Genomic DNA, 72,089 nt, shown 5'->3' with positions numbered 1-72,089 from the left:
TGAATGTTGTTTGGGAAAAGAGGCATTGCAGACGCCTAGAGTAGTTTAGAGTACCCAATTCATTTTTTCCGATTAAGGGGCAATTTAGTGTGGCCAATCCACCTACTCTGCACATCTTTGGATTGTGGGAGCGAAACCCACACAGACACGGGGAGAATGTGCAAACTCCACACGGACAGTGACCCATAGCCGGGATAGAACTTGGGACCTCGGCGCTGTGAGGCAGCAATGCTAACCACTGCGCCACCGTGCTGCCCTTCATCAGTGTACTTAAGTGTCATAGTGCATTATAGTCCTTCTTGTCTTGTATGTTTTTGTCTTTCTTTTAAGTTTAGAAATAATCTTTATTAATTGTTCACACAATGACTGTTCCTCACTGGGTTATACATCGTTCCTCACATAATACCAAAATAAACACATAAACCACCATGAACTGATGTTCCAAATTACCCAAATGGGTTCTGGGATAACCTCACATTTAATATACGTGTGGTTCGTAACACTGGGGAGAAAACTCCTTTGCTTGCCTTGTCAGGATCTACCATAATTTCCTTGAAAATTCAAAAGGATTTCAGAGGTCCTAAAAAAACTTCACATCATAAAAAGTAAGTCAAAAGCACCTCAGATGGATTTTGGGGGTGGGGGGGGGGGGGGGGGCAGAGCACTGTGCCGAGTCGATACACTGTTTCCTTTTCCCTTGAGTATGTGTAATGACACCTTGTTCAAATGGCATGCTCTCCTCTTCGTTGATGTGTGTCGGGTGGTTGCTCGAGAAGTTGAGGGTCTGAGTTGGATGCCAATTTTCTCTTATCCGATCCTCCCTCCCAGGTACACCACTCGGGGGTGTCTTGATGGCTCCATTCCCCCTGGGGTGAGGCTCCCGCTTCGGATGAGACCAGAGGATATCCTTAATCGAAGTGCGGGCCTCTTGGTTATCCTGTCAATCCCCTTCAGAGTGTGTAATATGCTTGGTAGTCGGGTGGCCTGTTCCCTTCTGGTTGTTGGAAATTTCACATGTGTTGTGATGAATCTGGACCTGGGATCCGGTGGGTTGGTTTCTGGTAGCTCTGGTCTTTCCTTTGTTTACATTTTTCCATGAGAGACTCTGAGTTTACAAATAACTTAGACTTGTCGTCGTCGGTTCTCACTTTATAACTTTGTAGTCATATGATTGACATTAGTTCTGTCCTGGGCCTGGATGGGGGTTGGGTTTTGTTGTGGGGTCTAAATGTAATTCCCCCTTAGTACTGGGTTCTCGTGGATTTTATTTTTTGTAGTGCTGAGTATGATGTACTTCTATGTTGTTGACTCTATGCTGCATTGGTACAGATAGTTCTTTTATCCATGCAAAAAACACTTGGGGATACTGTTCTACTGTCTTGTCTTGTTTGCAATAATTCTTGTTCTGTACTGTACTGGTTTTGCACTGATAGCTATTTTCAGTTTTGTTTTATAGTGTTATCTGTTAAAACTTTCTAAATCCCCCAAAAAACTTAAAATAAAATATAAAGGGGAACAGGCAGGCACTTCTGCGACTGCAAAAGAGACTCCAGGATGGTCTGTTACCGTCCTGGTGCCAGAAGCAAGGGTGTCTCGGAGCAGCTGCAGGGCATTCTGAAAGGGGACGGTGAACAGCCAGTGGTCGTGGCAGATATCCGTACCAATGACAAAGGTGAAAAAAAGAGGTGAGGTCCCGCGACCAGACTATAGGGAATTAGGATGTAAATTAAAAAGCAGGACCTCAAAGATAGTAATCTCAGGATTATTACCAGTGCCACATGCTAGCGACAGTAAAAATAACAGGATATATCAGACAAATTCATGACTTGGGAAATGGTTCCGGAAGGAGGGTTCAGATTCCTGTGACATTGGGACCAGTTCTGGGGAAGGTGGGGCTGGTTCAAGCATTCTGGGCAGGACCCGGGACAATTTCCTGGCGGGTGATGGGGGGGAGGGGGGGGGGGGGAGTCGCTGGGCAAGGGCTGTTTGCTAGTGCTATCAGGAAGGGTTTAAACTAAAATAGCAGGGGAATGGGAACCCAAGCAGGGAGACAGAAGAGGGGGAGCAAGGGTAGGAACAAAAGACAAAAATATAAGAAAAAAAGTGGAAGGCAGAAAAACACCAGGACGAGAACCAAATGGGGCTAAAAGGCAAAGTAAAGCTAAGATGACTAACAAGGTTAAAAAGTCAAGTCTAAATCTTTGTGTCTTAATGCACGGAACATTGGCAATAAGGTAGATGAGTTGACTGCACAAATAAATGTAAACGGTTATGATAGATTGCAATTACAGAGACATGGCTGCAGGGTTATAAAGACTAGGAACTGAACAACCAGGGGTATTCATTATTTAGAAAGGACAGACCAAAAGGAAAAGGAGGTGGGGTAGCATTATTTTTAAACGACAAAATCAATGCTACAGTGAGGAAAGATATTGGCTCGGAAAACCATGATGTGGAAGTGATATGGAGAGAAAAAAGGCCAAGAGGCAGAAAACATTATTGGGGGTTGTCTATAGCACCAAAGAGTAGTGGAGAAGGAAGGGAAGACATTAAATAAGAAATCAGAGATGCATGCAATATGGGTATGACTGGAATCATGGGTGACGTGATTTTACACATAGATTGGACAAACCAAAGTAGCAATGTACAATGGAGGAAGAGTCCTGGAGTGTGAATCTTTTAGATCAATACGTCGAGGAACGAAGCAGAAAACAGGCTATTCTAGACTGGGTATTCCTGCTCCTGGTTTCTGTGTTTATATTACCATTATCAGGTTGGCAGACTGTGACTGGTGGGGTACCATAAGGATCAGTGCTTGCCCCCCAGCTATTCCCAATCTATATCAATGATTTGGATGTGGGTACCATATGCAAGATTTCCAAGTCCTCTGATGACACAAAACTAGGTGGGAATGGAAGTTGTGAGGAGGATGGAAAGAAGCTTCAAGGGATTTGGACATGCTCAGTGAATGGGCAAGAGCATGGCAGATGGAATATAATGTGGAATTGCACTTCTCCAGGCAGGCAACCATTGACCTCTGCAGACTTCTCTAATAGGATTTACTGTTTATTGGGCCAGGTGGCATTCGATAAACATGGACTTGATTTTTCCTGTACCTGAAGTTTTCATTCTGCTACAGAGGATATCAGCTACAACTGCCAGGCTGCAGGTGACTAGCACCACCTTTTCCAGGCCTGGTTAGACCTTACCGAGTGAACTCAGCAGTCAGCAGGAGAGAAATTGTAGCTTTGCAGCGTTGGTTGGTTTCCCTCATGTTGCAGGGTTTGAATGAATGTACGGCTGAGGTCGTTAGGGGACCAGAACATGAACCAGTAACATTTATCAACAGAAGATGATATCCCCTTCAATGTTCATCTGCTGGCTGATCACAGGGAAAACATCACACAGGTCTGTGCTATCTACCCAGAGAGCTACCACAATGCTTCAAGTACTCCATAATCTTGGGGGTTTAGCTCAGTTGGTTGGACAGGTGGTTAATGATGCAGAGTGAGGCCAACAGCATGGGTTCAATTCCCAAACCACCTGAGGTTACCCTGAAGGCCATGCATTTTCAAGCTTGCCCCTCGTCTGAGGTGTGGTGATCCTCAGGTTAAATAACCACCAGTCAGCTCTCCCCCTCAAAGGTGAAAGCAGCCTATGGTCTTCTGGGACTGTGGTGACTTTACTTGTTTTGCACAGATATGGATTTGAAAGAAGGTATTAAAGAAGGAGAGAAAGGTGATGACGCAGAGGCATTTTAGAAAAATATTTTCTGCATGATTCTTGAGTACGGCTGAAATCACAGAAAAAATATTTTTTTTCGAAACTATCAAGGCCATCGGTTTCCTCTCGAGGTTACTAATACTCATATAAATATCCTTCCATCCCAAAACATCACAACTGCCTGCATAACTCTGATATATCTGATAGAAAATAAAGTGTCCCCCGATAGGATATGACTTGTTAGATCTTTAAAAATAGCTCTTTCATTCTGTGGTTTCAGGCGTACACATCAATTATGCTTTCAACACCTGCTATTAAAATGCAAAAACATACAGTGGGATCCAGAAAAAGGAAGTATCATGGGAAAATGTATTCACCTGAAATCAGCGTGAGGAAAAATTTAGCATTTGTAAATTCAAATATGCCAAGTCTGAATTACTTTTAGAAAACGACAAGCTGTGCTGAGATATGATTCCACAGGAATTAACTTCCGTCCAATATCTCAACCAAGTTGAGGGATTTTGTACGTCGGCCACAGTGAGTACTATTTAACTGTGGTGTGCATCGCAGGTTGAGCCTAATCCTGAACTGAATAATATCAACTGATGCAGTTTTCAACAGAACAAGAGTAGCAATGTGAAAACAAAAATAATGTTGCCTGCACCCTTACCCAGGCACATTGTAACAGCCCGAACCTCCCTGGTTTAGATCAATCAGCGCAGTCTTCTCTGGTCAATATGGTCATGCTATTAAGGAAGCTCTTTACTGTTTTGACATTGCCTTGGTTTTTGGAGCTTATCCAACTAATATGTGACTTCAACTTAAATAACATGGGCAGAAATATATTGAGGATAAATTAAGTGGGAATTGAATGCCACTATTAACCATAGATGTGACTCTGGTACATGATAATCTACAAATTACATTCTAATCCAATGCAAGGTGACAATTTCCCTCTGACACTGACATGACTGAGTCACGCTACAGGGTCACAAACTATGATTACCCACCAGTCTTTTCGGTATTGGAACCATGTGACCAATGGAAGAATGAGGTGGAGCTGTGGACTTGGGTCACTTCCCTAACTAAGAGGAAGCAAGGTACAGCTTTGGCCTTGTCATTACCAGGAAGAAGTGAGATTGGATTTCTGGGAGGAAACCGGAGCACCCGGAGAAAACTCATGCAGACATGGGGAGAACATACAATCTCCACACAAACAGTGACCCAAGGCTGGTCTTGAGCCCAGGTCCCTTGCGCTGAGAGGCAGCAGTGCTAACCACTGTGCCTCCATGCCACCCAGGTTGCGCACAAATCTCACACATGGATAGACGTTTGGCTTTGACAAATGTTTTATTTCATGGTGAGGACTCTAAATAGCAGCTGTTCGAAATAAATATTTTGGAAAACAATAGTTTCAAATTCCTTTCCGCGACACGTTGGAAATTCTGCAGTGGTTTACAGAATGGGGCCTCCATGATTACTGATTCTCAATGCCTGGTCACAGACATTATACAAAGAAGGAATTGCTGGAAGATGTTCTGACGTGGGTTGTACGTTTAGTAAAGGCAATGGAGTCAGTTGGCTAAAAATAAAGTACTGGTTTATTCACAACAGAAATGTATATTTACACACGCCCTGTGTGTAAATATACATTTCTGTTGTGAATAAACCAGTACTTTATTTTGAAGCCGGGTAGGCTTCACTGGTCCTTTCACTCTGAAGGCCTGTTTTAGTCAGGCCGACCTTATACGACAGTCACCGACCCATTGTTAACAGGGGAGTGCAAACTCCTTGAGCCACATGGAGACTATCATCAAATCTGTCCTCGTGTACTTCATGCAGGATATTACACCTCCCCTCCCCCCCCCCCCCCCCCCCCCCCCCCCACACCCAAACCCAAACATCCCCTCAGGAAAAATGAGCACGACAAAGACGACGAGAAGCTGAAGACGTAAGGTAGACTGGTGATGATGGAGGAAAAGAAGAATCCGCTCGGGACCCACTGGCTGCGGGTGGCGCAGGGGCTTCAGCTAAGCACTCTGCTCCCCTGTGACAGAACTGGAGTAGTTGGAGTATAACAAGCTAGGGAATGACGCTTTCGCCTGGAATGCCGGTGCGGAAAACCTGCAGATGCTGGCTGGGTAACGAAATCCAGGTTGGAGACCTCAGAGGTCTGTGTATCCATATCGGAATCCGAGGACCACATATCTAGCATTGCGGTATCCTGGGGAGAAGAAGACAATCGTAGCAGAGCAGGCAGCGGAGGCGATGCAGTTGACAATAGCGGGGTGGATCGTTTAAGAAGAAGTGTACCGGTGGCCAGTCAGAGGAGGAGCAAATGAATGGGCACAAATGTGACCAAGGTACCACTTCATTGGCTGTGCCACGGACCTGATATGAGACGGGACTGTGGTAGTCACCACTGTTGTATTGTATTGTATATATGGGTATTACGGTAAGGCCCCTGTACTACAGGTACGGGGGTAGATCCCTGTCTGCTGGCTCCAGTAGTCGGAGTATAAATGTGTGTGCTCTCCGAACTGCAGCCATTTCGCCAGCTGCTGTAGGAGGCCACACATCTCTGTGTAATAAAGCCTCGATTACATCCTACTCTTGTCTCATCGTGATTGATGGTGCATCAATTTATTACATAGAGATTTTTCAGAGATGGAACTCAGCATCAAGCCGGATCGCCTGCAACTGCATCCTCCAGCAGACAACGCCAATAAGGACTTCGCACATTGACTAGCTTGCTTTGAAGCATACATCAGGTCTGCGCCAGACCCAATCTCAGAAGCACAGAAACTCCGGATTCTGTACACGCGGCTGAGCTCCAACATCTTCCCCCTTGTCCAGGACGCGCCGACCTACGCAGAGGCCATGGCGCTACTGAAGGAGAATTACGCTCAGCAGACCAACAAGATCTACACCAGGCACATCCTGTCCACGCGGCACCAACTTCCCGGTGAGTCTGTCGAAGATTTCTGGTGTGCCCTGCTCGCCCTGGTGATAGACTGTGATTGCCAGGCCGTTTTGGGCACTGAACATTCGAACCTGCTAATGAGAGACGCGTTTGTTACGGGCATAGGGTCTGACTACATCCGCCAGCGCCTCTGAGAAGGGGCCACGCTTGACCTCACGGCAACCAAGAAACTAGCGCTCTCGCTCACGGTCGCCTCACGCAACGTACCCCCCCCCCCCATGCATCGTGGACCCCGCCAGCGGCCACCCCATTGTGGACCCCATCAGCGACCACCCCCAAACAAACCCCACGCTTGTGCCGTGCGGCAGCCAACCAACCCCTGAGGACCCAAGTGCTACTTCTTCGGACACCCCCGGCAGCGCTGCCCGGTGCGGAGTGAGCTCTGCAAGGCCTGTGGCAAGAAGGGATATTTTGCTGCAATGCGCCAGGCCCGCTCAATTACCGCTATTGTCCCTGCACCCCCCCCCCCACGTGTGGCCCATGGACGCCATCATCTTGCTCCACTCACAACACGTGCGGCCCATGGGCAGCGACATCTTGCTTGCCTCAGAACCAATGGGCGCCGCCATCGTGCCTGTCCCAGGACACGTGCGGCCCGTGGCGCCGCCATCGTACTCGCCTCAGGACCCCTGCCCATCGGGCACCTCATCTGGCTGCTCATTGCCTGCAACTGCCGACGGTAAGCCGCGTCTTGCCTCGGTCACGATCGACCAGTCTCAACCGTACAACCTCGCGACCGCTTCGACAAAAGTGAAGGTCAACGGGCACGAGATATCCTGCCTTCTGGACTCCGGGAGCACTGAGAGCTACATCCACCCCGATACGGTAAGACGCTGCTCCCTCGCGGTACACCCCGCTAACCAAAGAATCTCCCTGGCCTCCGGATCCCACTCCGTGGCGATCCGTGGGTACTGCATCGCCACCCTAACTGTCCAAACTGTATGTATATAGTTTTCCACCACCCCCACTGGACTCATTTTTAACAGGGAGTGAATGTGGTAATCACCACTGTTGTATTATGTTGTATATATGGGTATTACGGTAAGGCCCCTATACTACAGGTACGGAGGTAGATCCCTGACTGCTGGCTCTGTCCTGTAGGCGGAGTATAAATGTGTGTGCTCTCAGAACTGCAGCCATTTCATCAGCTGCTGTCGGAGGCCTCACATCTCTGTGTAATAAAGCCTTGATTACATTCTACTCTCATCTCGTCGTAATTGATAGTGCATCAGGGACCGAACACTGACCCCTGGAAGCCAGAGAAGACCCTTACCAGAGTTCTGAACTGATATCTGTTGGTGAAACGGCACAGCAGGGGATGCGCAATGTGACAATCTCCTTGCATTTCATGTGAGCAATACACCTTCGCACCGATGTTGGGGAGCAATAACCCCAAACAAGTGCGAAGACGATGAACCATCAAAAACTCGTCCGGGGCCACTCCCGTGACTGTATGTGGAGTGGTGCGGTATGAAAAAAGTAATTGAGCCAGCTTGGTGTCCATCGATTCTGCAGACTGTTTCATTTAGACTCCGTTTGACGTCTGGCCAGCACATTCTGCCAATCAATTCGATGCAGACTGATCGGGTACCATGCAGACATGCCGGATGCCAGTTGACTTCATGAAGGTGGCAAACTCCTCGCTCATGAACGAGACCCTGTTATCCGTAACTTGGACCTCTGACAAACTGTGTGGAAAAAGAGGCATTTACCCGATTGACGGTGATGTGGGAAGTGATGGACGATATTCGATTTCCCTCCAACTATTTCAAATACGCATCCATTATCATCAGGAACATGGAGCCCATAAACAGCCCGGTGAAATCTGTGTGAACCTGGACCCAGGAATTCCCAGGCCATTCCTATGGTTGTAGCAGCATTGCCGCTGGAAGCATTTGATGGGCCTGGCAGATGGCACAATGGTGAGCGACAACTCCATGTCCAAGTCTATGCCAGTCCACCAAACATAGCTCTGGGCCAAAATTTTCATTTTGGTCACTCCGGGATGGCATGGCATTAAGATACGTCCTCCATGGTCAACTCTGCCATCTTCATTGAAAAAGCCTTCAGTTCCACTGGGAGTTGTTGACGTGGGCCACTGGTCAGAACCAAATGTCGGTCTTTGGATAGAATGGGATCATATGGCTTTCAGTCGCAAATGCATGTAGCCGTCACTGGCATGGAGTCCATGAAATTAAGGACCGACATGACTTCATCCGCCTGGAGTGTCCATGGCCAGTGAAGGCACAGCTGGTGCAGCCAGTCACAACTGAGCTGACAGGGACTGCTGCTCTGCGCCACAAGGAGGGGGACGTAAAGAGAATGATGTGCGTAGGTCACCTGGGTGAGAGTGGAGTCTTCAATAGGCAGTTTCACCCCAATACAGATGGCCAGGCAGGCAGTCAAAGTGGAAAAACCCAATTCACTCATCCCGAGGCGGATTTGGTTGAAAACCTTGCACAGGACAACCGATACAGCAGCACTTCTGTCCAATTCCATTTGGAGGCGGTGATTATTGACAATCAGTGAAACACGAATAGGAACCACTCGGGCTTGGCCAAGTAGTTCAGCTACAATTCGGAGCCTGCGCCAGCCTCGTCAGGGTCATCAACTTGGTGGGCTCGAGCACAGGGTCAGTGAGTGGCACGGCTCATGTGGACAGGACGTCTATCATCTATCACTGGGGCTCTGCAGTGGATGGTTGCAGTGGCCACACATGGCATTGGGCACTATCAGCTGTCAGATCTGGAGAGGGTGTGCAATGGTGCTTCTGATCACAAGGTCTCCGTCCTGCAGTCCCGCGATGACCTACCCGTGGAGGCATAGGGCAGTGCGGAGGGTGCATTTGAGGGCATTTACTTCCATTCCCTCCAGTTCTTGTATACCCTGAGCTGTGCTTTCCTGTGAGAGTAATTTGTAATGCCTGTTGGAAAGTCAGGGAAACTTCACCAAGCAGACGTTTCTGAATATCAGGGTAATTAATTCCGCAGACTAAACGGTCCCTCAGCATATCCACTAACACCGCACCATAATCACATAACTCAGCAATTTTACATAGCTGGGAGATAAACTCAACAACTGACTTTCCATCTGCATGCACCACCGTATGAAATCTGTAGCTCTGTATGATGATAGTGGGTGTCGGATTGAAGTGGTTCTCCACCGGGGCTTATTTTTATTTTATTTTCCCAATTATGGGGCAAGTTTAGCATGGCCAATCCACCTACCCTGAACAGAGACATAGTGAGCGAGCAAGGCATACCTCAATCCCAAGAGAGCGAAAGCAGCAACAGACAGCAGAAGCGACAGAGGTACACATCAACAGCTTCCTGTTGATCTGTGTCTCCAGTTTCGTAAAGGAAGCAAAGTCAGTTGAGTAAAAATAAAGTACTGGTTTATTCACAACAGAAAGGTATAGATACACACACAGGACCCAGTTAGGCTTTACTGGTCCTTTCACTGTGGAGGCCTGTTCTAGTCAGGCCAACCTTAATAACAACAATCCCCGCCCCATAGTTAATGGGGGAGTGCATACTTCTCTAGCCAAACGGGGGCTATCAGCAAACCTGTCGTGTGCTTCGTGCGGGATATTATAATAGATTTATCCCAGAAATACATGGGGAATAACTCATACATGTTTCTGGTGTGATTCAAAATATCCCTATTTGAGGAAATGTCCAAAGGTCAGCAAGTAGCCAGTATCTTGGCTGCTGATTCATTCAATACTGCTGTGCTAGATAGTGGCTGTGCCTCAGGGGTGTGTGGGTCGATGGCTAAGTTGTTACTTGTAAACTCTGGGCAAAGCAGATAAAAATAAGAGTCAAAGAATGTGAAAGCACTACCTGCCTTTGATCAGGGTCGATAATCAATTAATGCCTTTAAAGAGAGTGTTCTCGCATGTGGAATATGTCATTTTATGGCAGTGATGTGGTTCAAATTGACACACCGTGGGCTGGATTCTCTGGTCAGCGAAGCCGAAATCGCGTTCGGCGATCGGCCGGAGTATTACAGTTCCCAACCAAATCGGGGGTGGCGCCGCTTTCGCGGTGCTCTGGCCCCTCCAAAGCAGTGTCCGCACTATATATCGATGGCTTCAGGACATTGCCTAAGGCCCACCCCCCAATGCTCCGCCCTATGTTATTCTCTAAGTCTGAATAAAGATTGTAGACTTCCAGTTAACACAAATACTTTATTCAGTCTGTTTGTTCTGTTTCCAGAGCTTAACTAGATATAATACAGTCAAGAGGTATGGCCGGTGAAGCTAAGGTAAACTGCCTATGCTGAGCTGTCTCTGTCTGCTGCTGCTCACTAGCCTTGTGCTCCTGAAAGAGGCGGATCCTCCCTTGGGCTGGTCCCTTTATACCCGACTCCGATGCTGCCCTCCAGTGATGCTGTGGCTGTTACATCTGTCTGTGGTCCCGGGTGTATGTGCAGATGTATGAAGAGATGTACAGATCACTACATTCCCCCCCCCCCTTTTATTTGACATGTTTTCTAGACGGGCCTTAAGAAAACTGTACATAACAAGTGGTGAGAATATGCAAATCTACACACTGTGAAAATGATAAAAGTAATACAGAAATAATTAACAGTGTCATGAGTCCATCGTGAGAAATGTCCATATTCGTCTTGTGATTGTGTTGAAGTGTCATTATAAATCTAGCTGGTCGGGTGCCTTATGGCTTCTGCTGGAGCATCTTAATGGTGATAGTAGGGATGATGGTTTGATGTCATCAAGAGGTACTGTCTGGCGTTGTGTGGCTAGGAACGTCCTGTGGACAAATGGACTCGGTAAAGTCCAGTGTGGGAAATACTGGCATTGTAGGTCAAATCTCTAATAGATCCCGGCGGTTACGGTGAAAAAGTACTCCCGCAGACGATTTCACAATGTAGGACCACGGTGCCTCCTGCCTGATCACCATGGCTGACTCAGACCATCCGCCTTCTGGTCCCTGATTCTGATGGTGTCACCTATTGTCAGTGGCTTGAGTGGGATTGCATGTTGATCGTAGTATAGTTTGTGTTTGGAGCATAGTGCCCGCATGTCATTGAGAACCGGTGCATTGCCGGGGTCTCAGAATTGCTTTGCCGGTAGGGTTGTCCGGATGTCTCTGTTGAAGAGCATTTGTGCTGGCGACAGTCCTGAGCTCAATGGGGTTGCTCGGTATGATAACAGAGCTAGGTTGATGTTGGAACGTGACTCGGCTACCTTGCTGATGAGTCGTTTAATGATGTGGACACCTTTTCCCCCTGTTCCATTTGATTGCGGGTAGTGATTCTGTGTTGCACTGTTGTCTGATCTTGACTTTTTTCTGTGTTTGTGGAATTGATTCTGTATGTCATCGATCGTGAAAGCTGTTTTGCTTGTTTGTTCTGGAGCAGATGTGAATTCGTGAGTTTCTTTATCATGCCATGGCATGTTTGTAGTCTTGTCATTGTTTCGCAGTGTACTGTGGCATTGTCCTTCATGTACAGAGTTGTACCATGTTGCACAGGTCATTGTTTCATTGTTGATGTTTCTGTCATTTCTGTCTTTGTTGATTTTGTTGTCGTTCTTGTTGTTTTTGTCATTTCTGTCTTGGTTGTTTTCGTTGCCGCTCTTGTTGTTGTCGTTCTTGTTGTTCTTTTTGTCGCTCTTGTTAATTCTGTTTTCGTTGTTTTTGCTTTTATTCTTGTTCTTTTTCTTGTCGTGCTTGTTGATTCCGGGTTGCTTCTTGTTGTTTTTGTCATTCTTGTTGCGCTGCATTTGTTTTTGTTGTTGCTATTGTTGTTCTTGTTTCTGCTGAGCTTCTTGCAGTTTTTGGTGTTCTTGTTGCACTCAATGAGTGTGCTATGTGGATGATTTGAGTCAAAAAAAGAGAATCAAAGAATCCAATCAAAGAATTTTTAAAAAATCAAAGATATGTTTGGACATGTCGAACTGCTTGGGAAAACAATGGACTGAATAGTTCATTGAATCTGGACATTATTAAGATGTCCAGGATACTAGAAGTTTCCCATCAAGAAGTACAAGAGGTATTATTAACCACTGGAGATAAGAGTGTGGCAAATGAGAAGATAATTCTCTGGGCAGGAGGGGAGGGCCATGCATTGGCAGCAGAGAGTACAAGAGTGGAGAGCAAACGAACATAGCAGGGGCTAGTGGGCTAGACAGCTGACTTGTAATGCAGAACAAAGCCAGCAGCACGGGTTCAATTCCCATACCGGTCTCCCTGAACATGCGGTGACTAGGGGCTTTTCATAGTAACTTTAATGGAGCCTACTTGTGACAATAAGCTATTATTATTATTATAGCTGAGATTTGCGTATTAATTCAGGAGATACGTTTAGGACATGCTTGTCCAACCTTTTATCTTGGGGTTCCACATTTGCATATTTTGCTCACTCAAGGGGCCAGGGAACAAATTTCAAAAAGATAATTTTGGCATACAATAAACCTAATTTCAAAACAAAAATTGATATTTCAAGGTAAGAAACACTTGTTGAACAAATGTAAAGCAATGTCATGGCAATACATTGTTGAGTTTAAAAAGTGTAAGCAATAAAAATTAGCAGAATGTTGGAAGATCAGTGCATGTGGGTTGGAGCATTTGGGTGCAGGTATATGTTGGTGTGCAGCAGTGCAAATGAGTGAGAAAATTGAAACTGGGCATAAAGCAGACTCACACTCACCCCACTCACTCACACCACACCCACTCAGTCACTAACCCCTGTGCACTTAGTCACTCCCACACCTGCACATTCAGTCACTCCCACACACACAGACACACTTCGTCACTCACTGTCACTGACACACATTCAGTCAATCAGTCACTCCCAAACACCCACCCAGTCGCTCACTCCCCCATGGTCACCGTTTCCTCCCGCCAACGTGATAAAGCTTCAACCACCCTAGGACCGGTGCAATGATGACTAAATTACACGAGCAACATAAGATTGCCTTCAATTGTTTGAAGTATTGATTAATTGTTGGCAGGCAGGCATGCTTCTGACTCCTCCATGTGCCCACCAACCATAATTGCGATGATGTTGAGATTTTAAGCACTTTCAGATCAGGCACACGCCTGTTATTACTGCATAAAATTCTGCCCATGGTGTAGAAGGGAATTTTGAGTGTGTCTTAAACTTTTATCATCTTTTTTATTGCTCATACACTGCTGGAGGTTCGAACAGGACTTTTTAAACATTTTGGTAGACTTTCTGGAAAGTTTTCAACATTTATTCTAGAACTTCTCTGAAGACTTCATCTGGCAAACGGAAGTGCTGTGCTACTCCATCTTATTAGACACCTTAAAGGAGAAGGAGAGTGCAAAATGATGGGAATCCTGCTAACGATCCCCCATTTGTCTACAGGAAGACCGTGAGAAGGAAATGAAGCCAGGCAAAACAGCACAAGCTGATACAGAAGAGGGGAACAAGAAGGCAAATGGGCAAATATGCATTAAAGTGATAGAGCAGCATGCCTTCACAAAAAGAGAGGTATTTAATCCAGTCTCAGTTCCATTTTGGACCGTGAGCAGAAAACAACAGACACAGCTCAGCTTTCTATCGATATACATAGGTTCTGATATGCCTAGTGTTGATAAATGTACCCACAATATGTTATCCAATCCCTTGCGAGCAATTGCTGCCTTTATGTCATCATAAAAGCACAACATGGTGTTCAGCGATGGTCAAACAGCGTGGCAGCAAGAGACAGATAGTAAGAGTTTCTATGGATACTTAAATAAGAAAAGAGTTAACAAAATGAGTGTTGGTCTTGTAGACAATTAGTCTAGGAATTAATAATGGTGGATAAGGATATGGAAGATAAATTGAACAGGTATTTTGCATTTGATGGCAGGATTCTTATATGAAGAGAGGGTGGGTTGACAGGACCTTACAGTGTTTACTGGAATTTAAAACAAATGTGGGGGATCAAATTGAAACATATAAAGTTCTGGCAGGGCTGGACAAATGGGATGCAGCGATGATGTTCCCTTGGGCTAGAGAGCTGAGAATAAGTGGGGTAGACCATTTAGGTCTTCACTCAGAGGGTGGTGATCCTGTGGAATTCTGTATCAAAGAAGGCTGTGGTGGCCAAGTCACTGAATATATTTAAGAAGGATATAGATTTCTAGACTCTAAAGGTGTCAAGGCGTTTGAGGAGCGTGCAGGAGTATGATGTTGAGATAGAGGAGCAGTCACAATCATAATTTTCTTTTTATAAATTTGGAGTCCTCAGCGCTGTGCGATGTGCTGCCCCAGTCACAATCATATTGAATGGCGGAGCAGGCTCAACCTACTCCTGTTCCTAATTTCTATGTTTCTAAATACAGGTACGACATGGTCAACAGTTTTAGATTGTGTTACATGGGCATGAGATGGCCTTCGATATTTTGGTCAGATGGCAACAAGTTAGCAGTGTTGGACAGTGTTAAAATCACAGCAAGGTGACTGCACAGAAAATATTTGAAGAGCCTGGTCAGGATAATGCTCAAGTAATGGGCTGGTAAGCAGACAGATCCCTCCTAGTGAGATGGGATACACAGCCTGTCAGTTCCGTGAGTGGGAGGAAACAATGAGAGGCCCAAACACTGTGTTGTAGAAAGGTGAGGGGCCAGTGTGAGAACCAGATTGATAATGAGCAAAGGAAACTCTCGCAAAAACAAACATCATAAATATCGGGGCAGAGAAGGTTGCAATTATAATGTGCAGCTTCGAGAGTTGCTGAACAATACATTGAATAAAACAACAAGGAAAGTCAAAGGTGTATTGCCAAATGTCCACAAAATACCCCAGTTTGAATTAGGATGCAGGCCGACTGCTCTCCAACTTCAAAATATTCAAACAGCGTAAATAGTGATGGACAGATCTTTAAAATAACAGAGATGGAGGAGGGCTCAGGTAATGTGAAATTTAGAAATCCAAAGATAAAAATTGAGGTATCAGAACAGTTCAACAATGTGGGTAAAGACAAGCAGAGTGGGTCAGGAAGGGGCAAAGAGTGCAACAGAATTTGTACATTGGCAAACAAGGGCTGGGATTCTCCCCTACCGGGCAGGGCGAGGGGTCCCGGCGTGTTGGAGTGGCGTGAACCACTCCGGTGTCGGGCCGCCCCAAAGGTGCGGAGAGGGGCCAAGCCCTCACATTGAGGGGCCGAAAGGACTTCGCCGGCCGGGGTAGGTCCGTGCATGCGCCAGAGCATCAGCGGTTGCTGACGTCATACTGGAGCATGCGCAGGCGAGGGGGTTTCTTCCGCCTCCACCATGGTGAAGACTATGGCGAAGGCGGAAGAAAAGGAGCCCCCATGGCACAGGCTCGCCCGCCGATCGGTGGTCCCCGATCGTGGGACAGGCCACCATGGGGGTACGCCCCGGGGTCAGATCGCCCCGTGCTCCCCTCCCCCCCCAGGACCCCAGCACCGCCCGCGCCACCAATCCCGCCGGTCAGGTAGGTGGTTTAATCCATGCTGGCGGGAGAGGCCTGTCAGCGGCGGGACATCTGCCCATCGCAGGCCAGAGAATCGCCGCGGGGGGCCCGCCGACCAGCGCGGAGGGCCAACCGACCGCCGCGGCATGACTCCCGCCCCCGCCAAATCTTGGAGGGCGGAGAATTCGGGACACGGCAGGGGCGGGATTGACGCCGGCCCCTGGCGATTCTCCGACCCGGTGGGGGAGGGGGGGGGGGGGGGGGGGGGGGGGGTTGGAGAATCCCGCCCCAGGACACTGCAGGGAATGGAAGTAACATAAAGAAATTCAAGCTTTCTTATTTAAATGTGTGAAGCATCCACAATGGGATAGACGACCCAATAGCCCCAAAACAGATAAATGATTCAGACTTAATCAACATTACAGAGAAAAGCATATCCTGAGCCTGCCCACCGGCGGAATATTATTGCAATCCCACCGGTCAATAGAATTTTGACTGGCTCGCTGCATCCGCTGCAGTGGAACCTGCTGTATCAGGGCCAAAAAAATCCCAGTCATGGTTTATAAGGTGAACAAGGGCAGGAAATAATGGCAAAAGAGGAAGGGTAGCCCTGATAGTAAAGGTTGACATAAAGGCGTTAATGAGAAAGGATCTGTCTTCAGAATATCATGAAGTACAATCAATATGAGTGGAAATTTGGAATAGGTGAATTATAAAAGTGCAAGTAGTTTCAATGTTCGCTAACGTTAGTTCAACAGTTGAATAGAGCACTAAATGAGAAATTATTGAAGTATGTGTGGTGATATGCATCACTGTTGATACACAAGGGGTTAATGTAAGTACACGTAGGCTAGCTAGACACTAGAGGGAGCACCAGAGACATGACACACAGACACTCAACCAATAGGTCAGTAAGATAGGACACGACCAATGGGCATTCACGGTGCACGCAAAGGTGACACTACCACAGAGGGGCATTACACCAACCTATATATAAAGGACACAGCACACATGATCTTCCAGTGGAGACACTCAGTGAGTACAGACACAGGATTGATTGAACATCACACCAACACATGGATTGTAGCAGCTTGGTTCATCAATCTGAGTAGCTACAGAAGGAGTAACAGTAGAGGCGAATCCGAGTCGGAAAATTGTTAATAGTTTAGTAAACGTGTTGAAGTTATCTCCATGTCTGAACCTTCCTTTGTCAGAGTGCACATCAAGGAAGCAGCTTATGCTATGCCAAGAGCATAACAAGACAGTTTGTAACAAAGGCAATGTTACAATCGCTGGGGGACTTAAATCTTCTTATAGACTGGAGACAATCAAATTGCCCAGTGGGGTCTCGAAGGTGAATTTGTAGAATATTTTGTTATACATTGTGGAACTGACTAGATATAAAACTATTTTCAATCTTGTATTTTGTTAATTAGTAATATTGTGCAAAAAGACCTCTGGGAAATAGTGATCATAATACCATTGAACTCCATATTAAGATTGATAGTGACATTTACAAATCGCAAAGAAAAATCTTAAGCTTAAACAAAGCCACTTGAATAGGTATGAGGGGAGAACTGGATAATATTAATTGGGTAAATAAACTAAAAAGCATGGAGGTAAATGAACAGTGGGAAACATTTAAAGATATGATTCAAAATCCTCAACAAGAGTACATTCTGTTGATAGATAAAAGCTGAATGAGAAAGATCCATCTGTGGAAACCAACCAAAAATAGTTTCATGGTCATCATTAGGCTTTTTAATTCCAGATATTTTATTCAGTTTAAACTCCAACGACTGCTATGGTAGGATTTGAACCTGGGTCACACATCATTACCTTGGGTCAAGTAACAATACTATTGCTCCACTGACTCTCCTTAGAGGCTAAGTAAATTGGGTTATATTCACTTCAGTTTAGAAGAATGAGAGGCAATCTCCTTGAAACCTGCAAAATTCTGAGGGGATTTCAAAGGGTAGATGCTGAGAGATTGTTTTTGCTAGCTGGGAAATCTAAAATAATGGACACAGGGTTCAGGATAATGAAACAATCATTTTGGACTGGGCTGGGGAGAAATATAGGGGCTGGTTTAGCACAGTGGGCTAAACCACTGACTTGTAATGCAGAACAATGCCAGCAGCGCGGGTTCAATTACCGTACCAGCTGAGAATTCTGAATTATCCCTCTGTGTACCCGAACCGGCGCCGGAATGTGACAATAAGCGGTTATTATTATTAGTTCACTCAAAGGGTTGTGAATCTTTGGAATTCTCTACTCTAGAGGGTTGTATATTCTCCACCTTTGAGTAAATTTAAGTCTAGGATTGAGAGACGTTTGTCATTGCAGGGAATGAAGAGATAAGGGGAGATGGCAAGAAAATGTTGTTGAAGCCCAAGATTAGAATATTAAATGGTTCAGTACGCTCAATGGACATATGGGGCGAAATTCTCCGACCCACCGCAGGGTCGGAGAATCGCCCGGGACCGGCGTAAAACCCGCTTCCGCCATGGCTGGAATTCTCCGCCAGCCGGGAATTGGCGGGGGCGGGAATCACGCCCTATCGATTCCGCACCTTTGGGGGCTCCAACGCCGGAGTGGTTGGCGCCATTCCGCTACGCCGGGGCCCCCCGCCCCACCGGGTAGGGGAGAATCCCGGCCATGGTCTCCTCCTGCTCCTATATCTTGTCTTCTTCTGTTTCTTGATTTCGGTGTGTCTGAACCAGACAAGCAAGCCATAAAAATGTGCCTAGCAATTAGGAATGAAGGTCCACAGGTGAAGATGTCAGTTTTAATGGAAGAAGAGCTAAAAGAACCCTAAGAGATATGAAGTAGATTGGAAAAGCAGTTCAGTATCAGGTTAAACTTCTCAACTTGCAATCATGCCATTTTGGCAACAGCCTTCAGAATCCACTGACCACTTCATCAGCAGATACAGGGACAAGGGAAAGCATTGTGATTTTTCAAATATAGAGCTAGCAGACATAATTGTTCATTATATCCATTCGCTAGAAGGCACTCCAGAAGGATCTACTAGACAAGCCCAAAATGCAGAGCATTGAAGAACTATTCAAGATGGACGCGAGTACAAAGTGATCCTCACAGGTCGATGAAGATTTCAAATCCTCAGTACAACCCCAAATGTTGATGCACTCACTAGAGCACCTAAACCTAGCAGGGCATTGTCATGATATACATCCAGGTATATGATGGTGCACAGACAGGCAGTGATTGACACACAGGACGACCAGTGAACACAAAGAACACAGCAGCCAATCACCAGACAGGACATGACCACTATAAAACTATAAAACACGGCCCCAGGCTGGCATTGGGCAGTACTCCTCCAGCGGGACAACTCCTGCTCCTGGGCCCCAGTCGCATATGCCTCCAGAGTCATGACGCCCACTGAGCAACGATACGCTCAGATTGAAAAAGAATGCCTGGGCCTCCTCACCAGGATTGACGAATTCCATGATTATGTGTATGGCCTCCCCAAATTCACGGTCGAGACGGACCACAGGCCATTTGTTCACATCATACACAAAGACCTCGATGAGATGACGCCACGGCTGCAACGTATCCTTCTCAAACTCCGCCGCTATGATTTCGACCTGGTCTACACCCCGGGCAAAGAGCTTATTGTGGCCGATGCACTCATAAAGAACATAAGAACATAAGGGCCTCACGGTAGCATGGTGGTTAGCATCAATGCTTCACAGCTCCAGGGTCCCAGGTTCGATTCCCGGCTGGGTCACTGTCTGTGTGGAGTCTGCACGTCCTCCCCGTGTGTGCGTGGGTTTCCTCCGGGTGCTCCGGTTTCCTCCCACAGTCCAAAGATGTGCGGGTTAGGTGGATTGGCCATGCTAAATTGCCCGTAGTGTAAGGTTAATGGGGAGATTGTTGGGTTACGGGTATACGGGTTACGTGGGTTTAAGTAGGGTGATCATTGCTTGGCACAACATCGAGGGCTGAAGGGCCTGTTCTGTGCTGTACTGTTCTATATAGAACTAGGAGCAGGAGTAGGCCATCTGGCCCCTCGAGCCTGCTCCGCCATTCAATGAGATCATGGCTGATCTTTTGTGGACTCAGCTCCACTTTCCGGCCCGAACACCATAACCCTTAATCCCTTTATTCTTCAAAAAACTATCTATCTTTACCTTAAAAACATGTAATGAAGGAGCCTCAACTGCTTCACTGGGCAAGGAATTCCATAGATTCACAACCCTTTGGGTGAAGAAGTTCCTCATAAACTCAGTCCTAAATCTACTTCCCCTTATTTTGAGGCTATGTCCCCTAGTTCTGCTTTCAGCCGCCAGTGGAAACAACCTGCCCGCATCTATCCTAACTATTCCCTTCATAATTTTAAATGTTTCTATAAGATCCCCCCTCATCCTTCTAAATTCCAACGAGTACAGTCCCAGTCTACTCAACCTCTCCTCATAATCCAACCCCTTCAGCTCTGGGATTAACCTAGTGAATCTCCTCTGCACACCCTCCAGTGCCAGTACGTCCTTTCTCAAGTAAGGAGACCAAAACAGAACACAATACTCCAGGTGTGGCCTCACTAACACCTTATACAATTGCAACATAACCTCCCTAGTCTTAAACTCCATCCCTCTAGCAATGAAGGACAAAATTCCATTTGCCTTCTTAATCACCTGTTGCACCTGTAAACCAACCTTCTGTGACTCATGCACTAGCACACCCAAGTCTCTCTGCACAGCGGCATGCTTTAATATTTTATCGTTTAAATTATAATCCCGTTTGCTGTTATTCCTACCAAAATGGATAACCTCACATTTGTCAACATTGTATTCCATCTGCCAGACCCAAGCCCATTCACTTAACCTATCCAAATCCCTCTGCAGACTTCCAGTATCCTCTGCACTTTTCACTTTACCACTCATCTTAGTGTCATCTGCAAACTTGGACACATTGCCCTTGGTCCCCAACTCCAAATCATCTATGTAAATTGTGAACAATTGTGGGCCCAACACGGATCCCTGAGGGACACCACTAGCTACTGATTGCCAACCAGAGAAACACCCATTAATCCCCACTCTTTGCTTTCTATTAATTAACCAATCCTCTATCCATGCTTCTACTTTACCCTTAATGCCATGCATCTTTATCTTATGCTGCAACCTTTTGTGTGGCACCTTGTCAAAGGCTTTCTGGAAATCCAGATATACCACATCCATCGGCTCCCCGTTATCTACTGCACTGGTAATGTCCTCAAAAATTTCCACTAAATTAGTTAGGCACGACCTGCCCTTTATGAACCCATGCTGCGTCTGCCCAATGGGACAATTTCTATCCAGATGCCTCGCTATTTCTTCCTTGATGATAGATTCCAGCATCTTCCCTACTACCGAAGTTAAGCTCACTGGCCTATAATTTCCTGCTTTCTGCCTACCTCCTTTTTTAAACAGTGGTGTCACGTTTGCTAATTTCCAATCCACCGGGACCACCCCAGAGTCTAGTGAATTTCGGTAAATTATCACTAGTGCATCTGCAATTTCCCTAGCCGTCTCTTTTAGCACTCTGAGATGCATTCCATCAGGGCCAGGAGACTTGTCTACCTTTAGCCCCATTAGCTTGCCCATCACTACCTCCTTAGTGATAACAATCCTCTCAAGGTCCTCACCTGCCATAGCCTCATTTCTATCAGTCGCTGGCATGTTATTTGTGTCTTCCACTGTGAAGACCGACCCAAAAAACCTGTTCAGTTCCTCAGCCATTTCCTCATTTCCCATTATTAAAACTCCCTTCTCATCCTCTAAAGGACCAATATTTACCTTAGCCACTCTTTTTTGTTTTATATATTTGTAAAAACTTTTACTGTCTGTTTTTATATTCTGAGCAAGTTTACTCTCATACTCTATCTTACTCTTTATAGCTTTTTTAGTAGCTTTCTGTTGCCCCCTAAAGATTTCCCAGTCCTCTAATCTCCCAGCAATCTTTGCCACTTTATATGCTTTTTCCTTCAAATTGATACTCTCCCTTATTTCCTTAGATATCCACGGTCGATTTTCCCTCTTTCTACCGTCCTTCCTTTTTGTTGGCATAAACCTTTGCTGAGCACTGTGAAAAATCGCTCGGAAGGTTCTCCACTGTTCCCCAACTGTTCCACCATAAAGTCTTAGCTCCCAGTCTACCTTAGCTAGTTCTTCTCTCATCCCCTTGTAATCTCCTTTGTTTAAACACAAAACACTAGTATTTGATTTTACTTTTGCACCCTCCATATGTATTTTAAATTCCACCATATTGTGATCGCTCCTTCCGAGAGGATCCCTAACTATGAGATCATGAATCAATCCTGTCTCATTACACAGGACAAGATCTAGGACCGCTTGTTCCCTCGTAGGTTCCATTACATACTGTTCTAGGAAACTATCGCGGATACATTCTATAAACTCCTCCTCAAGGTTGCCTTGACCGACCTGGTTAAACCAATCGACATGTAGATTAAAATCCCCCATGATAACTGCTGTACCATTTCTACATGCATCAGTTATTTCTTTGTTTATTGCCTGCCCCACCATAACGTTACTATTTGGTGGCCGCTCCTATCAGTGACGTTTTCGCCTTACTATTCCTGATTTCCACCCAAATGGATTCAACCTTATCCTCCATTGCACCGATGTCATCCCTTACTATTGCCCGGATGTCATCCTTAAATAACAGAGCAACACCACCTCCCTTACCATCCACTCTGTCCTTCCGAATAGTTTGATACCCTCGGATATTTAACTCCCAGTCATGACCATCCTTTAACCATGTTTCAGTAATGGCCACTAAATCATAGTCATTTACGATGATTTGTGCCATCAACTCATTTACTTTATTCCGAACACTACGAGCATTCAGGTAAAGTACATTTATGTTGGTTTTTTTACCTCTGTTTTGAATCTTAACATCTCCAGTTTTATTCCTTTTGTTATTACTGGGCCTATTCACTGAGCTCCCCTCAGTCACTGTACCTTGTACTGTCGCCCTTTTAGATTTTTGACTATGTCTTCTCTGCCTTGCACTTTTCCCCTTACTTCCGTTTGCTTCTGTCCCTGTTTTACTACCTTCCAACTTCCTGCATTGGTTCCCATGTCCTGGCCACATTAGTTTAAACCCTCCCCAACAGCTCTAGAAAACACCCCCCTAGGACATCGGTTCCAGTCCTGCCCAGGTGCAGACCGTCCGGTTTGTACTGGTCCCACCTCCCCCAGAACCGGTCCCAATGCCCCAGGAATTTGAATCCCTCCCTCTTGCACCATCTCTCGAGCCACGCATTCATCCTATCTATCCTGACATTCCTACTCTCTCTAGCTCGTGGCACTGGTAGCAATCCTGAGATTACTACCTTTGAGGTCCTACTTTTTAGTTTAACTCCTAACTCCCTGAATTCCACTTGTACGACCTCATCCCTTTTTTTACCTATGTCGTTGGTGCCTATGTGCACCACGACAACTGGCTGTTCACCCTCCCCTCCCCCCCCCCCCCCCCCCCCAGAATGTCCTGCAGCCGCTCCGAGACATCCTTGACCCTTGCACCAGGGAGGCAACATACCATCCTGGAGTCTCGATTGCATCCACAGAACCGCCTATCTATTCCCCTTATGATCGAGTCCCCTATCACTATAGCCCTGCCATTTTTCTTCCTGCCCTGCTGTGCAGCAGAGCCAGCCATGGTGCCATGAACCTGGCCTCTGCTGCCTTCCCCTGGTGAGCCATCTCCCTCAACAGTATCCAAAGCGGTATATCTGTTTTGCAGGGAGATGACCGCAGGGGACACCTGCACTGCCTTCCTACTCTTGCTCTTTCTTTTGGTCACCCATTTTCTATCTCCCTCATTAATTTTCACCTGCGGTGTGACCAACTCGCTAAACGTGCTATCCACGACCTCCTCAGCATCGCGGATGCTCCAAAGTGAGTCCATCCGCAGCTCCAGAGCCGTCAAGCGGTCTAACAAGAGCTGCAACTGAACACACTTCTTGCACGTGAAAGAGCCAGGGACAGTGAACGTGTCCCTGAGCTCCCACATCGCACACGAGGAGCATGACACGGGTCTGGGATCTCCTGCCATGTCTTAAACCTTAGGTAAACTTATACAACAACAATTTCAAAATAAAAATAAATAAATTAGACAATGAAAAGAACTACTTACCAGTCACTTACAGGGTTAAAAAGCACCTCTGAAAAAGCACCTCCTCACACTCTGCACCGAATTACCTCACTGCACCAAATTACCAAGTTGCAATCACCACTCTGGATGAGTCTCACTCCGGATCTGTCTCCTGGAAAAGTCGGACTTTGTCTGTTAAATAGACGCGCAGGTGGAATTTTGTGCCTCCAACTTTCCGGCCACTGATGAAAGAGTCGTGCAAATTCATCAGGAGACGGCTAGGGATCCTGTACTCCAGCAGGTCATGTGCCATCTCACGGATGGTTGGCAAAAGGGGCAGTGCCCCCAGTTTTATAATGCAAAGGATGACCTAGCGGTAGTGGACAGCATACTAATGAAGCTGGACAGAATAGTGATCCCACAGAGTATGCGAGAGCTGGTCCTCGGCGAAATCCACGAGGGTCACCTGGGGGTTGAAAAGTGTCGCCGTCGAGCCCGAGAGGCAGTATATTGGCCAAGCATCAGCCAAGATATCGCCAACACGGTCCTCAATTGCCCAACGTGTCAAAGTTTCCAGCCAGCTCAGCCGAAAGAGACTCTACAGCCACATGAAATGGTGACCTCCCCATGGTCCAAAGTTGGTGTTGCCCTCTTTCATGCCAGGGGCCGAGACCATGTCCTCCTGGTGGACTACTTTTCCAACTACCCCGAGGTGATCAAACTGACTGACCTCACCTCAGCAACAGTAATCAAGGCATGCAAGGAGACTTTTGCCTGACATGGCATCCCACTCACAGTTATGACTGACAACGGCCCCTGCTTCTTCAGCCAGGAGTGGATAAATTTTGCCCGGCTGTACAATTTCAGTCACATCACATCAAGTACCCACTACCCCCAGTCGATTGGGAAGGCTGAAAAAGGGGTCCACATTGTTAAAAGACTGTTGTCCAAAGGTGCTGACTTGAGTTTGGATTTCAACCTGACGCTGTTAGCCTACAGGGCGACTCCTTTGTCCGTTGTCCTGTCCCCAGCACAGCTCTTAATGAACCGCACACTGTGAACGACGGTGCCGGCTATCCACATTCCGGACCTTGACCACTTCCCGGTCCTACAGAGATGCAACAGTCTCGGGCCCAATGCAAGTCGGCGTACGATGACCACGCCACAGATCACCCTGCTCTGGTCCCTGCTGACCGAGTTCGTGTTCAGCTACCTGACGGTGGCTGGTCTGCCACAGCTGTGGTGGTTAAACAAGTGGCTCCGATATCATTCCTCGTTCGCATGCCTGATGGCTCCTTTCTTCGGCATAATAGGCGGGCATTGCGGCGACTTCCACGCCCATCACCTGACCGTGATGCCCCGCCTCGCACGCTGGTTCCCCAGGACGCACCCTTCCACGAGGCCACCGATCTGCCAGTTATTCTGCCGACCTCTACATTGGAGGCAATTCCACCGTTCAAGTGCTGGCGGCCCCTGACCCACCCTTGAGGCGGTCAACCAGAATTCGTCGCCCACCGCAGAGACTGAATTTATAGACTGAATGTTGCATTACCTTGTGATCTCATCGTTTACACATCTGCACATAATGTTTTTTCCTAATTTGTTATCTGCCCTCTATCTGCACTCGACACCTTTCCATGTAAATACGATAGCATATTTTTTTGTATATAGTCAGGCTCCTGTACACACACATTCACTATTTGTTGACCTGCACACATTTTTTTAAAAAGGGGGGAGATGTCATAATATACATCCATGTATATAATGAAGTGCAGACAGGCAGTGATTGACACACAGGATGACCAATGAACACACAGAACACAGCAGCCATTCACCAGACAGAACACGACCACTGTAAAGCCAGAGGGCACTAGTTTTCCCGCTCTTTCGGGATCCAGCCTCTGAGACAGTCAGAGCTCGTGAGCAGCAACTAGAACAAACACCATGTGGTAGTAAGATAGTCTGGTCAGGTTAGCCTCAGGTCTCCAGTCAAGTCAGCATAGTGTCAACCCACAGTTACAGCATGTATGACAGTTAATAGTTCCATAAAATCGAGTTGCATTTCTTCAAGTGTTGGAAGCCTGTATCTCTCATCACTGCAGTAAACTCAGTCCTTGTAGACCCAGCACATCAGACAAGATCATTTCTTTAGGTTTTAACAGCATCAAGGCATCAAGGGGATAAAGTGAGAATATGGTATTGAGATAGATAATCAGCCATGATCATATTGAATGGCAGAGCAGGCTCAAAGGGCCGAATTGCCTAAACGTGCTCTTTTTTTCTATGTGAGGATATGGCCTTCTGCATGCACCAAAGAAAGTCAATTGATTGATTTGGTACATTTTGCACAATGCAAATACCAGAAGCTCCAGGAAGAAACTGTGGAAAATCACTATTGATTACGGCCTAATTCTTTTTCTTAATAAATTTAGAGTACCCAATTCATTTTTTTCAATTAAGGGGCAATTTAGCATGGCCAATCCACCTAACCTATGAAACCCCCACAGACACGGAGAATGTGCAAACCCCACACCGACAGTGACCCAGAGCCGGGATTCAAACCCAGGTCCTCTGCGCCACAGTACCAGTGCTAGCCACTGCGCCACATGCCACCCCGGTTTATGGCCTAATTCAATTCAACATTTGCAAAACACGCAAGTTCCATTTTGACCTTGGTGGATGAATTAGGAATTTCCCAGAAAGTCATTATTAAAGATAGGCAGGTCATCATACCAGGATCTTTGTGACCTGATGTTCTTCAACAACCTCAATACTCACACACAGGCAAAGATTGGGTCAGAGAACTTGCAAGAAAGAAAGTCTATTGGCTGGGTGTCTTTGAAGTCAATGTCAAGAAGTGCGAGACATGGCAAGAGCATATATGCAAAATCACCGCAAAGAACCATTGATTCTATGTGAAATTTCTACCCATCCTCAGTCCAAAATCACATCTGACCTCTTTCACGTTCATGGCACTGGCTTCACCCTCACTGTGGACTACTTTACCAAGTACCCCATTATTCAATAATTGCATTATACGTCAAGCACAACTGTTGTGCACATGTGCTTTTTTCAGTTTATTTGATGTGACTGGAGAGATCATTACAGATAACAATCACAATTGTTTGACATGTCTTTTTAGTATCTGTGTAAGAAATGGAATATCAATCACATTATTTCTTTTACTCATGACCCAAGGTCTAATATGTTAGGTGAATGAATGATTCACATGGTGAAATCCCTGGATCTCAAATGTAGTCGGGTCAAGCAAGATCCACGCATTGCAATGTTGCATCTGAGAGTGACAACTCTAAGTGCAACTATTCATTACTGGCAGAGTTCATGTTCAGCAAGCCTGTACCAATCTACTTACTCTTGCCCATTCTACTTTCTAAGAAACTCGAGAGAAACTTTTAAAACTGCAAAAGAAGATGTCCAGTATGCACAATAAAAATTAAAACACAAAATTGTCAAGTTTACCTTTGGGACAGTAAGTTCACATCTAGGATCACACAGAAGGTACCTGGCAACCAGTCGGGGTGAGGAGAATATGCTCAGAATTAAGCTCCTATAACGTTATGACACACAACTTTGCAATGGTGAGACATAACCGAGGACAAATCAGATCCATTCCAGCTCCTCAATTATCATAGAGTCCTATTGCATTTAGGATAAGATCCCAAATTAATCCAAGCCTAAGACAACCCCGCACATCACTGTAGGCCATTTAAGAAACCTCTGGACAAAAATACCATTCTGAAATCTGGGCATACCAGCAGATTACCTCGACACTTTAGAAACAGCAACTGAACAATCCTATGTACTTATGTAATGGAAACTAAACATGAATATGTATTGTTATTGTTATACTTCCCTGGAAAAGGAGAAAGTATCTTTAAAAAGAAAGGGGGATGTTGCACCAGGCTTTTAAAATATTGCAGCATATTATCACCAGAGGGAAATGTGTCATGTGAACCAGTCTCAGTTTTACTTCGCCTGTTAGTGGAAAACAGCAGGCATAGCTCTGCTGCTTGTGTCCTCAAGCTTTCAATCCATGTATATAGGTTCTTATGAGCCTAGTCTTGGTAACAATTCCACAATGTGCTTACCCAATCCCTTATGCCACGCAGTCCCTTATGCATGGTTGGTGCCTTTTTAATGACAGTGGTCTCCTTCACTGCAACAGGGAAAAGACATCCCTATTCCTCTGGACATCCTCCACCAGGACCTCCTGTGCCACATCCAAAACCATGTGTGCCCATCTCGCTCAGTCCGTCTGCCATCCTGAAAGGTCCTGCTGTGGGGTAGCTGACGGACTACACTACTAGTGAATCCTGAGGTGTAGGATGTTTTCTTGGATGAGCGAGCAGCTTGTTTTCTTCTATATTGGTGGGTGGTCGGTGAGCACAAGGGAAATATGGAATGAGGTAGGGCCCTGATCCCTGTAATTTTACTCCTGGTAGCTCTAACTCTTTTACCTCTCAGCCTTTCTTGGGAGGCCCTGAAGGCTTGATCATAATCTGAATGTGTTGCTGCCGGTCCTTCCCTGTACTCATGTAAAGGAAAATAAAGACATCTTCAGGTTTCTTTACAGGTACTTTGTCGGCCAAGAGAAGCAGAAATGCTTGCTGCTCACCTCCACTAAAGCCACTTCTTTCTCGTCATTCGAACTCCTCAGCACCCTCCCTATCACTGGGCCTCTCAACCAGCAGATCACTTGCTATTGAAAGGAAACTCAACTGGTCAAAAATTAGACCACCTGAGGTCTAGGATGGGATGGGAACTGGGAACTGGGAACCCACCCCGAGCCAGGTCAGGAATTGGATCTCTATCCCACACTCCCACTAGCAACTACAGGATCCTTACCTGCAGTTTATGGCCTGCCCCAGAGCACTCCTCACCCAACAGGAAACCAAGCCTGTCAATCAGGCTCATTACCGGGCAGGGTTTCTGTAAACAAAAAAGCATACTGACAAAAAACCCTTCACCTCTTTCTCCCATGTCCTCAGCAAACACATCTTTGTCAATCTTGGCACTTTAGCTTCAGACGAACCTTTCAGTTTGTAGGATTGAGACTACCCAAAACATATTTTACATCCTGTCATAACAGCTCAATCTCATGATCCTCTGAATTAATTCTTTACGTGCAACTTGAAAGTTTAACAGGCTGCATAATCAACAGGAATGCAGTTGTCTGAGTCAGATCACTTGGCTTCTCTGCTTCAAACTCAAGTATTAGGTTAGGAAACTACATTCATCACACAGAAACCCATAACCCATTACAGAAGCCCATAATACAGACTGATCTCTCTGTTATAATGGTGTTTCTGTTGAACAATTTGTTATTGGGAATCAAAGGTCACTCAGTGCATTGAAAAGATTGAAAGTGAGAAATCACGATTTTCAGAGAAAAATAATAGAGAAATGTATGCACATATATAGGGATACAAATATTTTATTGGCAGATATTATTCCATACCTTCAATTGAGCGCTAATTTTCAAGCGAATTAAAGTTACAAGTGGAAGCTTCAGTTTGGATTATATAAAAAATATCTAAAATAAGACATGGTCATTTTGCTGTCAAACCTGTTTTTTCCCAACAGGCCATTCATGATTTGTGCTGTCAAGGACTCTTTCCCACCTGATTAATCTTCTGAAGGAGGTGAATCACCACAGGTGAAATGTTCAAGAAGATTAAACCCTGAAATTTCTCTCAGAGCTGTTATACTGCAGATTTTTCATTACTTCAAAACAGTTTTATCATCATTGACTGGAAAGCATTTTGAGTTGTCCTGAGGTTATGAAAGACACTGAATAAATATATAAATATATATAATAAATGCAAGTTCTTTCTTTCTCGCATGGCAAACAAACTCTGCTCTATATTTCATTGGATTTCAGCCATAGGAACATCTGTGAAAACTGGTGCAAATTCAAGTTTAATAAGCACTCAGGCAGTCTCCTGGAGACTGTCAGTGGCCATGGAAATTATGCCATAGGCTAGTAACAGACAAGCAATTAACATATTTATATGCAGTTACTTCCTGTGGTATTTAGATAGAGGAATTAATCTATTCATTTACAATGACTTAGTACCATTTAAAATAGCAGAGGAAGAAATTCTACATGAACATGTTAAGTGCTTGGTGTGTCATGGTATCATTTTGAGGCCAGAATTTCTGGTGTCTGAAAGTGCTAACAAGACTGGCAAACATTTAAAAGACAAAGGGGGCAGAACTCTGTGCATTTTTCAGATTTGAAAGTATTGTGTTTGGCCAGTATGCTGGCTATTTTTCGAATGCACCTTGAATTTGAGTTCCTTGTTCTCAAATTCATATTGGTGAAAAAAGAATAGGCACCGTATGCAAAGTGACCCAAAGGAAATCAAAAGTAATCTATTCTTATTCTATATTTATAATTGAACTCTGGTTGCATTAATTTCCATTGCTCCTTTGGGACTCTGATCAATAGAACACTCAATACTGTGTTTATACTTACTTTAGATTTCTCTGTTGGATCTGGTTTTATAAAAGGAACTCAACTAGTTATTTTATGAAAAGAGGTTAATGGACATATTACTGGCTTGTAATTGGAGTGTATGCCCTCGTAAAAATATTGGGGAAGAAACATGGGAATCACTAAATAAAAAAAGACCAAGCTTCATCTGGTAAAAGTTCACATTTGATCAGTCTCGTAGTCACATGATGCAATGATAATGGAGATGTTGATGAATCCTAGAAGTCTCTAATGGATTGAAGTGATATGAGGAAAGCTCCAGTGGTACCTTTGCAACCATTGATCAAAAGTCCTCCCATCCCTCTCAAGCATGTCACATTTACTATGCCATGATTCAAATGATTCATACAGGGTATCCCAAAATGTTATTTTCCAAAATAAATTCAAAATAATAATCTGTATTAGTGTCATAAGTAGGCTTACAGTAACACTGCAATGAAGTTATTGTGAAAAGCCCCTAGTCGCCAAACACCGGTGCCTGTTCGGGTACACTGAAGGAGAATTCAGATGTCCAATTCACCTAACAAGCATGTCTTTCCGGACTTGTGGGAGGAAACCTGAGCACCCGGAGAAAGCCCACGCTGACACAGGGAAAAAGTGCAGACTCCGCACAGACAGACAAGCTGGGAATTGAACCCGGGTCCCTGGCGCTTTGAAGCAACAGTAGACATTGTGCCATGAGCCGCCGATTTTGCTTCTGAAAAATCAGTAACAACTGCTTCCACCATCAACTTAGGTGTTTGTCCCACAAATTGACGACTCTGCATTGACCTATTTGCCATAATGCTAGATCGGGGGTTTGAGGGAGAAAAGTTGTTGCTTTGCAGTTGGGAAACCCCAAAGAACGAGTTTCCTTCAGGCCCAGCCAAATAAAATGGCAGGACCTGATTAACATGTTTTGTCTCTATTTCCTGGCCACAGCCAACTACCAGGAGCGGCTGGTTGGCTCTCGGGTGGATAAGCATATGACACCAGGCCACAGACAGAAAACAAAGAGAAAGGAGGGATACATCAGAGGGAGATTGGATGCCTTGAGTAAGCCATAAGAAGATTCATGGGTAAGATCAAAGGCCTTGGAGGGGAGATCAGAAGAGCTGGTAAAGACAGGCTGATGGGAAGGAGTGGCCAGGATGGGAAGAAGATTGGAAGGATCAGCTTAGGTAGAACCACAGAATCAGGGTGGTAATCAGATTGGTCAGTGTTGGGGATAGGTAGTGGGGGGAAGTTTGGAAGCATCACCTTAGGTAGATCAGAAGAGATGATGGGGATAATTGGAAGGCTAGGTAGAAATTGGAGACAACAACTGAGGACTGCAGAGAAGGGAGGGATCAGAAAGGCCATGGAGGAGGTGAATGTAATTGCTTATTGAGAGATTGTGGCTTGGGATGTGCCTCATCACAAGGAAGGGGAGCAGATCCAGAAATCCTCACCTCCATTTCGCTGGGGGCTGGGACAAGCCAGCCAGCCAAATTAAATTTGAAATGGGGATTAAATCTGAGGAATGAATTTTCATTATAATATTTCTAAGACCAACCCATCTCTGGGGAACAGGTTAATTGCTTGCCCCTTTCCTTGTCTCCATTACATGTAGAATGAATGAGTTGGAGATACTGGGTTCAGGTTTGAGATTTTTAACATACCACTTGACTCAAAATTACCTATTTTAGGAGATAGAGATCTGCCTCTTGTTTCCATGGATTCATTTTGAATTACTCCTTCTCAATATAAGCTGTGTTCTTAGGTTCAATACTTCTGGACAAGATGAAATAGCATGCTCTGGTCTACATTGCCTAATCCCTCTAGAATCCTACAAAAATGGCAATCAAATCACTGCTCAACCTTCTCTGTTCCATGCAGAGGTCATGCTCTATTTTCATAATAAGAAAGGAGGGCAATTCTTGTGAGCGCTATTTTTAATCATACTCATCAACTTTTCCAAATCCTCTTCGGTGCATCAATTTCTTTTTAGGCCCAAATATAGTTTGCTCAAGAGATCACAGAGGGATATTAAAACCCAGTATTTATTTGACTGGACATATTTTGAAACGGGAAATATCAGGAAGAGAACAAAAAAGATATTGGGCTGGATTCTCCGGTCGCCGATGCTGAAATTGTATTCGGCGAACGGCCAGAGAAACCAAGGTTACGACAGAATCGGTGTGGCACCGCTGTCACGATGCTCCGCCCTATCCAAAGGACACTGCGCCACGTATCGACGGCCTCAGGACATTGCCTGAGGCCTGTCCCTCAATGCTCCGCCCCCGACTGGCCGAGTTCCCAATGGCGTGGGTATCTCATGGTCTCACCCGTCGGGAACACGGCATGGCAGCTGCGGACTCAGTCCAGCACCGCCACAGTCGGTGGAGGGCCACATTCGCGGGCAAGTGGGACATTATTCAAGACTGAAGGCACTGCGGGGGGTTGGTCCGGGGTGCGCAAGCCGGCCCAAGGGGGGTTCTATTTCGTGGACCGGGTCTGCGAGCAGCCGCCTTGTAGTACAACGCGGCTGTTGCAGGCCACCGCCGTACGCATGCGCAGCCACCGACCCGGCAATTCTCTGGGGCATACGGCAGCTAGAGCCGGGTGCTTTATGCTGCTGTCCTGCTAGCCCCCAGCAAAATGGGCATAAAAAGCCATCTTTCCCGTGCCGGTGTGGGGAAATAGCCCCAAAATCGGAGAATCCAGCCCATTGTTTATTGCAAATGCTTGCCTATACGTGTCCCATCCTATGTGTAAAATGAAAGATCTCAAATGCTTTAAGTACAAAGTCAATGTTTTCTATTACAAGTGAATAATCTTTTGACCCATAGAGGTTTTGTGTATAATTAGAATGTAACCTCACTTAGGGAGGACATCATTAAACTACACCTAAGGAAAGTCTTTCTGTCTCCCTGCTCACACATGAAGCATTTTACAGAACCTTTATACTTGTCTCTCTCCATGTACAATCAGCGTCATTTTGAATATGATCCATCCACACTTCTGAACAGTGAAGGATCAGCTGATTCTTTCTCATGACAGGTCACCGTATGCCAAGGAGGTTGAAATAAATTAATAGCTAAGGGGTTAACGTTGAAACCTTGGTTGGTCAGAGGCATTTTCCTTCTTGAAGTGCAGCTGAATCTTTTTCAGGAACTGGAAAATAGAAGTCTGAAGTTATAGAACATTTGTCATGTTGCTTTTCTGGTTCCACTGAAGGGTGACATTTTTTCAAGACCCACAGCAAGAGGGAGATGAACATAAAGTAAAATAAACTCATATTTATCTCCGAAGTTAAAGGTGAATTTAATGTGAGTGGAAAAATAAGAAAAAACATATATTGTTGCAGAAAACAAAATCACAACTGGATACATAGAACATAGAACAGTACAGCACAGAACAGGCCCTTCGGCCCTCGATGTTGTGCCGAGCTTTGTCCGAAACCAAGATCAAGCTATCCCACTCCCTGTCATTCTGGTGTGCTCCATGTGCCTATCCAATAACCGCTTGAAAGTTCCTAAAGTGTCCGACTCCACTATCACAGCAGGCAGTCGATTCCACACCCAAACCACTCTCTGAGTAGAGAACCTACCCCGGACATCACTCCTATATCTCCCACCCTCAACCTTATAGTTATGCCCCCTTGCAACAGCTACATCCACCCGAGGAAATAGTCTCTGAATGTCCACTCTATCTATCCTCCTCATCATCTTATAAACCTCTATTAAGTCGCCTCTCATCCTCCTCCGCTCCAATCTTTCCTTATAAGACCTACCCTCCAAACCAGGCAGCATCCTGGTATATCTCCTTTGCACCCTTTCCAATGCTTCCATATCCTTCCTATGATGAGGTGAGCAGAACTGCACACAATATTCCCAGTGTGGTCTCACCAGGGTCATGTCCAGTTGCTGCATAACCCCACGGCTCTTAAACTCAAGCCCCCTGTTAATAAACGCTAACACACTATAGGCTCTATCTACTTGAGTGGCAACTTTCAGAGATCTGTTGACCTGAACCCCAAGATCTCTCTGTTCCTCCACATTCCTAAGAACCCTGCCATTGACCCTGTAATCCGCATTCAAATGTTTCCTATCAAAATGAATCACCTCGCCCTTATCAGGGTGAAACTCCATCTGCCATTTTTCGGCCCAGCTCTGCCTCCTGTCAATGTCTCTTTGCAGCCTACAACAGCCTTCCACCTCATCCACTACTCCACCAATCTTGGTGTCATCAGCAAATTTACTGACCCACCCTTCAGCTCCCTCTTCCAAGTCATTGATAAAAATCACAAATAACAGAGGACCCAGCATTTATCCCTGTGGTACACTGCTGGTAACTGGTCTCCAGTCTGAAAATTTTCCATCCACCACCACCCTCTGTCTTCTATGTGATAGCCAGTTACTTATCCAATTGGCCAAATTTCCCTCTATCCCACACCTCCTTACTTTCTTCATAAGCCGACCATGGGGAACCTTATCAAATTCCTTACTAAAATCCATGCATACAACATGAACCTCTCTACCTTCATCTGCACACTTAGTTACCTCCTCAAAGAATTCAATCAAATTTGTGAGGCATGATTTACCCTTCACAAACGCGTGATGACTATCCCGGATTAAGCTGCATCTTTCCAAATGGTCATAAATCCTAGCCTTCAGGAGCTTTTCCATGAACTTACCGACCACCAAAGAAAGACTAACCGGCCTATAATTACCAGGGTCATTCCCATTCCTTTTCTTGAACAGAGGAACAACATTCGCCACTCTCCAGTCCTCTGGCACTATCCCCGTGGACAGTGAGGACCCAAAGATCAAAGCCAAAGGCTCTGCAATCTCATCCCTTGCCTCCCAAAGAATCATAGGATATATCCCATCCGGCCCAGGGGACTTGTTGAACGTAAGGTTTTTCAAAATTGCTAATACATCCTCCCTCAGAACATCCACCTCTTCCAGCCTACCCGCCTGTATCACACTCTCATCCTCAAAAACATAGCCCCTCTCCTTGGTGAACACTGAAGAAAAGTATTCATTCAACGCCTCTCCTATCTCTTCTGACTCCATGCACAAGTTCCCACTGCTGTCCTTGACCGGCCATAACCTCACCCTGGTTATTCTTTTATTTCCCACATAAGAGTAAAAAGCCTTGGGGTTTTCCTTGATCCGCCCCGCCAAGGACTTTTCATGCGCCCTCCTAGCTCTCGTAAGCCCTTTTTTTGGCTCATTCCTTGCTACCTTGGAACCCTCAAGTGACCCAACTGAACCTTGTTTTCTCATCCTTACATACACTTCCTTTTTCCTCTTGGCAAGACATTCAACCTCTTTTGTGAACCATGGTTCCCTCACACTGCCATTTCCTCCCTGCCTGACAGGGATATACCTATCAAGGACACGCTGTATTTGTTCCTTGAACAAGCTCCACTTTTCATTTGTGCCTTTCCCTGACAGTTTCTGTTCCCATCTTATGCTCCCTAATTCTTGCCTAATCACATCATAATTACCCCTCCCCCAATTATAAACCTTGCCCTGCCGTGTGGCTCTATCCCTCTCCATTGCAATAGTGAAAGACACTAAATTGTGGTCACTATCTCCAAAGTGCTCTCCCACAAACAAATCTAACACTTGGCCTGGTTCATTACCAAGTACCAAATCCAATGTGGCCCCACCACTTGTTGGCCTATCCACATATTGTGTCAGGAAACCCTCCTACACACACTGTACAAAAACTGCCCCATCCGAACTGTTTGACCTATAGAGGTTCCAATCAATATTTGGAAAGTTAAAGTCACCCATGACAACTACCCTGAGACCTCCACACCTATCCATAATCTGCTTTGCAATTTCTTCCTCCACATCTCTATTACTATTTGGCAGTCTATGGAAAACTCCTAACAATGTGACCGCTCCTTTCCTATTTCTAACTTCACCCATATTACCTCAGGAGGCAGATCCTCTTCGAACTGCCTTTCTGCAGCCGAAAGACTATCCTTAATTAATAATGCTACTCCTCCACCTCTTTTGCAACCTTCCCTACTCTTACTGAAACATCTATACCCGGGAACTTCCAACAACCATTCGTGTCCCTGTTCTAACCATGTCTCCGTATTGGCCACAACATCTTAGTCCCAAGTACCAATCCACGCTCCAAGTTCACCTACCTTATACCGGATGCTCCTTGCATTGAAGTAGACACACTTCAACCCACCTTCCTGTCTGTCAGTACACTCCTGCAACCTTGATACCCTCCTCAGTACCTCACTACTCTCAACACTGGCTTCTGGACTACAGCTCGTTTTCCCAGCCCCCTGAAAAATTAGTTTAAACTTGTTACTAAGGGGAACAACCACAGCGATCCCTGTACTGACGCCTTCCTCCCAGCCCCTCTCACCGTCACCCATCTATCTACATACTTCGGAGTAACTACATCCCTGAAGTTTCTATCTATGACCACCTCTGCCTCCCGAATGATCCGAAGTTCATCCAGCTCTAGCTCCAGTTCGCTCACACGGTTTCTAAGGAGCTGGAGATTGCTGCACTTCCCACAGGTGAAATCAGCACGGACACTGACGGCGTCCCTCACCTCAAACATTCTGCAGGAGGAACATTTCACTACCTTCCCTGCCATCCCCTCTAGATAACTTGCAGATAAAAGAAAAGAAAGAAAGAGCTTACCTGATATTCACTCACCCACTTAGGCTGGAGGAGGTGGAAGAGTTGGGACACTACAAGTGTAGTGTCTCGGGCTTAGAACCGCCCAACTTAAATGCAGGTAAAAATAAAACACTTAAGCACCTACCTGAATCCCAAGCAGCACTCCGGCTGCCTCTCTCTGTCCCACTCCTGGAAATGAAGGCTGCTGGAACCTGGGGATAAGTTTAAGCACCTACCTGAATCCCAAGCTGCAGTCCGGCCCTCCCCTCTCTCTCTCTCTCTCCCACTCCCGTAAAAAAAAATACAAAGGCAGGAAGATAAATACATTGGCAGATAAAGGGTATTAACAGTGAAAATTGATGTAATATTCAGTTAATTCACTTGTTATCACAAACAATAAAGTCACCAGCAAGTCATTGCATTCTTGGGCAGCAAGGTGGCACGGTGGGTTAGCCCTGCTGCCTCAGGGCGCCATGGTCCCAGGTTCGATCCCGGCTCTGGGTCCCTGTCCGTGTGGAGTTTGAACATTCTCCCCGTGTTTGTGTGGGTATCGCCCCCACAACCCAAAGATGTCCAGGCGAGGTGGATTCGCCAAGCTAAATTGCCCCTTGTTATGGGCCAGGATTTAGAGAACACCAAAGTGTATTATGGAGTTCACCTGACCCACAACGCTTAATAGCTTTTGGTTATGGGGCGCACAAAGGCCCACTCTACAGGTGTGATGCAACAGAGATCTAAATACATAATGTTTATTCTATGAATCCAGTTAACAATTTACAAACACACAGTAAACATCTTAACAACTATCAACTCAAATATCATCCCAAGGAATACAGTACTCTATAAGTAACCCTTAATCTTTCCTAGCAACATCCATAAAACAAATACCCTCTTTATCAAAGACAACAGGTTTAAATTCTCTACTGAGAGCAGTTATCACTTTTAAATTAACAAGTGATCTGAAGACATTCTTTTTCATGAAGAGGGAGATCAAAATTACACCTTGTTTGGCTGGATGCAGCTCCAACTCTGAAAACGAAACTAAAACACAGACACACACCAGCTTTTTTCTCAGAGCAAAAGTAAAAAGCCACAGACCAAAACTCAGCTCCACCCACACTCTGACTTCACTGCAGCTATTTCATAAACACCCATTTCTTAAAGGTACACCCACTACAGCTATTTGATAAACACCCATTTCTTAAAATAAAAGCAAATTACCGCGGATACTGGAATCTGAAACAAAGAGAAAATGCTGGAAAATCTCAGCAGGTCTGGCAGCATCTGTAGGGAGACAAAAGCGCTAACGTTTCGAGTCCGATGATTCTTTGTCAAAGCTTTGCAAAGAGTCATCGGGCTCGAAATGTTAACTCTTTTCTCACCCATTTCTCATAGATACTCTCACTTTACACCTCCCCTCAAGAAAGAAAAAATACACCATCAACTTCAAGATGATTTAATTTTTCACCTTTTCACTGTCCTGTAAGAAATACTGACAGTAAATATACGTTTTTTTAAAAACAAAACAAAACACGCAAAAAGTTAAAATAACATAGTCCATTTTAATTCTTCTTCCTCCAACTGGAATTGCTCTTGATTGACAGTCTCTTTGGACAAGAAGGTCGCTGCATGATCCATCCATTTCTCTATGCCTCGGAATTTCTCTTCAAAGTCCGATACTTTAGTTTAATCCGATCACAGAGCCCTTTGCAATTCTCCAATAATGGAGCATTGGTTAAGACAGCCTTCAGGGAGTCAAATGCCTGTTGACACTCCGCTGTCCACGTAAATTTGCTGCGCTTTCTTAGAAAGTCCATCAGTGGAGCAACCACACTGCTAAAGTTCGGCACAAATTTCTGGTAAAATCCACTCATGCCAAGAATTCGCATTATTTCCTTTGTGTCGAAGGTATTAGAAACTCCCCAATAAATTTTGTTTTCACATCCCGTAGGACCATTCGACCCTGGCCGATTGTATGGCCAAGGAAAGTGACTTGGGCTTTTCCAAATTCACTTTTGGCTAGTTTACCACCAAACCCACCTCTTGAAGTCAATCCCATAACTCCATCAGATGCTTTAAATGTTCTTTCCATGTCTGACTGAAAATTACGAGGGGCGGCATTCTCCCCTACCCGGTGGGACGGGGGGTCCCGGCGTAGGGGAGTGGCGCCAACCACTCCGGCGTCGGGCCTCCCCAAAGGTGCAGAATTCAACGCACCTTTGGGGGCTAGGCCCGCTCCGGAGCGGTTGGCACCACGCCGACTGGCGGCAAAACCGGCACCAGCAGCCTTTCAGGCCCGCCGCCTGGCGCCGGGGCTGGCCGAAAGGCCTTCGCCAGTTCGCGCATGCACCGGTGCGTCAGCTGCCGCTGACATCACCACCGGCGCATGTGCGCTGGGGGATTCTCTTCTGCTTCCACCATGGCGGAGGCCGTGGCGGCGGCGGAGGAGAAAGAGTGCCCCCAAGGCACTGGCCTGCCCGCCGATCGGGGGGCCCTGATCGCGGGCCTGGCCACCGTGGGGGCACCCACCGGGGTCCGATTACCCCGCACCCCCCCAGGACTCCGGGGGCCCGGTCGCGCCTCCGATCCCACCACCACCAGAGGTGGTTCAAACCTCGGCGGCAGGAGAGGCCTCCCAGCGGCGGGACTTTGGCCCATCGCGGGCCGGAGAATCGCCGCAGGTGGCCTCGCCGATCGGCGCGGACGTCACGCCGATCAGAGGGCATGATTCCCGCCCCCGCCAATTCCCGGGTGGCGGAGAATGTCTGCCACGGTGGGGGCGGGAATTTCGGCGGCCCCAGGCGATTCTCCGACCCTGCTGGGGGTCGGAGAATTTCGCCCTTGATCGTCAATGTATACCGCACAATTGGGTAATCCTGAAACGACTTTGTTAGTTAACCGTTGAAATGTGTCCGGGGCGTTTTTCATGCCGAATGGCATAACTTTGAATTGGTATATACCACCTGGAGTCAGAAAAGCTGAAATCTCCTTAGCCCTTTTGGATAAAGGTACCTGCCAGTAGCCTTTAAGTAAATCCAGTTTGGAAATAAAAGCTGATTGTCCCACTTTCTCCATGGAATCGACCAAGTATGGGATAGGATAAGAGTCTGTTCTTGTAACTGCATTAACGTTTCTATAGTCCACACACAACCATTGGGTACCGTCTGGTGTTGGTACCATCATTATGGGTGAGCTCCATTGGTTGCAACCCACTTAAATTAGGCCATTTTTAAGCATACTTTCAATTTCCTTGTTAACCCATGCCAATTTTAAAGAGTTAAATCTATATGAATGTTGTTTAATTGGAACAACATCTACATTATGTATACCCATTTTAGTATTTCCCAACTTATCTCCACAAACTTGCCCATGTGATATCAATAACTCTTTCAAGTCAGTCCGTTTTTCCTCTGTAAGGTAACTCAGCAATCTATTCGAGTTTTTAAGAACATCCTCGCTTTCCAATTTAATTTGAGGAATGTCAAATTCCAAGTCATCTGGATTTGGTTCTTCACTTTGAGTTAGAATCATTAAAATCTCCTCCTTTTGCTCTCCTTCCCTTTCAAAACCACCTTTTAATCATATTCACATGATACACTCGATGAGTTTTCCTTCTATCTGGCGTTCTTACCACATAATTCACTTCACTTAATTTCCTTTCAATCTGATAAGGTCCACAAAGCCTTCCTTTTAAAGGTTCACCTACCACTGGTAACAACACTAAAACTTATCTCCACTGGCAAAAGTACAAACTTTTGATTTCTTGTCCGCTACCCGTTTCATCACATGTTGTGCAACTTTTAAATGTTGTCTATCCAATTCACCTTCTCTATTTAATCATCCCCTAAAATTTGACACATAATCCAATAATGTAAGTTCCGACTGCTCACTCACCAATTTTTCCTAAATCAATTTAAGTGGTCCTCTTACCTCATGACCAAAAATTAGTTCAAAAGGACTGAATTTGGTTGACTCATTAGGTGCATCCCTAATTGCAAACAGTATGAATGGAATTCCTTTATCCTAATCCTCTGGATAATCTTGACAATAAACCCTCAACATTGCCTTCAATGTCTGATGCTACCTTTCTAACACTCCCTGCGATTCTGGATGGTACGCAGTTGATTTAAATTGTTTTAATCCAAAGATATCCATAACTTCTTTGAATAACATTGAGGTAAAATTTGATCATTGATCCGATTGTATTTCTGTGGGTAGTCCATATCTAGTAAAGAATTTGAGTAACATCTCCACAATCTTTTTAGCTGTAATGTTACTTACTGGAATGGCCTCTGAGAACCTAGTAGACACATCCATTATAGACAAAAGATATTGATTCCCACTTTTCGTTCTCGGAAGCAGTCCCACGCAACCAATTAAGAACCGTGTAAAAGGTTCCTCAAACGCTGGAATGGGTATTAAGGGTACTGGTTTCATCACTGCTTGAGGTTTCTCTATCACTTCACATGTGAGACATGTTTAACAACATCTTTGACAAAATGTAACTGCATCTTTACGTAGCCCAGGCCAATAAAAATGTTTTTGGATTTTAGCTTGAATTTTCCTTACTCCTAAATTACCTGCCACTGGTACCTCATGTGCAACTCGCAACACCTCTTTTTTATACCCTACCGGCTATACCACTTGATGAACTTCTGCCTACTTTTCATCTGCCTGCATATGCAAAGGTCTCCCTTTTCTCATCAAGACATGGTTTTTATGGTAATAACACTCTGGTATACACTCAGATTCCTCTTCAGTGTATGCTTACTGATACATCCGTTTTATTTCTACATGTTTCTGTTCTAATTCCGCCAATTTTCCTGAACTAAAAATATCCGCCTCATCCTCCACTTGTTCTTTTCCAACCATCTGATCAAAAATTGTTTCTGATAATTACACTTCAACTTTATCTTCACTCTCTGATTTCACCTCTTGTCTTAACCTGTGACTTTGCGACCTTGTTACTACACAATCTGGAAAAATCCCAGGATGCTCGTCCTTCAACACTTCAGATTTTTCACTGGTTTATCAACCACAGTAGGCATCACTCCCACCTGCGATCCAGCTATATCATTACTGAAGATAAACTGTATTCCTGGACAAGATAGTTTCTCTATTACTCCTCCTACCATTTCACCACTCTTCATTGGACTTTCGAACCTTCCCTTATATAATGGAACACTACTCTTCTCACCCTGAATTCCACATATTACCACCTTTTATGGCAACATTCTTCCTAAACTACATAACTCCTTATCTCTTACCATTAAAGATTGATTAGCTCCTGTATCTCTGAGAATTGTGACTTCTTTACCTGCTCGTTCTGGTACACATGAGCAAACTTTACCCACACAAGTAAATTCTTTCAAGAGATCTGGCACCTTCATGGAAACTTTTCATTTCTCTTCAACCCACCTGGATTTCTTTTTTAATCTGAGGCTTATCCTAATCTCTCCTTATTATCTCCCATCAGATCTCCTTTACCTCTACCATTTGAGTATTTCTCTTTTCCAGTTTCTATCCCTCACAAGCTGAAATTGATGTCGGAAACCAACCTTTGATTTATGAACTAATTCATAATCATCTGCCACATTTTTGCTGCTAATTTTGCAATTTTAACCCTCTGCTTTTCCACATGAGTTCTCACTACATCAGGAATTGAGTTTTTAAACTCCTCCAAAAGTTTAATTTCTCTGAGAGCTTCATACGTCTGGTCTATTTTCAAAGACCTTATCCACCTATCAAAATTACTCTGTTTGAACCTTTCAAACTCCATATATGTTTGACCAGGTTCTTTCCATAAATTTCTAAACCTTTGTCTGTAGGCATCAGGCACTAGTTCATATGCACCTAAGATGGATTTTTTGACCTCCACATACGACCCAGCTATCTCTTCTGATTGCGATGCAAACACTTCACTAGCTCTACCTACCAACTTTGTTTGAATCAGTAATACCCAAATTTCCTGTGGCTATTTCAGTTGTTTAGCTACCTTCTCAAATGAAATGAAAAAGGCGTCCACCTCCTTCTCATCAAACCTTGGTAATGCTTAAATATTTAAATAAATTCCAACCAAACCTCCGACTATGATGCCAATGCTCACTCTCCTCATCACTATCCTCCGACTGTACGTTTCTCTTTACACCCACCCATTTTAACCGATTGTCGTGTTTCACGGTCGTCTTCTGAAGTTCAAACTCTCTCTGTTTTTTTTTTTCCTGACCTGTATCTCCCTTTCTCTTTCTTTTTGTTTTGCTAGGGTCATTCTTGCTTTTCTCCTTTCTTCTCTCTCCTTGTCTTTTTCCTCACTATTTCTTTCTCTCTCTCTTTGCTCTCTATCTCTTCTCTCTCTTTTTTTCCCCACTCTGTCTCTTGCTCTCTCTTTTTCTTTTTCCTCTCTATCGTATTCAAGCAGCTTTAATTCTTTTTCATGTTCAAGTTGCTTAATCTTAGGGCAGCACGGTGGCGCAGTGGGTTAGCCCTGTTGCCTCACGGCGCCGAGGTCCGAGGTTCAATCCCGGCTCTGGGTCACTGTCCGTGTGGAGTTTGCACATTCTCCCGTGTCTGCATGGGTTTCACCCCCACAACCCAAAAATGTGCAAGCTAGGTGGATTGTCCACGCTAAATTGCCCCTTAATTGGAAAAAACTGAATTGGGTACTCCAAAAAAAAAATTTAAGTTGCTTAATCTGCAACTGAAATTTTTCCATTTCCAATGAGTGCGACTGTATCTCAGGCAATGCTCAGCTTCCGCTGTAAATACCTCTTCATTTCATGTGCTGTCAGGTAACGTTAACTGCAATGATTTTGCCAAATCTAAAAACCTGTTTTTGGTCTCTGTTCATAAGATACTGCGTGTGACCTTCTTCACCCCAAAAAATGTCCGAGCCTCTGAAAGAGCCATTGTCCACAACACATTCCCTACTTAAACTGAAATACCACACCTGAAAAGCAACCACAAATATGCTCACCCCTCACTGTCTTTAAATTCACCCTGCCAATCTATTTTATAAATGCACAGTAAACATCTTAGCAACTATCAACTCAAATACTCCTCCCAAAGAATACAGTACTCTATAAGTAACCCTTAATCTTTCATAGCAACATCTGTGAGACAAATACCCTTTTTAACAAAGACAGCAGGTTTAAATTCTCTACTGAGAGCAGTTATCACTTTTAAATTAGCAAGTGATCTGAAAACATTCTTTTTCATGAAGAGAGAGATCAAAATTACAGCTTGTTTGGCTGGATGCAACTCCAACTCTGAAAACGAAACTGAAACACAGATACACACCAGCATTTTGCTCAAAGCGAAAGTAAAAAGCCACAGACCAAAACCCAGCTCCACTCACACTCTGACATGACTGCAGCTATTTGATAAACATCAATTTCTTAAAGGTACACTCACTGCAGCTATTTGATAAGCACCCATTTCTTAAAGATATTCTCATATGCCAACCTTAATTGGTGAAAAAATGAATTGGGTAGTCTAAATTTTATTTTATTTTTTTAAGTTAATTCATTCTCAACATTTATGGTGCATTTTAAGTTTCAAATTGCATGTTCTATTTATGTGACACACCAGAAAACATTTGTTGATATTTCATAGTTTCCAGTTTTTGTAAATCATAATACACTAACTCCTCTTAAATGATGCCTTTTGATGTGTCCCTTCAAGCAAACAAATAGCTTCTGTGGGAGAGGCATCTTATTCATTCAAATCAATGTGAATGTAACTTGAAGGCTGGTTGTCATAAAAATCACTGATCAGTCTAGTTCACCAAGTAAGGACCACTTTTCATGTTACAAAAGGAACCTTTATCTTATCTACAATTATACTTGAAATCTATTTTAAGTAGTGAAAGATTAGTGGGTGGGGAGCAATTATATTTGTGAATATAATTTCAAAGCTGCATTTGACATGAGTAACTGGCTTAAAATATAAAAAATTATCAATAGCGTCAGGCAGCTGGAAACCTGTCAGGAAATATCTACAGTAGTGAGGAAGTGTGAACAAATATTACTCAGAAGAAAGTAGTGTTAAAGCGCCGCAAATATCACCTGCGAGAATGTCTCAAACCCCAAAGGATAACTTGAAACACTGCTCTTACTGGTGTATATTTGTTTGTAACAACATGAGGAAACAATGTACAACCCAGTGAGGAATCAGACCAGATTGTTTGAAGAGTATTTATTGAAGTAATAGTCGTGCTGACTCAATGGGCTGAATGGCCTCTTCTGCACTGTGCGATTCTGTGAAAAAAAAACAAACCAAAAGATTAATATACACTATCATACTTATGTGTATTGATACGTAACACACAGTTTTATCTGAAGGTACCTCTTGTTCCCAAATACACCCATGTTCCTTGAACTCACTGAGATAGTCCTTTTCCCAAGCAACAGCTAACTTTGGTAACTATCTTGGCCAAATCCAGTTAATCACACAATATTGCTTTGGTGGCCATCCCTGGGATAATGTGTCTTCCCAATTCAGTGAAGGCACAAAACTGTGTCTTTTTGAGGAGAACAGCTGCAATCTGCCGTGGCTCTAAATGTTCGATGGAACATGCCCCTGTGGCTCGGATCATTGATGAAACTGGCCTACCTGACTGTTGGAGAGAGAACTAGACTCATTCCCCAATGAGGGTGTTATAATATTCAGTCTCTTCGACATCCCACACTGTTCGGCTGTCTATAACTCTCAAATTCCTTGCCTTTAGAATAATTTGTATAATTTGGATAATCATTTGTATAATCCCACTTTTCTCGGGAGGAAATGTTTCTGAGATAGCCATTTTTCACCTCAATGTATCTACACACCTGCTAATCTTGTTACTGGGCAAAATGAACTTCATTATTCCTCAAGATGCCTGCTAGTTTTGTTATTGATCTATTATTTTGTTTTCATCTCAGGTTCACTGTTAACTGTGTTAAGTTCCTAACAACTGTTAATTGGTTTAAAGTCATTTTTCAAACATTATCAGCTCCATTGCAGAAGAGTATCAAACATACAAGAACTCTTTCCGGGTACAGAAAAGAGGTTTATTTGTCATAGAAGCAAAGATGAAGTTGACATGCTTCACAGCCTTCAGCCTTAAGGATTCCTTATCCTGCCAGTATGCACATGATGATCGGGTGCTGTAACCTGATTTTAAGTCATTTCCCACACATCGATTTTGATATATTCTTGGTAATTCAAAACATATTTCAGTGGACACTTCAAAATTGAAAATATGGCTTCCAGTGACCATGAGCTGAAATAACATCAGTTAACCAATACAGTCTGTACGGATCCCTCTGTCTGGTTCAATTTTATGCAACAAGAAAATGTGTATTGGTGGCAAATTTGTGAAATGCTATTATTGTCTTATCTTGTAAGATAAACACCATGTTTTTGTTCTCAGAATATGGGGCGGGATTCTCCGTCCCCCTGCACCCGTTTTCTGGTGCTGCACGCTCCCTCTGGCAGTGGAATTCTCTATCCCGGCAGCTGGCAACGGGGCTTCCCATTGTGGGCACTCCCAGGCTATCAGGAAATCCACAGGCCTGAGTGGGCTGCCGGTAAAATGGAGGATTCCAGCAACAGATAATCCAGCAGATGGTCTATTATTTTTAGACCATTTCTTTGCACTTCAGTTCATTAGGTTATCAGATGATTGAATTTAAATAATAAAGTAATCAGAAACTGTTATAAACACATGGGTCTGACAGGGAATGATTAACTACCCTGTCAACCTTGCAAAATACGAACACCCCGAAAAGGGGGTGGGGCACCTCTAACAATGTCTGGCACCGACTAAGGAAGACCCAGTAGGGAGCTACTCGAGCTGTGTGTAATAGCAGTTGTACAATAAACTAAGTTTTTGTTACTATAAAACTTGGTATCGACTTTCTAATGGTTTTATAAAACTGGCGATGAGGATTAGAAACTGGACAGCTATCGACGTTGCTGAGCTGCCACCCAGTTCCTCTCGGATATAGGTTGGAAATTTTCTTTCATCATGCCTCTTTTCAGATATTTGTCCGTGTTTGATGCCGGCTTGGAAGATTGGAATCAGTACGCACAGAGAATGTGTTACTTTTTCCGGGCCAACAATACCGCAGAGAGCAACTGCCAGATGTTGCTCACTGTCTATGGCGCATACACATTCAGAGTGATGCAGAGCCTTACATACCCAGCGGCCCCAGACACTAAAACATTCAATGAGCTTGTAACTTAATAGGCCAGCACTTTAATCCGACCCAGTCCATCATAATATAACAGTATCATTTTAACACAAAGCCAAACTTTCCCTGACCCTGCAGCAAGACATTCACATTACACTGTTTCAGGAAAGCGCGGAGTAAGGGAAGATAAATATCAAGGGGCCCCTCCCCGGACCGCTACCCTGCCCTGGACTAAGTGGCATAAAGGCTCGACCCATTGACCGAAGGAAGAGCCATCCTGGCGGGAGACTTTCCTGGAGTCTGCAGAAGGGGAGCCTAGTCGATGTGGGGCTTGTGGTCACCGACCCTGACATAAGAGCAGGCCACGAATGACCCAGAGATCCAGGCACCTTGGTAGAGGTAAACATCAGCCCAGGGCCTGGACCTCCTATCTGCATGAACCGGAAAAGGAGGATGACTGCATGCAGTTGCATTGTGTGGCAACCCCCAACTGGCTCACATAAAGGCTGCAGTGTAAGTCAGTGGGAATTTGCTCGATATGAAATTGGACACTTGTGCGGGGTCTCAGTGGTCAGACCAAAGACATTTGACTCAATTAAGCAGGGTGTTTAGACTTTGGATTTAACGGACACCCAGTCCAGGCTGCCACTTACATGGGAGACCCGTTGGGTATCACTGGTACCACTGTGCTACTGGTGGTTTATGGGCACCAGTTGGAGCGCCTCCCACTTATTGCGGTAAAGGGCCACAGCCCCAACCTGTTGGGTCCTGACTGGTTGTACCATCTGCAGCTACAGTGGCAGCATATTCACCAGATGGGCCCAGAGGATAGGCCAGGTGCTGGGCAAGTACTCCAAAGTGCTTCACCGGACTGGGGAAGAGCAAGGGGGCAAAGCCTGCATATAGGTCAACTCGGAACCCCACTGTGATATTTCCGGACATGGTCGATACCCTGTGCTTTGCTGAGAAAGGTAGACTGAGCTCAGTCCATTGGAGAACTTGGGTACCACTTGGCCCACGCGGTTCACTGATTGGGCAGCGCCAGTGGTACCGGTAATAAAGTTGGACTAAATGGTTTGTTTATGCAGGGATTACAACTTGACGGTAACTGCGGCTTTGCAGTTGGACGATTACTCCATGCCCCGCATTGAGGTTTCTCGACGCGAAGCTTGCAGGTGGGCAATTCTTCACGAAGCTCGGTATGAGCCATGCATATTTGCAGCTCGAGTTGGATCTGGCCTCCCGCAAATATAAGAACATTAATACGCACAGATTGAGAAGAAGGTGGTCTTCGCAGTAAATTATTTTCACCAATATGTCTACAACCGCCCCTTCACTATTATTATGGGCCATAAACCTTTGCTCATATTTTTCAAGAACGATAATGTGATTCTGCCCATTCCCCCCATGTGGATCCAGCACTGGGCCCTGTTAGTAGCTGCCTATGAGTATTCTTTTGAACAAAAACCTGGGATTCAAATCGCAAATGCTGATGCACTGAGCCATTTGCCTTTACCAACTGGCCTCTTATCAACACCCAAGATGGTTGAAGCAGTCATAACATTGAATTTCATAGACTGCTTGCTTGACATGGCATCCCAGATCCATGAAAGGCCTAGTTGCAAGTCAACTTTGCCAGTACGTTTCAGGAATCCATGTTCCTCTTGTTGATTGGCGCTCATTTGAAGTGGCAAGTGGTGCACACGCTTGCAGCGACCATATCCTGGGTGAACATTGAGAAGTTACGTACATTATTTTGCACGCACGGCATCCCCAAACTGCTTGTCATAGATAATGGCACTTTGTTTACGTAGAACAGTGGTTAGCATTGTTGCTTCACAGCGCCAGGATCCCAGGTTCGATTCCTGGCTTGGGTCACTGCCTGTGCGGAGTCTGCACATTCTCCCTGTGTCTGCGTGGGTTTCCTTCGGGTGCTCCGGTTTCCTCCCATGAGTCCCGAAAGACGTGCTGTTAGGTGAATTGGACATTTTGAATTCTCCCTCTATGTACCCAAACAGGTGCCAGAATGTGGCGACTTGGGGCTTTTCACAGTAACTTCATTGCAGTGTTAATATAAGCCTACTTGTAACAATAAAGATTATCATCAATCAATGAGGAGTTGGCTGGGTTTCTGAAAGCGAATGAGGTGCAACATATTCCGATTGTCCCATACCACATGACTTCTAATGGCCTCACAGAGTGTACAGTGCAAAGCGTTTAAGCAGGGTTTTCAGAAACAGTCTTCTGGATGGAGCAGCAAGGGCGTTGCCTCATTCAATATCGACCGCTCAGACACTTTGTACCAGTCAACTCGATATTTATTTGATACTTTGCTGATGACTCCTAGTGGGTCTCCGGTGCTGTCCTCCGCTAAACAAGGCCAGTTTTAACAAGGAGAAAGCCCAACTTCGGATCATACAAAATAAATCACCTTATAGATAGAGTCATAGATGTATACAGCATGGAACAGGTCATTCAGCCCAGCTTGTCCATGCCGCCCAGTTTCTATCACTAAGCTAGTCGCACTTGCCTGCATTTGGCCCATATCCCTCTATACCCATCCTGCCGATGTAACTCTGTTATTTAAAGAAAAAATTGTACCCGCCTCTACCACTGCCTCTGGCAGCTCGTTCCAGATGCTCACCACCCTCTGTGTGAAAAAATTTCCTCTCTAGTCTCTTTCGTATCTATCCCCTCTCACCTTAAACCTATGCCCTCTAGTTCTAGACTCCTCTACCTTTGGGAAAAGGTGATCATATTCGGTTCAGGCGACCACTTCTTTGGAACCTTCCTCATCCTTGGAAACCTCTTCTCAAACCGCATTTGCGGCCTGATCAGACCAGAGCGGAGCCCCAAGGGAGTCAAGACTGAGGTCATCGTCGCGGATTTGGAGGCCGAAACTCAGGAAGCGTCCAATGGGCAGCCTTTGGAACCGCAGCCTCAGGAATTGCAGTCACTGCGACGTTCATGTCAGAAGCGACGTTCACCTTCTAGATATATGCCATCCAACCTAACACCTCGGGAGCACAATGTCCAGCCAGATGTCAAGAGAGTCCAGCACCCCCTCCCTTCCCCATGGTCTTTGGAGGATTCTTTGGACTTTGTGGGGGGGGGGGGGATAGTTTATCATAACCCGCATGTGTCTTACGGGGTGGGAATAATTAACTCCCCCGTGGACCTTGCAGAATACGAGCTCCCCAATAAGGGGCTGGAGGACCTCTAACAATGTCTGGCTCTGTATAAGTAGGGTCGGCCAGTAGGGAACCGACCAAGGAAGACCCAGTAGGGAACTACTAAATCTGCGTAGAATAATAGTTCATAGAATTATAGAAACTCTATGCTGCAGAAGGAGGCCATTCAGCCCATTCGAGTTTGCACCAACCCAAGGAAGCACCCTATCTAGGCCCACACCTCTACCTTATCTCTGTAACCCAGTAATCCCACCTAACGTTTTGGAACTAAGGGGCAATTTAGCATGACCAATCCACCTGCCCTGCACCACTTTGGACTGTGGGAGGAAACAAGAGCACCTGGTGGAAACCCACGCAGACACTGGGAAAAAGTGCAAACTCCACAAAGACAGCCACCCGATGCCGGAATGAACCCGGGTCCCTGGCACTGTGAGCCAGCAGTGCTAACCACTGAGCCACCGTGCCACCCAGTTGTAAAATAAAGTAAGTTTATGTTTCTACAAAAACATAAATTGTGGCCTTATGAAAGAAATAATACAGGACCCTTGAAAACTATATTAATGATATTGTCAAAGAAGATAGGGAAATGGTGGGCATGTGGAATAAGCACTTTGAATCAGCATTTATAGTTGAGAAAGGATTGAACATCCCAAGGAAATTACTAACGACAGGAACGCAATAAAGTAAACATGGATGGAAAGAAACAGAAGTGAAGGAAATAATGGCACCAAAGAGGACCAATAGTCAGGACCATTTTGTATGCACCCAGGGTTTTAAAGGAAGTAAATGAGAACAGTGCCGATGCCCTAACTACAATCTTCCAAAGTTCCGAATTCAAGAACTGTAGATTTGAAAAATGGCTGCTGCCTTTGAGGTGGATGATTTCTGGATGTTCAGTGGAGGAGAGTACTGAATGGCCTTGGAGGATGACCTCAAGCAGCTCTGAGCTGCAAGATCAGGCTTTATCTTGTATCAGTTGACTGGTTGCTAGACAATAGCAAGGGGACTGGTGAAGTGGCAGGCATAGGATGAACGCAGTCACCCTGAGAGAGGACAGCAGGTTCAAATTCTGTGGAGTCACTGCCATTTTCCTGTGTTAACACCTGAGTCATTCTAGTAATCTTTTAGAGAACAGATTGTTGTGCCTCTGCATGCCGCAACTGCCGAATACATACAGAATTGAATACTTGCAGTCAGGTTTATTTACCTTTAAACATAGCTTTTATTATTTTTCTAAGCCTTTACCAAGACTACAGCTATGTATTTATTTAAGCAGTTACATAACTTACGCATGGCTTGATTCAAGTACACTTCCAATTGGAGAGAGCTTGGCCAGGTTTACTTTGAGGGGCTGATGGACTTTGAAAGTCAGGTCTGCACACACGATGGTCGATCTCAGTTTATCGTTGGTTAAATCTTGGTGGTACTGTATTTCTTATGGTTTAAGTTAAACAATCCTTCAAGCTTTGAAGTTATTTGAGCTTATCCTTCACGTTGCATAAACAAGGACGCTTTACTAGATGTCATCCAAGCCTGCCCTCTGTCTTCTGAAATCAAGGGTGTTATCAGTGACGTTATTGCCCCTGGTTCTCATGAAATCCATTTTGTGAAGAACTGCATTTTTCTTGTTAGCTTTCTTGTTGACTTATTTTCCCATCATGGCTTACGGCTAGTGTTGGCCCTCTTTCTCACTCAGCAAGATTGTGAACTGCTGTGCAGCTCCTGAAGCCCCTTTAAATACTGGTATCCTATTGTTTGTCCACTGAAATTAAAACAACTGATTATGTTGCAGCAGATCCTTCTCTGTACAATCCCAAGATCGGATGGGTACCAGTTAGACTTTTGGATCTGTAAAGGGGATAAGACCTCACACTCCATATTTTTATAATATATCCTCATGGCAAATTTCTAAATTGTAAACTGGGCAATGATCTATTAAAATGGATAAAGCCGTGCCTGTTTGTGGCGCGTGAACAACAGGAGCTAATCTGGCAGTGTCCTGGAAATTTGCACATTCCTATCTCTGAAGAGACCCTAATGACCCCTGTGGGCTGCAAAGGCCAAATTCAAAGGGAACTGTACCAATGCCACCTGAATCTCAGAACCCTGATGGCAAACCAGGGTCTATTAGTCTGCTAGGTCAAAAATCTCAGCAACCTTCCTTTAAAATATCAATGATTGGAACTTTAACAATCTCAGGAACCCAGGTAAAGGGATATATGCTGCTTGTCAAAGCTAAATTGGAGAGATGGGAGTCATGTGACATGAACCTCCAGGTGCGAGAACCGGCTTGCCGTATTGCAAACCTCAGTCTGTCATTTTACCATGTGCCTAGCTCTATCAGCCTGACCACCTGGCCCATCTATACCGTTTCTGTTAGACCTTTTGTAATATTGCCTACAAGATTGATTCATTTGTGTGTGGCTATTTCATTGGTGGAAGTCAATTCTATTTGAAAAGTAAATTATCCAGCATCAGTTCAACCTGCCGAGCCCTATGAAGGAATACACCATTGGACTTTGATTCTGGGCTCTGGACTCATGTGAAACAATGCTTCTGTTCTCTGTGGTTTTTGCCTGCAAGTCTTTATTTTATTTATCCCTCTTTTACAGTATGAATGTAAAGGAGGCAGCGTTGCTACACTTCTCTTGCAGTTTGAATGTGTGCAAATAAACTAATCCTCTGAGTTCATCCCATCACAAGTTTGCTATGGGGCTATTAATATAAATTATATCACACCAAAACAGTGGAGTTAGTAATTATGCAACTATTTATAAAGGGGGAAGCAAATCAAAAACATCTTGCTATTTGCCATGGTCAGTGTAGAAATCAAGGGTGTTTAAATTAAACCCCCCTCCTCTCCCTAACAGATCTGGTGACAGCAGTTCAAGCTTGCACTGGGTGTCAGAAAGCCTCATAACCAGCCTTCTTCAATGTTTTTAAAAACTCATGCCCACCTTCAAGCGGACATTTTGGCCTATGAACGGTCAGGACAAGTGTGGACATTCAAAACAATGTTGATGGGGAATGTTTGAGAGAGAGGATTGGTACCAGATTTTCCGGGATTTTGAAACGGAGCCTGGGAGTGGCTGAGAGTGCAACGGAGAGCAGCCACATGGCCATATACATAACGGGCGACCGGGGACATGGTGACTCTAATTGCTGGCACTCAGTCAGTGAACAGCAACCCTCAGCCGATGTGCCAACTATCTGATTATACCAGAGCCCCGAGTGAGTGAGTGAGTGAGTGAGTGTAGGGATATACATACTGCCTTGCCAATGATGGCCAAGCAAGCTCCAAGTGCAGAAGATGACGATAAAAAGTTATTCAAATATTGCTACTATTACATGAGTCAACAGGGAGCTACAGAGAAGCTCTGTCACAAAGTTAAATGGATATCTGATGAAGATGAGGCATTAAAGAAGTTGGTAGAAATGGACTGTGTTTTTTTTACAGTTGTAACTGAGGCTGTAGTTCATACCTGTAAAGCCATAACTTTGATGTGCGTGTTTTGTATTTGATTAATTGTTTGTTATTTTGGTCCGTGAAAATGTCGTTTGTGGAGGCATTGTAGTTTTTTTTGGTGCACAGGGATTTGGAGTACAAATAAACACCGTTGCATGAAGGTGTCATTGCATGACTGTTAGGTGAATTAAACATTCAGAATTCTCGCTCAATGTACCCAAACAGGCGCCAGAGTGTGGCGGCTAGGGCATTTTCACAATAACTTCATTGCAGTGTGAATGTAAGCCTATTTTTATTTTTTGTAAAAAATAAATTTAGAGTACCCAATTCATTTTTTCCAATTAAGGGGCAATTTAGCGTGGCCAATCCACCTAATCTGCACATCTTTTGGGTTGTGGGGGCGAAACACGGGGACAATGTGCAAACTCCTCACGGACTGTGACCCAGAGCCGGGATCGAATTTGGGACCTCGGCACTGTGAGACAGCAGGGCTAACCCACTGCGCCACCATGCTGCCCTACTTGTGACATTAATAAAGATTATTATTATTATACTTTACCATCATCAACATATTAATATAATTTTTAGCCCATTCTCGGGCTTACATTGTCCTCACCCATGCCTGGGGTATGACACATAGCACCAGCCAAATCTTTGGTGCAAGCCACTTGTGGTACAAAGAAAGCCAAGACATGGGCCATCAGACTCTGGATCAAGGATGGTTCCCTCATAGCTGTAGATAACCACCTTTTTTCATATAATATAAAGTCTAAGCTCTGTGCAAAGCCTGTGTCAAGTTAGTACTGGACTCCACTGTGCTCCATGATGTTGTGTATTGGTTTTCTGGCATACTTTCAAGTGCACTAAGCATTTTGCTGTGTACACTCATCAGTGCACTGCTATAGACTGGTCCAGTGAACTGTTTATCTGAGTTCACTGCTACAGAATTAGGGTGCAGCATCACCATCTGGCAAGCTGGTACCTGTGCTATCTTTCCCCATACTCTGGTTGCTGCACATTTGTGTCTAGTATCTCACCAAGTGTAAATCCCTCTGCTATCTCAGCCTGTAAAATACACGGAGCATCAGAATCTGAACTGTTGCTGTGGCAATAAGAATGAGTGATGGGGCCCCTGCAACTTCGGTGTTTTTTTCCTCTTCCTCCACTGACTGGCCAGCTTCCAGACCTTGAATATTAAAAATGAAAAAAGGACAAGATTTGGGTTGTGATGAAGCAAGAGGAGAAAGTAAGAAATGCGTCATTACATCCCCTATTGCTTCTCAGTCAGAAGAGATTGATGGATGGGGTAGAAATGGAATGAGGAAATGACCACACGAAGGGGCTGGTTTAGCACATGGCTAAATCGCTGGCTTTTAAAACAGACCAAGGCAGGCCAGAAGCACAGTTCAATTCCCATACCAGCCGCCCCGTACAGGCGCTGGAATGTGGCGACTGGGGGCTTTTCACAGTAACTTCATTTGAAGCCAACTTGTGACAATAAGCAATTTTCATTTTTCACTTTCATTATGTGGATATCTTCATTATGAATAGCTTCAGTGCTGCCAGTTTGAGAGCCTGTCTGCTGCCCAGAATTCGTCAGGAACCCCTGTGTCAATTAAGGGCTTATCCACTTGAAAATCTTAACTTCATTCAGTTTCTCCATGTAGACGGCTTTCTTACTGAAAACAAACCCGGCTCCTGCCTCCCATCTCCATGTTGAAATTTCAGCCCCATATTCACGTCAGCAGAAACAGTTTTATTTGGAACCAGAGAGAAAGAATTATTTCCATCGTTAATTCATTTCTCAATATTTAATATAGGCTATCAGACAACCATTCCTTATAAAGGACATAAACCCTCCTCCAGTTCTTTGCTGTTGCCTGTTATTACCCACCACCCTCTCTTGCAAGAAAGAGGGAAGTATGTTAGTGAGTGATGTGCAATATGGTTGGGTGACATGGCTGCTAAGGTTGATTGTGTACTGACCGTGAATTGTGTGTGTCAGGTTTGCAACATTATTAAATGTGTGAGAATAAGGTAAAGAAAGCCTGTGGATGTTAAAGTGGAGTTCTGATTGATAGAGATTTTTGATATGTGAATGATGGGCTCTGGTGAATTAAACAGTGAAGTGGACAAGACTGTTGGTGCATTTAACTGCAAAAAAATTAATAGAAAATCTAAGTATTATAGATAAATAAGGACAGAAAATATGACTTTAAAAAATGGCTGAAATACATATGTGATGTTTTGGTCCATTTATTCACTGTCCTCTAACTGCATTTCACTTAAATACCAAACTCGGTTTTGACAATCTGTGCAATAGAAGATTGAATAAATTTATTTAAAAAATAAAGGGCGAGTTTCTCTGTTGGCTGACCCCAAAATCGGGAAACGTGATTGGGCGGAGAATATATTCCTATGCCAAAATCGGGCGGACACTGATTTGACGCCAAATCACAATTCTCTGTCACTTTGACAGCAGCGTCAATGCGGTCTGGAACACACGTGCAGTAAACACCATTTGCATATCATTAGCGGACCTGACCCAGTATTTTCCGGAACCTCCGAGATTCTCCGCCCCCAATGGGACGCCACTCACCAGCAGAGCATTAGGCGGTCCACCCAGAGCAAATCCCAATGTAGACTCTACAGGGAGTGTTGGATGGGGGCCGTGGAGCATACCACTGGAAAGGGCAGTGCCAAATGATGGCACTCCCAGCACCAGGGATGGGATACAGGTAGTGACGGGGCCAGGGGTGCAGGGATGAGGGGGGGGGGGGGGGGGGCGGTGGTGCGATATGCCCGCAGTGCCAACCGGGGCCACTACATAGCCATCGGACCTGGTCTTCTTGGGGGATGCCCCGTGGCCGTATGAGCTGGATCTGTTCAAGGAGAAGGGGGAAGCTGCAGCAGCGGAGCGTGCTGCAGCAGAGCGTGCCCCAGAGGAACAGGAGGCAGCCACCCAGGATGGAGAGCCAGCTTCCGAAAAGGCCGAGGAGTAGGGGGATGCCAAGGTGGCGCCGCATGAGGCCTCGTGTGTAGTGGCACCACCTATCACTTGAGGACCTGCTGAACTGGACATGCCATCGAAGGCTCCGGCTCAGCAGGTTGACAGTGTGACATATCTGCCAGATGATGGCATACCTGGCACCGTAGGGTTATGAGGGAGGTCAGACGCACCCGGTGGCAATCATAGTGACGGTCAGCCTGAACTTTTAGCCATGGGGTCCTTCCAGGCGTCTAGTGGGACCTGTCTGGGATCTCACAGACCTCTGTGCATAGGTGCATCCATGCCATCATGGAGACCCTATATGCCCAGTCGCACAATACATCAAATTCAATGCCTGAGCAGAAGGGTACTCTACATCAACGGGATGCCCCGGGTCCAGAGGGCAACTCCCCTACGAGCACCTGTAGATGACAGGCCGCTCTACAAAAACTGAAAAGGGTTCCACTCAATGAATGTGCAGCTGGTGTGTGACCATCAACTACGCATCATGCACATCTGTGCCCGATACCCAGGCAGTGCGCACAACACCGTCATCCTGGTACACGCGACGATTCCTGGCATGTTCGGGGCGCCCCCCACCCCCCCCCCCCCAAAAACCTCCCCAAGCTGGAGGGTTGACCCCTAGGCAACAGGGTTATCCACTGCGGTCGTGGCTGTATCCGGAGGCCACAGACCGACACAGAGACCTGCTACAATGACGCATATGCAGCAACTGAGACCATGACGGAGCAGTGTTTTGGCCACCTAAAAGACACGGTTCAGTGCCTGGACCGCTCTGGAGGGACGCTGCAGTATGACGCTGAGGTGGTCGCTCACGTCCTCCATAACATCGTGCAGCAGAGGGGCGATGTGCTGGATGAGGAGGATGAACACCAGACCTCGTCTAACAAGGAAGATGTGGGGGAGTAGAAAGATGGGCAGGACATGGGGCCCAAGCAGACAGGGGAGGTCGCATGACATATGTGCTTGGGCCAACGTGCATAGGATGCTCTGATCATCTCCAGGTTTACCGACTTGGGGGAGGGGGGAAACTGACCAGAGGCACGTACATCACATCCCATCCCCTTCCCCCTTCGGGCCCCTGGCTAACTCTCTCCCCCCCCCCCCCACCCCTCCACTGCCTCCTACCCTCTCCGTGATACATACCTGCCGCAATATGGGATGTAGGCCCTCGGCAGTAACACCGAATCTGGTCCATGGGACGGAGGGTGATAACACCCAATCTGTGATGAGCTGTGGTGCTCCACATCGGGTGACAATGTCTGACTCCTGACCATGGTAATACTTTCCAACATCCACTTGGTGATCCCTGCATGCAAGCTGGCCATTCTATCATACAGTGCCATCGGACCCATAGGGTGATGGTGATGGGGATGGTCGGTGGGGAGGGGGGGGGAGCCTCCAGGACATCCACAACTTCTGTCCATTCCCCCTCCCGCCCCCCCCCCCCCCCCCCACATCTGCACACCTTCTATGGCCATCCCAGGCAAGCCCATCCCCTCAGCCATCTGACAGAGCACCAAAGCAGGTTGTAACAGTGCGACCAGGTGTTTCATGTGACAATGTAAATATAAATTTGTGTCCTAGCCCCCATCGCTAAACGATGCCCTGCACCCATGCCAATTTAACTGGTGTCTAACTTGCTGGCCTTACGGGCCCTGACGCTACGTTTTGGTGGAACCCCAGACGATACATCAGGTGGAAGCGGTCTGCTGTGATTCCTGCTCTGCAGCCTGTGTCTCCATTGGCAGCCATCTTCAGGCATAACTGGGCCTTGATGGGCCTGCTGCTGCTCGGATGTCCCAGGTGGCGTGGTGCTGCCCTGTTCTGTCCACTGCCCACCAACGCTGTGAGGATCCGGCGGTCCCCCTCTCGTTTTCTCTCATCCCCGGAGGTTATGGGCGGCCTTCTCCTGGGTTGAAGCAAATGGAAAATGCCAGTGTTAGACAGTCCGATAGATGCAGGTGGGTAGCTGGTGGCCTCAGTGGTCAGGGCACCCAGCCACAACGGCTGTTATGGGTACCGGCATGTGGTGCAGAGCGGGGGTTCGGCTGTCCTCTAGCGGAGGGGGCAGGATCGGTTTACGGGTGTGTAGGACGGGATTATTGCCAGGGGCACAATGCTGTCTTTTCACCCTGACATTGAGGGGCTTGTGCAGCTTCTTTAGGCACTGCTGGCCAACCTGAACAGTGTTGCTGGTGCTGCTGACTGCCTCTGCCACCTGCACCCAGGACTGGTGAATGTCGGCAGCTGGTAGCCACCTTCCAGGGCCAGGCCATAGGGTCAACCGTCGCTCCTCCACCGCGTCCACGAGGCTCTCCAGCTTGGCGTCAGTGAAATGGGCTGCTGCTCTCCTCGCTGCCATCTTGTTGGCTGGGATAGTGTGCGTGGGGAGTGCAGTGTGTATATGCGGCTGCAGGTTGGGTGTCAATCGCGAAACTGGCAAATCCCACACCGTTTCTCATTGGAATCGATTGTGTTCCATGTGGCACCGCTTCTAGCCCCTTAACAGTAACACAATCGGTCCAGGTATGGCGCCAGTTTACCCGTCATGGAACTCCACAAATCCTGCACCAACATCAACATTTAGTCTTCAAATCAGAGAATCCAGCCCTAAGTGCTGACGCCGACATGGGAACGATTGCATTTTACACCTGATAAAATGGCACGAAAGCTGTACCGATCCTCTGTCTAGTGGGGGACCATCAGGCACGCAGCGTAAAGCTCCTGGCTTTAGCTGCGGATATGGCCGTAGTATTGACCGGGTCCGTGGCCGCGCATGTGCACGGCGACGGCCTGCTGTGCTGGCGCCATGTTGCATGTGCACAGAACCAGCCTGCCTATCAATGCTCCCTATGGCGAGGCTCGTCACCCCCGAATCACCCCCCACCAGTGCACCCAGCCCTGCCAAAGACCCCCCTGCCCGCGGAACGGCTCCCACCCAACTTAATCCATAGCCACCATGCCGGGTTAACAAAAATAAATAATATGAGCGACCACGGCGTCGGGAACTCATCAGGGGCATAGCATTGGGGAGGGCCTCCAGTAACGTCCTGAGGCCGTCAATACAGCGTGTGGCATACTCTTTTTGGAGGGGGCGGAGCATCGCAAAAGCGACGGGCCCCCAATTTCAGCGCAAACGAGGATTCTCCGGCTGATTTTCCAATGGGATGGCGGCATCGGAGACGTGAGAAATCGCCCCAAGTCTCAGAAATGTAGAATCCCGCCAAAGATATTTCCTGTAGATGTGAAACTGTAGAAATCATTTTAAAATATTTGTTCAAATTTCCTTTAACAAGTCATAATGACATCAACTTTGTAAAGCACCTAATAAGAAGAAATATAAATTGACGTTTCTTTTGTTGTGTGACATTCTGAACTTAACTGACAAATGAATAAGTGATATCTAACTGTGCTGGAAATGAATCTTCACGGATTAAAGAATGACCTATAATATGCTAACACTAACATCAAATGATTTGTGACCAAATAAGTACTCACAAGTGACCAAAAGATACTGAACACAATTGGTACATAATGTGTGATTCTGTGTGATGCTAATGTTGAGTGAAGGGTGACTACGTGAATACTGGCATGTGTCTGAGTGAGATAGGACGCAATGATGCATGACTACACTCTGTAATAGTTTAACCTGCCAATTGAGGTGCAAACTATGCAATGTGACAATTAGAACATAAATACCAGAAATGGCTCACCATTAAAAGGATTCCATCATTCAGCTACCATAGCTTTTTTCAAGTGCTATTTCATCTCTTAACTATTGCATGTCTTATTATGTTGACTTCTGAACTAACCAAAGAGGTTGCCGATATTATGTACTCACAAATAAGTTGATGTAAGACAAATATAACTAACAGGTAGTTGTAAGAAAAGTGACAAGTAATAGAGAGAAGCTTAATTCAAGCATTTTGAAACTAAATGAGCTGTTACCTGCACTTCATTAAAACTAGTCTCAAGCCATATAAAACAAATATAGAGCTATTGACCAAATTACATTAATCTGTGGTGATGCTTAACAGAATAAAGAATGACATATATATTTTCAAATACTAATTTCAAGTCCTCTGGAACTAAGTTAAAAGTTCCAAAAATCTGACACTTTGAGGTGCGGCCAAGTAAGAAACCATTGAAGTGACTTTTGCCAACCAATTCAGATTGCTAATGATTCTTCAAGATGAAGAAAAACAGATCATGAGCTGAAATGTTGGTTTAACCCATGTTTACCACATGTCACCATTTTGATCAACTACTAGGAACAGCTGCCCAGAAGCTTGATCAGAAACGGACAATTCCTTAAAATGCTTGTGGACACTCATTAAAGATGTTGTTTGGCATTTTACTGGCTCGTGTTTGTCCGAACACCCTCTCCGAACAGTCACCAGCTGCTTGAGAGTAAACAAGGGACTGATGTGAATTTCAAGCACTATTTAAAGCAGGGGTGGGCAAACTACGGCCCGCGGGCCGCATGCGGCCCGCCAAAGGTATTTCTGCGGCCCACCAAGTCATTAAAAAAAAAAAAAAAAAATTTTTTTCTAAAAAAAAAAATTTTTTTTTTTTTTTAATTTTTTTTTTAAAGGTTAATGGGTGGGGGGGCTGTTGGATTACTTTCTGGCATAGGGTGGATACGTTGACTTGAGTAGGGTGATCATTGCTTGGCACAACGTCGAGGGCCGAAGGGCCTGTTCTGTGCTGTACTGTTCTATGTTCTATATGAGGCGCCCAGAATCATAACCGGGTGAAGTAATTATTTTACTTAATATACTATGCGGCCCTTTGTGAATTGTGAATTTCTGAATGCGGCCCTTGCACGGAAAAGTTTGCCCACCCCTGATTTAAAGGGATATTCACCATTTCATATATACTCGCTGCTGAAAATGTGAAGAAAATCTCTGAAACACATTGGAAGACTTTAAGCCATATTTGATGATCTAACAACTATTTCTCTTCAAATTCTATGAGACCTTTACCTAAAAAGTGGAGGTAGGTGTTAAGCGTGGAATTTTCTCGGACTACTTTATATGCCATAGAGGTAAAAAGCCAAGTTGAGGCCTTGAACTTTAATGCTTATTTAGCCCACAGTTAGTGTAATACACTGTCTCCATAAAGGGGATGCTTCCGACTGCCTTGTTAAACAACTGATTGCCAATGTCTGTTTACGATCAATTAAAGAGGCTGCACTTAGTAGCATTTTGGTGGCGAGCGTTTCAAAAAAGACTCTTTCCTAATTGCCATCAACTATTTGGCAATCAACATACCTTTACAGATTTCAGGTGAAATTCAATGGATCAGCATAATTTAAAGGGATAATCACTATTTTAGGATCTGTTGGAATTATGAGGAGGATCTCTGAAATACAGCAGGAGACTTTCTGGAATACTTGGTCAAAACGTCATCAGCGCTTGAGCAACAGTTATTCCAGAAATTCTCTGAGGAGTTCAGTTGATATGAAGAGTATTGTTGTGCTATCCCACTTTATAGAGTCACAGGGAAAATGCAATGTGTGATCATGGTCATCTTGCCAGGAGTCACTCGCTTGGGCTAGATGGGAGGAGGAGGTATGAGGCCATGTTGAGTTGCACCAACTGCTGCAGCAAAGAGGGCCAAGAGGACAAGATTGACTCTTTCCCCCTCTGGTGGCACGACATCTCTCCTCCTCTGGAGCTCCTCCCCTTGCAGGGAGTTGCAGGGTCACATCTGAGAACGTGTGCCGCTTCTCCCTCTGTCCCTGAGCTATCCTGAAAGCTGTTGCTGTATTCCAGGCAGAACACCCACACCTTCAGTAAAATGAATCCACATATATCTTCTTCCACAAAAGTTGTGTCTATCAGCATGTGTGTTAAACCTGCAAATGACTCGCACCTCGCAAGTTCAAACTATGGTGATCGGCAAGTGGAACAAAATGTTGCAATCAAATTCATATTTTCAAACGGTCTAGTATTGTTAGGACTGCACCCATTTAGTATCTATTTTCAACCTTTGGCTAAAATAATTCCCTAATGCTGTGTTGTGACACCGTATTAGACACCTTATGGTGGGTGGGGCTCAATCTGGATCAGGTGCACTGTATTCCTCCTGTAGGTACAAGACAGTAATCCTTTTCTGGTTGACCAGTGATGTATCTAATTATCTGTACTTGCTCACCCTTGACTCTGAGTTAACTAACTATTTAAAGCTAACCTATTAAAAAAGGGTGCCTCATGGCTGTTGGTAAGTGTTGACTGGATTTGGAACAGTGCTGTGTGGTGGTCGGTTACAATTCACTCAGTGAATTGTTCTGGGAAAATGCACAGTTGTAGTCTGGTGTTTGGTGATGGTAGAGGTTCCAGCTTTCTTTCCATCACATGGCTGACCAGAATTCTCTTACTGCCTGTCATTGGCATGTATTAGTAAGATTTTCAGGTTGATGCTCAACCTGTTTGGTCATATTATGAATGCAACTTGCTTGACCATCAAATTCTGGAGCTTCTGGCTTGGAGGCATTGCATCACAAGATCTCTTCATTGTGCTGTATACCGAAGGACAATAGCTGATCCTGAAAGAGAGCAGGCACCAAAATTTTCTGACACTGCACTGGAGGTACTGTTGGAGGAGCTGGAAAGGATGAGAGATGTTCTGTATCCACACAGATAGGCGGTACGGCATGGGGAAGGTGCTTCCCGGTGGAGACACCAGGCCCTCCAGATACATGCATGGATGGCAGTGGCAACAGATAACCATGGAAGTCCATGCCAGGAGTAAACGACCTAAAACACTGGGTGCATGGCTGGCAAGAAATTCAATGATCTTACACGAGAGAATTTGAGATGCATATCCCACCAACAGCATCAGTAGTCTCAAACAGGTCTCAACTCACCACACCTCATCTCTATAGTCAGTACTTATATTTGACACGAATGAGCTATAGGGCAACCTCACTGACTTTGTACTGTTGCTAGCCTCGCACACATACACATCTTGTAACTTGCACACATTGACAGCTATTTAACCACCTCAGTCACGTTAGCCAATAAGATTGCATAACACTCACTAACAAATTTTCCTCTCACTTGCTGAAGAAAGTGATGCACAACCAGAGGCAGCAGGAACAAATGGCTGGGTCTGCATATTTTAGCCCCATGGCAAAGACAGTACTGGCCACAATCAGAAGTGTCATTTCTAAGGCCATGACTAATGGCAAAGCCTGAAGATGATGGTATTTTCATTCCTAATCCTTTTTTTTCACTTGTAATTTCCTTCTCATCCCACAATCTCTTCTGACTTATGAGATGCCAATTGTGTAAGCATGCTCTTATTACTTTCCCATCTCCCCTCGCCACATCCTCACCCTTGTGCTTTTTTTCAGATGCCCAAGAGGTGCAACCTGGCCATACTGGAAGACAGTGATGAAGATACATATTCACTTGATTTCACACTCATCCGTAGCAACTCAGATGCTGAGTTAGAGGCAACATGTTGGCTGATCGCTCCATGGTGTGATACTGGACACAGTGGCCTGCAGTTAGTGCAGATGACAAGTGTAGCACATGTGTTAGCTCACTGGGTGGCAAGATTGTGCATGAGCTCTGTTGTAGAGTCTCATAAGGACTCCAATTGGCGAGGCTACTGAAAATGCTGATGGATCTCCATAACAAAATGGCTGGTGCATTGAAAAGGCTGCAGTCAATGGGTATGAATGAGCCCAGCACCAACTTGACACAAAGCTTTATGCAGGGCTTGGAGTCATTCATTCTGCATTGAACTCTTTCCCAATCCATCAGCATACAGGGTCCAAGAACAATGGCGCATCTGATGGCCAACGTCCCAGCTTTCAATGCAGTACATGAGGCAGTCATCAAAAGTGAGTGTGGCAGTGGCAGCTAGATTGCTGTAAATCTCATTGTTCAAATAAACTTCCAGTTTCTTCACAAGTGATCCAACAATCTGGCCTTCAGTAGATTATTAGGATTGCTGAGGCATTGACACTGGGGGACTGATGGTGGCACTATGGATACTATTAACCTGCAGTCGTCTCTCGGGATGACAGCATTCATGATCCTGTCCCTGGATACTGGGGGGGGGGGGGGGGGGGGGGGGGCGACTTACCAGGGGTAGGCCATGGGGTACAGGTCTATGGCACAGAGCGTGTCCCTGTTGCTCAGAAGGGAAGTGGGGAGAGGAGTACAGCATTAGTCATTGGAGACTCCATAGTTAGGAGGATAGATAGGAGTTTCTGTGGGAATGAGAGAGACTTGCGGTTGGTGTGTTGCCTCCCAGGTACCAGGGTCCGCGATGTCTCGGATTGTGTTTTCGGGATACTTAAGGGGGAGGGGGTGCAGCCCCAAGCCGTGGTCCACATAAGCACCAACGACATAGGTAGGAAAAGGGATAGGGATGTAAGGCAGGAATTCAGGGAGCTAGGGTGGAAACTTAGAGCTAGAACAAACAGAGTTATTATCTCTGGGTTGTTACCCGTGCCACGTGCCAGCGAGACGAGGAATAGGGAGAGAGAGCAGTTGAACACGTGGCTACAGGAATGGTGCAGGATGGAGGGTTTCAGATACCTGGATAATTGGGGCTCATTCTTGGGTAAGTGGACCTCTACAAATGGGATGGTCTACACCTGGACCAGAGGGGTACCAATATCTTGGGGGGGAATTTGGCGATTGCTCCTCGGGAGGGTTTAAACTAATTCAGCAGGGGGTTGTGAACCTGAATTGTAGCACCAGTATACAGGAGGTTGAGAGTAGTGAGGTCATAAGTAAGGTTTCAAGGTTGCAGGAGTGTACCGGCAGGCAGGAAGGTGGATTAAAGTGTGTCTACTTCAACGCCAGGAGCATCCGGAATAAGGTGGGTGAACTTGCAGCGTGGGTTGGTACCTGGGGCTTCGATGTTGTGGCCATTTTGTAGACATGGCTAGAGCAGGGACAGGAATGATTGTTGCAGGTTCCAGGGTTTAGATATTTCAGTAAGCTCAGGGAAGGTGGTAAAAGAGGGGGAGGGGTGGCATTGTTAGCCAAGGACAGTATTACGGTGGCAGAAAGGTCATTTGATGAGGACTCGTTTACTGAGGTAGTATAGGCTGAGGTTGGAAATAGGAAAGGAGAGGCCACCCTGTTGGGAGTTTTCTATAGGCCTCCGAAAAGTTCCAGAGGTGTAGAGGAAAGGATTGCAAAGATGATTCCGGATAGGAGCGAAAGTAACAGGGTGGTTGTTATGGGGGACTTTAACTTTCCAAATATTGACTGGAAACGCTATAGATCCAGTACTTTAGATGGGTCCGTTTTTGTCCAATGTGTGCAGGAGCATTTCCTGACACAGTATGTAGATAAGCCAACAAGAGGCGAGGCCACATTGGATTTGGTACTGGGTAATGAACCAGGACAGGTGCTGGATTTGGAGGTAGGTGAGCACTTTGATGATAGTGACCACAATTCAGTTACATTTACTTTAGCGGTGGAAAGGGATAGGTATATACCGCAGGGCAAGAGTTATAGCTGGGGGAAAGGCAATTATGATGCGATGAGGCAAGAAATAGGATGCATAGGATGGGGAAGGAAACTGCAGGGGATGGGCACAATTGAAATGTGGAGCTCATTCAAGGAACAACTACTGCCTGTCCTTGATAAGTATGTACCTGTCAGGCGGGGAGGAAGTGGTCGAGCGAGGGTACTGTGGTTTACTAAAGTAGTTGAATCACTTGTCAAGAGGAAGAAGGAGGCATATGTAAAGATGAAACATGAAGGTTCAGTTAGGGCGCTCGAGAGCTACAAGTTAGCTCGGAAGGACCTAAAGAGAGAGCTAAGAAGAGCCAGGAGGGGACATGAGAAGTCTTTGGCAGGTAGGATCAAGGATAACCCTAAAGCTTTCTACCGGTATGTCAGGAATAAAAGAATGACTAGGGTAAGAGTAGGGCCAGTCAAGGACAGTAGTGGGAAGTTGTGCGTGGAGTCCGAGGAGATAGGAGAGGTGCTAAATGAATATTTTTCGTCAGTATTCACGCAGGAAAAAGACAATCTTGTTGAGGAGAATACTGAGGTAGAGGCTACTAGACTAGAAGGGCTTGAGGTTCATAAGGAGGAGGTGATAGCAATTCCGGAAAGTGTGAACATAGATAAGTCCCATGGGCCGGATGGGATTTATCCTAGGATTCTCTGGGAAGCTAGGGAGAAGATTGCTGAGCCTTTGGCTTTGATCTTTATGTCATCATTGTCTACAGGAATAGTGTCAGAAGACTGGAGGACAGCAAATGTTGTCCCCTTGTTCAAGAATGGGAGTAGAGACAACCCCGGTAACTATAGACTAGTGAGCCTTACTTCTGTTGTGGGCAAAGTCTTGGAAAGGTTTATAAGATATAGGATTTATAATCATCTGGAAAGGAATAATTTGATGAGGGATCGTCAACACGGTTTTGTGAAGGGTAGGTCGTGCCTCATGAACCTTATTGAGTTCTTTGAGAAGGTGACCAAACAGGTGGACGAGGGTAAAGCAGTTGATGTGGCGTATATGGATTTCAGTAAAGTGTTTAATAAGGTTCCCTACGGTAGGCTATTGCAGAAAATACGGATGCATGGGATTCAGGGTGATTTCGCAGTTTGGATCAGAAATTGGCTCACTGTAAGACAGAGGGTGGTGGTTGATGGGAAATGTTCAGCCTGGAGTTCAGTTACTAGTGGTGTACCATAAGTATCTGTTTTGGGGCCACTGCTGTTTGTCATTTTTATAAATGACCTGGAGGAGGGTGTAGAAGGATGGGTGAGTAAATTTGCAGATGATACTAAAGTCAGTGGAGTTGTGGACCGTGCGGAAGGATGTTACAAGTTACAGAGGGACATAGATAAGTTGCAGAGGTGGGCTGAGAGGTGGCAAATTGAGTTTAATGCAGAAAAGTGTGAGGTTATTCATTTTGGAAGGCGTAACAGGAAGACAGAGTACTGGGCTAATGGTAAGATTCTTGGTAGTGTGGATGAGCAGAGAGATCTTGGTGTCCATGTACATAGATTCCTGAAAGTTGCCACCCAGGTTGATAGGGCTGTTAAGAAGGCGTACGGTGTGTTAGCTTTTATTGGTAGAGAGATTGAGTTTCGGAGCCATGAAGTAATGTTGCAGCTGTACAAACCTCTGGTGCGGCCGCATTTGGAGTATTGTGTGCAGTTCTGGTCGCCGCATTAAAGGAAGGATGTGGAAGAATTGGAAAGGGTGCAGAGGAGATTTACCAGGATGTTGCCTGGTATGGAGGAAAGATCTTATGAGGAAAGGCGGAGGGATTTGAGGCTGTTTTCGTTGGAGAGAAGAAGGTTAAGTGGTGACTTAATTGAGGCATACAAGATGATCAGAGGATTAGATAGGGTGGACAGTGAGAGCCTTTTTGATCGGATGGTGATGGCTAGCACGAGGGGACATAGCTTTAAATTGAGGGAAGATAGATACAGGACAGATGTCAGAGGTAGGTTATTTACTCAGAGAGTAGTAAGGGCGTGGAATGCCCTGCCTGCAACAGTAGTGGACTCGCCAACATTAAGGGCATTTAAATGGTCATTGGATAAACATATGGATGATAAGGGAATAGTGTAGATGGGCTTTAGAGTAGTTTCACAGGTCGGCGCAACATCGAGGGCCGAAGGGCCTGTACTGCGCTGTAATGTTCTATGTTCTATGTTCTATGTCACTCGACCGGTGTCCTTGCTGTTGCCTTTCAGCAAGCCAACTCAGATTGCTGCAGCACATGCCAAGTTGACAGAGTCAGCAACCAGCGGCTTTCAGATTTCAGTTTTGTGTGACCTGCTGAAGTATGGATATGCATGGGATCACAAGGTAGTTACAGATGGGGAAGGCCAGTAAATCCATTTTCATTCATTCACCTCTGATCAACCTTTTAATACATTTCCGTCTGTTCCTATGTTCATCACTCGCTTATATAAACAGGGCTTAAGATATTTATTTTGAAACTCAGAATGTTATCTTGCTCAGTGAATGAAAACCTTTGAATTCTGATGAGAGAAGGTTGCAAAGTATCTAATGGTGAAGAACAGCATAATGCCAAATTAATAAAGGAGAAAATTCAGGTGTTTGCCAATGAATAACCACTGCTGAATTGTTAATTTGTGTTTGAAAAACATTAAGCACAATTGAGGCACAAATCCTCTTTTTAAATTAGAATGATAAATGGTCTTTTAAAGGAAAATTGATTGGAGATCTTGGGACGCTTAACTTATTGGAAAATCAGGTGTGCTTATTGCAAACATGAAATCATCCCCACCTGATTTATTAAATTATTTAAAACTCAATTGTAAAAGGGGAAATGCTGTCCTATTATCTGTCCAGTGAAGCATAGGACATTTACAAGGGAGAACATACTGACCTTTCAAGCTTTACTCAATTGAGATCAAAATGTAAAAATACATTCCAATATTTAAAGTTCACCTTGTCATGTGCCTGGACAAGCTTAAAGTTCTACTATTTTTAAATATAAATCTAATTTCTATTTGAAATCAATGCTCCACACCTCAGAGCATGACTGGTTTGTTAGAGTTACAATCATCCTGTCTGAATAATGTCTCGATCTCATGCTCAATACATTAATTATTTGACGTTTTGTTATGAAATGAAGAAAGACAACACATTAAAGCAATTTTGCACAGTTGTTGGAGAGTCAAAACTCACTAATTTAGTATGAGGCCAAAGAAGAAGTAGTCGTCTTTCCAAATGGCTTATTTTTTATATCAATAACTTGATGTTTTAAAATTAGAATTAAATATATGAGAACTAAATCATGCTCATATCCATTAACATAGTGTCAATTTACTCAGTTATTATTGTTTTTTAACTGTAGTTACCATGAAAAGATAGAAATGTACCCATAGGGCAGCACGGTAGCACAGTGGATAGCATTGTGGCTTCACAGCGCCAGGGTCCCACGTTCGATTCCCCGCTGGGTCACTGTGCGCGGAGTCTGCACGTTCTCCCCGTGTCTGCGTGGGTTTCCTCCGGGTGCTCCGGTTTCCTCCCACAGTCCAAAGACGTGCAGGTTAGGTGGTTTGGCCATGATAAATTGCCCTTAGTATCTAAAACGTTTAGGAGGGGTTATTCGGTTATGGGGATAGGGTGGAAATGAGGGCTTAAGTGGGTCGGTGCAGACTCGATGGGCCAAATGGCCTCCATCTGCACTGGATGTTCTATGTAATTCGATATGAATAGAGTACCTGTCGCCAGAGCAGAATTGATGCAGGGCACAGGAAAATGAAAAATAACCAATTAAAAATGATATTGCTCACTTCCTCAAATGTTTCTTCAATTTAAAAGAAAACATACGTCAAATACATCTACTAAAAATAATCAATTATGCTTCTTTATATTTCTTCCAGCCAATAAAGAACCTTCCCAAAACACTCAAGTCAATACCTGAAATACCTTTGAGTTGACAAGCTGATCACTCTGCTGTGCATGCCTACAATTAACAATTGTAACATAGAACATAGAACATAGAACAGTACAGCACAGAACAGGCCCTTCGGCCCTCGATGTTGTGCCGAGCAATGATCACCCTACTTAAACCCACGTAACCCGTATACCCGTAACCCAACAATCCCCCCATTAACCTTACACTACGGGCAATTTAGCATGGCCAATCCACCTAACCCCGCACATCTTTGGACTGTGGGAGGAAACCGGAGCACCCGGAGGAAACCCACGCACACACGGGGAGGACGTGCAGACTCCACACAGACAGTGACCCAGCCGGGAATCGAACCTTGGACCCTGGAGCTGTGAAGCATTGATGCTAACCACCATGCTACCGTGAGGCCCCTACATAAATGACATAAGTAACATAAATGAACAATTCCAGGTAAAAAAATGAAATTGACTTATTCCTCCGACGGCTTCTCTTCACAAAGCCTTCTGTTTTCTTTTGCTGAGGTTGCCATTCTTTTACATGTTCCAGCATTTGCTATTCCTTTCAAGCATGAGGTGTTAACAATCCTCTTCTTCCAACATGTGCCTCCCAGCAGTTGTAGACTCTTCTATCTTGTTCTGATGAAGGCAATCGTGACTTTAAATCCTGGTGATTTTGATTACCACAAATGGTTAAATCCTGTCCTTTCAGCACCCCCACATGCTTCTCCCTGGTGGTTGGGATGTGCTCAGATGACTTTTCCAATGCTTCCAAAGTTCAGTCACCCCAGTCCTGCTGATCTCTGCTTGAGGGCCCCGAAAGTCTCTTCACAGTCCCAATATCTGTAAAGTTTTATTAACTGAACTCAGATCTATTCACTTAACCTCAAATTCCTGTTTCTCTCTTAACAATGCATGCCAGACAGTCTCCGAGATATCTGAACTAAGAATCCATGTTCAAAGCAAAACTAGCATCTTCTAGTATATCAAGGACATTTAAAAAAGTTTGGGGGACAATATTGAAACATTGCCAAAGCATAAGAGTGAAAGAGTAAATGTTGGGAAAGAGCGGGATGACAGAGAGAAAGAGGCGAGGCAGGGCAAAGGATGAAAGAAAGACATGAATATAAATGTATCATCTTTCATAACCTCAGCATGTTCCAAAGTGTGTTCCAGCTAATGAAGTACAGTTGAAGTATAGCCACTATACTAGTGTACGAAACAACAGGCAATTTGCACACTGCAAGCTCCCACAAAAAACAGGTGCTTTAATGAGGGTGAACATTAGCCAGAGCACTGGGAATCGCTCCCCTATTCGAACACTGGGCAGGCAACGAGGAATAACTACCCAACTCGAAGGATGAACGCTGGCCAGGGCACTGGGAATAACTCTCCTATTTGAAATATGGGCATTGGCCAGGCAACTGGGAATAACTCCCCTACTCGAAGCGGGAACATCAGCCAGGGCACTGGGAATAGCTCC

The 72,089-nt window shown here is 45.2% G+C and overlaps 1 long non-coding RNA gene across 1 annotated transcript; it reads left to right on the top strand.

Moving 5' to 3' along the window:
* The first annotated feature begins 14,378 nt into the window (after positions 1-14,378).
* Positions 14,379-29,952, top strand: LOC119973606. The gene is made up of 2 exons (XR_005462358.1): positions 14,379-14,408; positions 29,840-29,952. It is a non-coding gene; the product is annotated as an uncharacterized LOC119973606 (long non-coding RNA).
* The last annotated feature ends 42,137 nt before the right edge of the window (positions 29,953-72,089 follow it).

This window comes from Scyliorhinus canicula, chromosome 11, assembly GCF_902713615.1.
Source record: "Scyliorhinus canicula chromosome 11, sScyCan1.1, whole genome shotgun sequence".
Classification (NCBI taxonomy): Eukaryota; Metazoa; Chordata; class Chondrichthyes; order Carcharhiniformes; family Scyliorhinidae; genus Scyliorhinus; species Scyliorhinus canicula.
The sequence above is the reverse complement of the archived record's forward strand: the minus strand, read 5'-3'. Positions and strand labels throughout refer to the sequence as shown.